General features: G+C 39.8%; 2 protein-coding genes across 4 annotated transcripts in view; both read right to left on the bottom strand.

Moving 5' to 3' along the window:
• LOC308656544 (UPF0500 protein C1orf216) overlaps positions 1–1327 on the bottom strand; it is a 5009-nt gene extending 3682 nt beyond the window's left edge. Inside the window, exons 1-2 of one of the 3 annotated variants that reach the window (XM_081307744.1) lie at positions 1105–1243; positions 403–548 (exon numbers count right to left, since the gene is read on the bottom strand). In XM_081307744.1, coding sequence (XP_081163870.1) covers positions 403–409 — 7 coding nt within the window. In that variant the 5' untranslated portion in view covers positions 410–548; positions 1105–1243. Of the gene's footprint in view, positions 1–402; positions 549–1104 lie in introns of all 3 variants that reach the window. The other 2 variants (XM_081307745.1, XM_081307746.1) reach the window with 2 other exon arrangements.
• Positions 1328–17080: 15753 nt separating this feature from the next.
• On the bottom strand, positions 17081–54430 carry CLSPN (claspin; the record flags this gene model as incomplete). Its single annotated transcript, XM_081308768.1, has 25 exons — positions 17081–18438; positions 18751–18912; positions 19171–19253; positions 19604–19712; positions 20201–20328; positions 20816–20937; positions 21041–21205; positions 23914–23990; positions 24695–24770; positions 27452–27563; positions 28344–28570; positions 29349–29503; positions 29836–30035; positions 30780–30844; positions 30939–31117; positions 32371–32666; positions 35406–35597; positions 42038–42615; positions 42789–42897; positions 44159–44231; positions 44558–44623; positions 46212–46373; positions 48791–49236; positions 50006–50114; positions 54407–54430. 25 exons carry the CDS (start codon positions 54428–54430, stop codon positions 18328–18330), a joined length of 4026 nt encoding a protein of 1341 aa, XP_081164894.1. The 3' UTR covers positions 17081–18327.
• Between the last annotated feature and the right edge of the window lie 17659 nt (positions 54431–72089).

The raw sequence follows: 72089 nt of genomic DNA, 5'->3' as shown, positions 1-72089 counted from the left end.
ACAGCTGGCTTTAGTTCCCTCTTCTGCCCTAGAGCAACTATCCCCCACTTCTCTCACTGATAAACCTCTCTTTTGAGCTTGCCCCTTTTCTCCCAGTGTCCTGGGTACATGCTTTCTTTCTCTCTCTCTCTCTCTCCCTCTCCTTTCTTTGTTTTTTTATTTTTGTGTGTGTGTGTGTGTGGTGCTGGGGATTGAACCCAGGGCCTTGTGCATGCAAGGCAAGCACTCTACCAACTGAGTCATATCCCCAGCCCCCTGGGTACATGTTTTCTATATTATGTCTCTGCGCCCATCTTGCTCCACCAAGGCCCTGGAGAGAGGGCATACCACACCACTCTTCCTTCCCTAAAAACCATTTTCCACCAAATGAGAGGGTTGAATTGACAAAAGGTTTCTACTGACCACACATTGCTAGGATTAGAAGAATCGATGATCATGAAGGGCGAGGGAGCCAGGTATGGTTTTGCGCGCCTGTAATCCCAGTGACTAGGAAGACTGAGGCAGGAGGATCACAAATCCGAAGTCAGCCTGGGTAATTTAGGGAGATACTGTTTCAAAATAAAAAAATAAAAAAAAAATAAAAAGGACTAGGGATGTAGCTTTGTGGTAGAGCACCTGAGTTCAATCCTCAGCACCCACCCACACATACACACAAAGTTGGAGGTACTATTAAGTGGAACAGTCACTAGAAGGACCTCTATAGGTGGCAGGGACCCTCACCACATCCAATAGTGGGTAGAAGTTCCTGAGGGAAAGTGTAAGGCCTTTGTAAACCGCTTACCACCATCCCTCTGGCTTGTGGGAGGGTGCCTAGAGATCTTCCCTCTTCCCTAAACTTGGGCGGGGCCACGAAGGAAGCTGTGATGGGGTCGGGTGGGGTTAGGGACCCCCGGTTGTCAGAGATGGTAAAATGAGAACCCAGACATCCCAGGATCAAGATCTCCCCCAGTTCATATGCAGTTTGCTGTAAAATGGGGACTGGTGGCCTCCCTGCAGGAGATGGAGTCTCCCCTAGGAGGCAGAAGACAGCTGGGCTGAGGCTGCGACTCCCGCCCCGCACTCCCGCGGCTGGGCCCCAAGCCTTCCATCTGGGCCCAGACTCACGGCCTAGAGGCGCCTTCTCCGCGGGGCTGGCGCTGGTTCCGTCTGACCCAGCTCGCTGGGAACTCGTCACTGTGGGCCGGGGATCCCTGGGCCGCGGTGTCCACGCCGCCCGGGTGAACGTGGGGGTCACCAACCTACGCGCCCAGCCTCTGGCGGGTACTGCGGAGTCTGGCGGCGTCTGCGCAGCGGGGCGGGGCGGGGCGGCCCACGTGGGCCAGTTCGGTTCTCCGCGCAGGAACCGCCGCCCCCACCTCCGGATGCTGGACCCAGGCCTTCCAGGTCGGATGTCATCTCCTAGATGCACTCGCCTGGCCCCTGCGATCGGTCTGCCGCTTCACTTGCAGGCACAGCGACACTTCCGAGCTGAAAACCTGATCATGCACCATCATCCTTCTTAAAAACCTTCAAAGCCTTCCCCGTTGCAGGGGAAATCCTAAAAGGCTGCAGCTTCTGGGTCTGCCGTCCCCTCTAGTGGGGTCTCACGCTGCTTTTTGACATTCGGTGTCTTTTGCACACACCCATCTTCTGCCTAAAATTCTCTCCCCCTCTCGATGTACTTATATTTCAGGTCTTTTTTCACAAATTCTCTAGATCAGATGTATTTCCCCTTTTACACTATCTCAGGGCACTTTTGTTCCTTTCCTTCACAGCATGTTTATCACAATTTGGAATTATACATCCATGATGTGCTTATTTGACTAAATTCGTTTAATGAAAGTTATGTTGTAAGAGAAAACAGACAATCCGGTGTGGCTCAGGGCTCGAGGCTCCCACCACGGGGCAGCTCCTCAGCGGAGAGCCCCTCCTCCGTGGAGCCTGCGCAGTGGACTCCTGTGCTGCCGCCCTAGTGAGAGGGAACTGGATAAGAAAGATGCCGGGATCCCAACTCCAATGGATCCTTCTCAGTTCTACTTACTGAAGCTTCCTCCCCGCCCCCTTCCTTCTTGAGAGAAACGTATAGAGGTTGGGGGCCCAGTTTGCAATCAGATAAGATAACTGCTGACCCTAATGATATGCGGCATCTTCCTTAGGTTCCAACTTGATTACAACTCATCATTCTGCAACCTAGAAACTAAATGGCACACTAAAAGGGCTGGGGTGTAGCTCAGTGATGAAGTGCTTGCCTAGCGCTCACCAGGCCCTAGATCATCCCCAGCACTGCGCGCGCGCGCGCGCGCGCGCGCGCACACACACACACACACACACACACCAAATCTATTTTTTCAATTTTTTTTAGATGTTGATGGATCTTTATTTTATTCATTTATTTATATGTGGTGCTGAGAATCGAACTCAGTGCCTTGCACATGCTGGCAAGCGCTCTACCACTGAGCCACAACCCCAGCCCCCAAATCTTACATTAGAAAAGAAAAGAGAAAGAAAAGCTGGGTGCAGTGGCACACTCCTGTAATCCCAGGGATTCCGGAGGCTGAAACAGGAGGATTGTGAGTTCAAAGCCAGCCTCAGCAAAAAGTGAGGCACTAAGCAACTCAGTGCTTTGGGCTTGGGTTGTGGCTCAGCAGTCAAGTGCCCCTAAATTCAATCCCTGGTAAACTCCCCTCCCCCATTAAAAAAAAGAAAAAGAAAAAAATATGATTAAGACAACTTCTATTCTAGAAGCAAACAGGAGCCAGGGGCAGTGGCACACACCTATAATCCCAGCAACTCTGGAGGCTGAGGTAGGAGGATCACAGGGCCAGGCCAGCCTCAGCTACTTAGTGAAACCCTGTCTCAAAATTGAAAAGGGTTGGGGATGTATATCAGTGGTAGAGCGCCCCCCCCCCCCACATATACACTAGGTTCAAGCCCCAGTACTAAAAAAACGAAGAAAAAAATGCAAATTGGAAATAAAAAAGAAAAGTTAGAAGTAAAAGTCATTCAAACTTAGGTCACTCCCCTTCCCCAAGCTGGGAAAATACAGGTAGTGTCCTCAGCCCCATTTCTACACCAGGTCCTGAGGTCTACCTAGTCTTCCCCTTTTACTTTCTGCTGAAGTCCCTTGACTTCACCCAAATCCTCATTCTTAACATTCTGAGCTTTGGTGTTTAGGATTATGTAAGTCTCCCCACACCAGAGAGCCATAAAGTCATCTAACTGGTGTACCTTCAGGCTCTGTCTCTTTCTGCTCTAACCATGCATGATTCAAGGGCCTGCTGAGTCCAAGGATAGAAACCCCTCCAGGTGTGCCAGAGTTCTCTTCTGAGACTTTCTGAAATGAAATGTAAAGGGAGATGAAGCAGGGAAGATGGAAGCCTAGGGCTGCAGCAGTCATATTCCCCACCATGTGAAAGAAGGCAGTCTATAGGAGATGCTGACACACAGAAGCAGAAATGAAAGATAGAAGTCTAATCCATTTATAGTTTTGATACCTTCCCAAGAGGCTCTTATTTTTCCAAACCTAACTTGACTGCAATTTCTCTCATTGACAATCAAAAGAAGCCGGGTTGTTGACAGGTCCCTTCTGGCCCTGTCCAAAAATGAACTTGTTAATTCTGTAGAACATAAACAAAACCTAGGTTCCACTCATGCATCTCTCAGCCCTCATAAATAGTACCTACTCCATTTCCCCTTGACAGCCATTATCAGTTCAGTCTCCCTGTGATTCCCCCTTTCTTCTACTCCTCTAGTGCTGTAAGGAGCCTGAAATGAAATGGAATCATCTTTCTGTTCCTGGTTAGAAACATCCCTTCTTTGATGCTAAAATCTCCTGACCTGTAGAACCTAGAATCTCAGAGACAGGAAGCAAACTCTTGGAGAACTTAGGTGTAATCACCTAAGGTGCTTCACCCACCTCTAACTCTTCACATATATTCTTTTTTTTTTTTTAAAGAGAGAGTGAGAGAGGAGAGAGAGAGAGAGAGAGAGAGAGAGAGAGAGAGAGAGAGAGAGAATTCTTAATATTTATTTTTTAGTTCTCGGCGGACACAACATCTTTGTTGGTATGTGGTGCTGAGGATCGAACCCGGGCCGCACGCACACCAGGCGAGCGCGCTACCGCTTGAGCCACATCCCCAGCCCCAACACATATATTCTTGATATAAAACACAAAGAATTATAGATCGAAGACAAGCATGATTGCACATGCAGGTAGTCCCAGCTATTCAGGATGCTGAGGCAAGAGGATTGCTTGAGCCCAGGAGTTTGGGGCCAGCCTGGGCAACATAGGAAGACACCATCTAAATATATACACATATTGTGTGTGGTGTGTGTGTGTGTGTGTGTGTGTGTGTGTGTGTTCACACATTTATATGTCATCTAACTGATTTAAAGCCTACATCATACTCTGTAAGGCAGCACCCCAACCTGACATAGCTGGGTCATCAGTTCCATTGTTCTATAAAATTACTTGCTGCCAAATAACATAATTCCTGATAAATCAAGTGAATTCCAAGGGCATCAGACTGTGGCCACTTTTTACTTATCAAGGGCAATGTTGTATGGATACTCCAAGACTGTATAATTAACCAGTCAGTGCTCAGACTGTGATCCTGGGCTACTGTATAATTTTCAGAGACCTCAGAACCTGGAGAACAAAAAGTCCCAGGAAGGCAGAGGTATCTATGTCTACATGGAGACAGAAAAGCAAATGTAGGGATGCCTGTTATTCATTCATCAGAGGCTTCTCCAGTCTGGACACCAGGGAATCAATCATGCCAAATGAAGAGGTATCTATGGCTGTGTCCACCTCTCTCTATACATGTCAGGAACTTAATTGGCAGGGACACAGAAATTACCAGATGACCAGTACCATCCTGAACAGGGCTCTGTTGCAGGCCAGGCTATCATGAAGATCCAGCAATGGGCAGTGAATAAGATTATTGGCAAACAGACAGATATCAGAGCCAGCAGAGGCTAGCAGTGAGTAGCCAGACCCAGGCCCCAGTGTCTGGGTGTCAGGCAAGAAGACAAGAGGAGATGAAATTCTGATCCAAGAAATAGGACATGAATGGGAGTTTCTAATAGGTAGATAATTTCTTCATGTCAGTACACCCAGGAAGAAGGGGTAGGTAGTATCAGGGTGTTACAGCCTCAAAGATCTTATCCCTTCCCATTCATTCATTCACATGCAGCACAGTTACAAACACAGTGCCCACCTTGGGCCAGATTCTTTGATGCGGAGTCAGAGAAGAATCAGAAGGGGTCCTGGCCTTAGGGAGCTACCTACTTAGAAAGGGAGACAGACACAAGAGAGTGGGCTGTACAGCTTGATAGATTCTGTAGCAGAGCTAGGAGGCAAAATTAATAAACACAAAAGAGGGAAAGGAGAGGTTTCACCAAGGTAACATTTGAGCTAGGCCTTGAGGGATGACTAGAAGTTCACTAAGAGAAAGAAGAAAGCATAGGAGACCACACATTCTGAGTGTGTTCAGAAAACAGTAGAGCAGCCTAGCTAAAAGTTGAGGGTAGGGGAGAACGGAAGGAGATAAGACTGAATAATAGTTGGCCCAACTGTTCAAGGTCTTGACCACCAGTCCAAGAAGCTCAGGTACCCTGAGGGCAGAGGGGAATAACCGGAAAAAGTCCCCAGACCTTCCCCATCAGAATAGTCTAGTTCCAGAATACAAGCCACATTGCTACCTGCTGTCTTCTCTCTTCCTGAGTTTACATCACTTGTCAACTTCCCCACTTGGCTATGGGAACTTAGGCAAATCAAATCATCTTAACCTTTTTGAGCTAAGCAAGGATAACACACCTTGAAAATTGTTGAATAACATTATAGTTTTGAACATTGTTACTTGGGCTCCCAATACAGGCACAGCCTGGAGGAACTTTGATATACTGGAGCTCTTATGACAGATTAGAAGGAAAATTCCTCCCCAGAATTGGCTGAGAGAAAGAGAGAGGCACCTAGGAAGCTGGTGACCTAGTTGTTTTGTTTATCCATTTCTCTACTGCCTCTTAAAGGTAAAGAGCCTATCAGAATGACTGTGTAACCACCATAGGTAAAACGTGGCCATTCCTTTGCTCTCAACATGGCTATTTTCTCAGCTGTGAAATGAGGGTAAGGTACATCCAATAAAGTTTTAAAAGCTATTTTTTTTTAGCTTTGGAATCTCTCTCTCTCTCTTTTCTTTATTCTTTATTTTTTATTTATTTTTATATATTTATTTATTTTTGCACTGGGTCTCACACCTGCTAGGCAAGAGCTCTTCCACCAAACTATACCTCCAGCCCCAAGGAAGCTTTTAAAGCTCAATGGGGCAGTTTGAAACCCTCTATACCAGATGAAACTAGAAAATGAATTGTCCTCTGATCTTTCCTCTTACCCACCAAGGGACAAAGGAGAATGGAGGGTGTTTTGGAGCTGCTAGAAGAAAGGTAGTATACTCTTTCTCTGCAGTACACCCAACTTGTTAAATGGCCTCTTCCATCCCTCTTGCACCAAGAGACCAGAAAAGCCAAATTCAAGGTCCAGAGGCTGTTGAACATCCCAGAAGCCTACAACAGAGTGAGCTAGATGGAGAAGCTGAACTGCAGGAGGAATGAGGGAAGGGGGTGCCTCTTCTACCCACTTCTCAGCAGCTGCCTCTGTGGACTCTATAATCCCTTGCCCTCTCCCCTACCCCACCCTTTGGCCGCCCACTTCTCCTCCACCCACCCCATTCATCAGTAGGAGGGCACGGCATCAGCACAGTCTTTCAGGGCCTGACAGGTCCTTTCTGGGTGCCCCCCACATGTAACCACTTAACCCCCAGCACAAAGCACTAGGCTGAATGAGCTTGGAGCCGGTGGCTCGTGCAGAGGGGGAGGCCTCAATAGGATTTGGGGAGCTGGGTGTATAAACCGCTCTGCTCCAGCAGCCCTCAATGGAGAAGCTGGAGTTGGGGCATGTGCCGAGGGGAGGAGCTGGGCAGCTGCATCCCGCCCCTGAACAATGATTTATTCATTCTCTTGGCACACACAGAGAAAACAGGCTGGGGGAACGTGGCCCCACAAATCGCCCTCCAGCTCAGCTGATTCCCACAGCAATCACTGCAGTTCAGAGCACCCCTCCTACTTGTAATGCATTGCCTAAAGCTTTCCCTTCCTCTTCCCTGTAAGGAAGTGGAGTCAATTATGGGAGGCCTGAAGGCCACGCAGGCATTGCTCTTTGAACTGGCTGCACCCAATCCCAATCTCTCCCCGGAGCTTCCTGATCAGGTTTTTCTCACACCCATAGAAAGTGATGGGGAAATAAACACACACACACACACACACACACACACACACACATAAACAAATAATAAAGAAAGAAAATTAAAAGGCACATAGCAACATAAAATGGCCTGTCTCAGGACTGATCCAAGAAGGCAGGGCAGACAGAGAAAGAAGCAGGAAGTTGGGAGTTTAATCTAGAAATTATTGATAGGTATTGGGAATGAAATAAAGATTTGCTGGATGAAGTATTTCCAGAGAGTTTTCTGGGAATTGGAGCCAGATATGGTTACAGGTGAATGATAAGAGGAGTGGGGGAGAGCAGGTACAGAACCTTTTGTTAGGGCTGGGGATGTGGCTCAAGTAGTAGCGTGCGTGCTCGCATGCGTGCGGCCCGGGTTCGATCCTCAGCACCACATACAAACAAAGATGTTGTGTCCGCTGATAACTAAAAGATAAAATATTTAAAAAAAATTCTCTCACTCTCTCTTTAAAAAAAAAAAAAAAAAAAAAAAAAGAACCTTTTGTTAGTAGCCACATCTGGCTTCAATTCCCAGAAGAATCTTTGGGAATACTTTGGGGACTTGGGAACAGAATGAAAATAAGTAAACTCCAGCCAGTGTGGAATAGCACATCTAGAGTCCCAGTTACTTAGGAGGCTGAGAGGCAAGTTCAAGTTGCTTGGGCAATTGAGTGAGACCCTGTCTCAAGGTAAAACAAAAAGGTCTGTGGATGTAGTTCAGTGATATAGTGCTTGCTTAGCATGCAGGAGGCCCTGGGTTTGAGCCCCAATACCCTCCTCCCACTGCCAAACAACATCGACAAAACCTCCAGTACAAAAAAAAAAAAAAAAAAAAAAAAGCTAGGTGGGTGGATAGTTTTTAAGAAGTTAAATTATGACAAGAATAAATTTTGCTCTTGCTCTCTCACCTCCATATCTCATGTCACCAGGGCCAGATCTCTCTCTCTCTCTCTCTCTCTCTCTCTCTCACACACACACACACACACAGGCACACACATCATAATAATAAATAAAACTAAAAATCAATAATGTTAGCAGAGCAGGGAGAGCCAGATGGAAGTGACCATCCTCAGACTGGCCCCTAGGCCTCCCAGCCCCAAACTCATAATTACCTTGTCACACAGAAAACAAATCTATTGTGGGTGGTAAATGTGAGAGGTGGGAGAACTGGGGTAAGCATTTGCCCAGCTGAAGAGGTGGGAGGGACCCAGTCAAAAGACTGATTGGCCTTCAGAGCTGGCAGTGGTGGAGTTCCAGGAAAAAACAGGCCTAGACAGTTTCAGAGTGTTCTTCCCCTGAACAGGAGGGAGACAAAGTAAGGGAGGTGATCCTGTCTATTACAGGTGGTGAAAAGGGACTAGACAGAAGGCCTCAAACACACTCCTTGGGGGTGGGCCCCAGGAGAGCAGGTTGCTGAGAAGCTGCTGCCCTCTGGTGGGCAGAAGGAGGAACCATCAATACATCCAATGCACATTGTGAAGGAGTCTGTTCTTTCCTACATCCTTGGCCACAAGCTGTATTCTCCCAGAAACTGAATCTAAGTCAGTTTAGCAAGCAGAATATTTATTAAGAAGTTATGTTGGGGGCTGGGGTTGTGGCTCAGCGGTAGAGTGCTCGCCTATTATGAGTGAGGCACTGGGTTCGATCCTCAACACCATATAGAAATGAATAAATAAAATAGAAGTATTTAAAGAAAAAAGAAAGTTACCTTGGGCTGAGCACAGTGGCACACGCTTGTAACCCCAGTGGCAGTTTGGGAGGCAGAGGCAGGAGGATCGCAAGTTCAAAGCCAACCTCAGTAATAGCAAGGCGCTAAGCAACTCAGTTGAGTGCCTCTGAGTTCAATCTCAAGTATCCCCCAAAAAAGAAATTACCTTGGAGCTGGGCCTAGTGGCACACACTGAAATCCTAGCAACTCAGGAGGCTGAGGCAGGGGAATCTCAAGTTCAAGGCCCGCCTGGGTAATTCAGCAAGGCTGTCTCAAAGTAAACAAATGAAAGGGTAGAGCTGTGATATAGACCTGTGCTAGTCACAGCCTATCTCACAAGAAGCTCTGAAGTTAGAATGGCCCTTCAGAGTTATCCCCAAATCAGCTGAGATGGCCAGGTCTTTTTGCATCTGTTGTCCCTGGATGTGAGTTGTGTTGAGAAGAGACATGACCTTGAGCAAGGTGCTCTGCAGCTGGGACGATTCCTGAAGTTGCTAATGGAAGGCCATCTGCATGGTGTTTCCAGCCTGGGCCAAGAAGGCCTTCATGGAAGGGTTCACCCCATACACTGAACTCAAAAAACATGTTAAATGAACCCCATATTTATATCATGCCTCAGGCTCTAGGCTCCAGGCTCCATGGGACAGCACACAAGTCTCAGTTATTGAGGCTGTTAAATACTGTTTCTCAGAAATGGTCAGGGCAGCCTTAATACTCGGATTCATGGATCCATTCATTCAACAAGCATTCATTGAGATTTACCATGTGCCAGGCCCTTGAGGCAGACACTTTACAAATGTCTATTTAATCCTCACAACTGTGGAGCTAGTATTAATTCAGATTATTCAGATGAGATCAAGTTATTAAGTGGCTTTCACAGTCCAATGACACTTTTAAAAATGACACTCGCAATGGGACAAGTGCTATTGCTGGTGCCAAAGATTCTTCAGGCCACAAAAGGTCTTGGATGTGTTCTGCATGTGTGTGTATAAATGGGATGGCTCACTGTTTGCAGCCAGAACACTTCTCTGTTGCAGCCAAAAGCTGTGCCTCCATGGCCTCCTGCTTCAATTCCTTGCTAATAACTTTGCTGCCTGGAGGTAACAGAACCACAGGATTTAAAAATTCCTGGTTGTAGCTACAAAGCAGGCCACTGTTAACCAGAAGGAAGATGGGCTAGTTCTTTCCATGGATAATTCAATGGAGATACCACCCTTAATCCCCAGTGTTCCCTAGTCATCTGATCACTAGAAACTTTCAAGGGTAAATTCTTCTCTATTTCTAATTTCCAAATCTGCTATAATTTCTTTGGGATAGGAACATTGAAGGAACAAGAGAGTGGAGGTTTCTGGAGTAGAAAGTTACCCTGTACTTCTCTCTGTTCTGTGGGAGATAGAGGCTGGAGAAAGAGAAAGGTATTAGCTGTTGTTCCACTACAGCCCTCACAGGGTCTTGTCCTTGGGCAATTAAAACTTTCAGCACACCCAGCCACCAACATGGAGATTTTACTTTTTGCATTTTTAGATTCCAACCAAAACTTGAAGAGCCAGGAGCAGTGGCATACGCCTATGATCCCAGTGACTCCAGTGGTTGAAGCAGAAAGATCACAAGTTCAAGGCCAGTCTCAGGAACTTATCAAGACCATATCTCAAAATAAAAAATAAAAAGGACTTGGAATGTAACTCAGTGGTAAAGTACCCCTGGATTCAATTCTCAGTACCAAAACCCAAACCAAAACAACAACAAAAAACTTGAAGGAAAAAGGGTGGCAGGGGGCAATGCTTGAATGTCATGGAACAATTTCTGGGTCTGATTAGAGACATTCACTCAATATTCCTGGCCTCCTCCCCAACACACACACACACACACACACACACACACACACACACACACACCCCTCCTGGGCTCCTAGAACCTAATTTTTCATGTTTGGAAAACCCAGATGATTTTTGCCTGGGTCCATCTGGTTTTCCAAATAACCTGTCTTTTTGATAAATAACGTAAGTTAAATTAGACAAGACAAACAAAGAGGGGCGGGCAGTCAGCTTTTTTTTTTTTTTCTCTCTGCCTCTGAGAAAAAGAGAAAGGAGGGCTGAAAAAACCAAACTCCGGCTCACTTCCCACCCTGTACCTGTACTTTCTACCCCTTGGACCAGGTCCACTGACTCTCCAGTCTGGAGCTGGCAGCTGCCCCTTCACCCCCACCTCTAGCCCACCATCAAAAATACCAGACTGTGGTTCCCTGTAAATGAAAGGGAAGAACCCAGGAGTCCAGCTCCACAGCTTCTTCCAATCACCCTCAGGCTGTGGCTACTTCAAACCACCTCTTCCCATTATGTATCCCACCACAGGGAAGAACTAAATCAATAAACTGAAAATGAAAAACCTTTAAGGTGAGAGAAGAGAGGACAGAAAGAGGGGTTGGAAAGGACATGGATAATGCAGACCCAGATGATATAACTAAGGGACAGAGAGATTTGGCACCTAAGTCTCAAAAGGTAAAATCTGAGGTTGACAACAGCTGTACACAAGCCAGGCCTATTTCCCCAGTTCACTAGGAGTTTGCAGGCCTCCATTCCTATCATTGTCCCAAGCCCTAGCACATGGCAAGCTACCACTTGCTGCTAGGAGAGGTCCACAGGCTGGTGGACTGTGGAGCTCTGTTGAGGTGTGGCCTCTGTTTCCTCCTTCAGCCAGAGCATGAAGAGGTATCTGCCTTACCCCTTCCTCAGCACTAGATTGGCCTGCAGCACTGGGCCCTTAAATATGCATGATTTTTTTTTTTAAATAATTTTTTTTTTTTTAAGAGAGAGTGATAGAGGGAGAGAGAGAGACAGAGAGAATTTTTCAATATTTATTTTTTAGTTCTCGGCGGACACAACATCTTTGTTGGTATGTGGTGCTGAGGATCGAACCCGGGCCGCACGCATGCCAGGCGAGCGCGCTACCGCTTGAGCCACATCCCCAGCCCAATATGCATGATTTTTTCCCATTACTTTGTACCGTTGATCCTAATCATAACCCTCTGAGCCAAGCCAAGTCATTTCCGATGAGTTTCATTTTCCAGTTGTGGAAAAATAATTCAGAGAATGACTTATCTAAGATCGTGCCACTTTTAAGTTGCAGAGAGAACAAGGACTCAGTCTCACCCAAGTTACTTCTATTCCATTCTACACCTGAAAGCTTTGTAAGCAAATCAGCTCCAAGCTTTTCACCATTAGCTCTTCCAGGCCTTTCAACGCTTGTTACTCAAAAAGTATTCATTTATTGAATAATTTTATGTCCCAGTCATGGTGCTATCCAAAGCACTTATTTTTAAAACAGGTATGGTATCTTTCTTAGATCTTTTCTTTTTTTGGTACTGGGGATTGAGCCCAGGGGCACTTGACCACTGAGCAACATCCCCAGCCCTTTTTACTTTTAGAGACAGGGTTTCACTAAGTTCTCAGGGCCTAAGTTGCTGAGGCTGGCCTTGAACTTGTGATCCTCCTGCCTCAGCCTCCCAAGGAGGTTACAAGTATGTGTTGGCGTGCCCAGCTTGATATCTATTTTCAAGTTTATGGTCTAATAGAGAAAACAGTCCTCTACAAACATTAAGGTGGCAAATTGTGATAAAAGACCCAAAAGAGAAGGAAACATTAACAGAGATTACCTAGTTATGAAAGGGGTAGTAATGGTCACAGATGTTTATGAGAATGACTTACGCTAACATTTAGAGAATTATACATTAGCTTAAAATGGAGGTTAGAGAAGAAAGCAATCCAAGAAATGGGAAGGATGGAAGGGAGAGTAGATCAGCGATTTGGAAGCAGTGTTTTATCATGCAGGGTCTTGTAGGCAGTGAGAAGTTGAAACTTAATTCTGATTGCAATGGAAAACATCAAAAGCTTTTTTATTGCGTGTATTGAATGCTGGGGATTGAATCCAGAGCCTTGTGCATGCTAAGCATGTGCTTTACCAGCCACACCCTCAGCTCTGTTGAAAGGTTTTAAGTACTGTTGCACATCCTCCAAATTATGTTTATATAAAGATTACTCTGACAGCTATGCAGATTGCATGAGAGGGAAGCAGCTTGAGTGACTGGAGGCATGGAGGCAACATATCGAAATGGGAAACACAGGAAGAAAACCAGGTTTTCTGAGGAGGAAAAATCACATTCTTAAAGATGTTAAGTTTGAGGTGTTTGTGAGACAAGGGCCTTTAAGGATGACCAGCAAAATATAATGCTATTGTGATACTGGCAATTTTTTAAAATTTATTTTTTAGTTGGACACAATATCATCTTTATTTATTTTTTGATGGTGTTGAGGATCAAACCCAGGGCCTCGCATGTGCTAGGCAAGCACTCTACGGCTGAGCCACAACTCCAGCCTGATATTGGCAAATTTTTTTTTTTTTTAAAGAGAGAGTGAGAGAGGAGAGAGAGAGGAGAGAGAGAGAATTTTTAATATTTATTTTTTAGTTCTCGGCGGACACAACATCTTTGTTGGTATGTGGTGCTGAGGATCGAACCCGGGCCGCACGCATGCCAGGCGAGCGCGCTACCGCTTGAGCCACATCCCCAGCCCCATGATATTGGCAATTTTTTTAAAATGTTTTTTTTAGTTATACATGGACACAATCTTTATCTTGTTTATTTATTTTTATGTGGTGCTGAGGATTGAACCCAGGGTCTACTCACGTGCAAGGTGAGCATGCTAGCCACAACCCCAGCCCCAATATTGGCAATTTTTTTTTTTTTTCAGAGTAGAAATTAGAAGTTTATTAGAGGACAGCAGAAAAGACTTCTCCCGGAGGAAGAAGGGGACCCAAGAGGTGGAATCCGTGGAAGTGCAGTTGTCTCCCCTTTTTATAGTTTTGCTGATGAAGGGGGAAGGGTTGGGACACAGGTGGGCCAAACAAGTAATCTGGGCAGGAAGGACTTCATTATCACTTCTTTGGGATGGGCTATCTCCAAATCTGTTGGGGGCTGTTATAGGGTGGACTTTGGCCTAGGGCCTTTCCGGGACTTCATTAACATTCCATGAGTTGTCCTGGGTTTCCCCCGGAATCATTCTCAGCATGACCTCCATTTTAGATTTCACTCGGTATTAGACCCAATTTACCTAACTACACTGACTACCTAACTTTAAATCTGGCTTCATTCCCCCCTCTAATTTGGGAACTCCTTACTGCTGTAAGGAAAGGGGGCGAAGAAGATCTTTCTGGCTTCTTCAGGCTGACAAAAGGGGCGATGTTGGGGCAAGCAGTTTGGAGTCCCCCTTTAAAAATTGGGTCTATCGAGTGGTCCATGATAAAAGTCCAATTGAGAAGTAATAGGCTGGAGGGCCATTCGAGTGATAGGTGGTCTCGGTATCTCGGTATGGGACCTCCAATATGATACCGCTGTTGACCGGTGACGAGTCCTTGCTTCCCTGATGTTGAAGAATAACACCAAAGAAGCACGCCGAGGCAAGGTCAGAGTAGAAATTAGAAGTTTATTAGAGGACAGCAGAAAAGACTTCTCCCGGAGGAAGAAGGGGACCCAAGAGGTGGAATCCCAATATTGGCAATTTTTAATGTTTGCAGAGTAGCACTTGACATAATGTGTTCATCACATACATTTTCCAAGCTAAACCTCATAGCAACTCTAAAACAGACATGAATTAGGATCCTCATTTCATAGTTATAAACAGAGGCTCTGAAAAGTACAGTATTATTTATTCAGTCCTTACTGGGTAACATTACATTCCAGGCTGTCAGGCCATGAATAGGAAATGAAGGTAGAAAATAAGTAACATTTCAGGGATGACACAATAAAGTCATATTGAAAGACCCCAGCCCCATAACCTAAGGCCTGATTATGAAAAGTAGAAAGTATGTAGTAAACAGGTGAGCTCACCACATGACCTGTTAGAAAGGGCACCCTGACCACATCACAGGACATGCTTGAGCAAACTGGGATCATAAGCGGGAACAGGGAGGAAACACAATGTAAACCTGTAAGATTGATGAGTTTTTCGGGAACCTATAGTGAAAAACAAGTTTATCATAGTGAAAAACAAGTTTACCCTTTAAGTGACGTGTATGCTGGATTCAAAAACACCTGTTACTGTGCTAGGTGGAAAACAACTCCTTTTTCCCTATAAAAGATCTGTACCCCAAAGCCCGGTGTGCCAGCTCACCAAAGCTTCGGCTGAGGTTTTGCTGTGCACCCGCAGGCGCCTGTGTATTAATAAACTTGCCTCTTGCTTTTGCAGCCAGTGTGACGCTAGTTCTTTTGGACGGGGGATTTGAGGGTCCGGGGGTCTTTCAATATCATGAGCCAGAGATGGTGGTGCACACCTGTAATCCCAGTGACTTGGGAGACTGAGGTAGGAGAATCACATGTTCAAGGCCAACCTCAGCAACTCAGTGAGACTCCTGTCTCAACATAAAAAAAATATAAAAAAGCTAAAATGGGATTGGGATATTGTGGTTCTGTAGTAGAGTGCTTACTTAGCATGTATGAGGTACTGGATTCAATCTTCAACACACAAAAAAAATAAAGTTAAAAAAAAAGGCTAAGATGTAGTTCAGTCATCTCAAAATTAAAAAAAAAAAAAAAAGACTAGGGAAGTAGCTCAGTGGTAAAGCACCCCTGGGTTCAATTCCCAGTGCCCCCCCCCCCCCCCCCCGCCAAAAAAATATTGGTCTTCTGGCCTGACCATTAGAAATTCACAAAGTGGGGGTAAGTTTGTAGAGAAACAATTAAGATAAGGGATCCCCTAGTAATTTCAGCAGGCAACTGACCTCTAGAGCTTAGCTGAAAATAATCTGATATTTTATAGAAGAGACCCTAATATGGTTGGTGCTACTGTGGACTGAAAAAAATGAGACTAGAGACCTGCTTAAAGTCCCCTCTAACTCCTGGTACAGGGGATTGAAACCAGGAATACTTTACCACTGACCTACATCCCTAACCACCCCCCAGCTTTTTTTTTTTTTTTGAAACAGGGTATTGCTGTTACTGAGACTGTCTCAAACCTGTGATCCTTCCGCCTCAGTCTCCCAAGTAGCTGGGATTACAGGCCTGTGCCATTGGCAAATCTTGAACTTTTATCTCTCCAAATATGAAATTTCTAAGCTAAGAGAGAAGCTGTAATCTCAGTTACTCAAGGCTGAGGCAGGAGGATTGCAAGTTTGAGGGTAGCCTCAGCAACTTAGTGAGACCCTGTTTCAAAACAAAAATAAAAAAGGGCTGGGGGTATAGCTCAGTAGTAGTGTACCCCTAGATTGAATCCCCAGAGTACTTCCCCAACCCCCACTCCCCCCACAAGCAAGCTAATGGAGCTCAGTTCTACTAGGAGTCAATAGTGGTGAGCCCTGGGTTCCAGTTTACTAAAACAGCAGATGCTAATGACTCAGTGCTCCGGGTTAAAGGCATGTGGACCAGGCTGAAACTCTTCATTCAATCCTGTTACCAAGATCAAGGCTTATCTTGCCTTATGACAGCTATACTGGCATGAGGAAAAACAACCTAGAGTTTTAATTTTAGATTCCACATTTCTTTTTCCAAAAAGCACATTGTCCCTGGAGCCTCAAACAGAAGCCATTTGCTCCCCAGATTTCTCAGGCACTGATTTTATCCTCAGTGGTCAATTCCAATCATCTTCACCTCTGTTCTACAAAACCCTTGCCACCTGTGCCCGCTCCCCTAAAAAAAAAGCATGTGGAGAAGAAAAAAGGGATAAATTTCTAGATTTTCTTCCTAGTTCTCTTTTGCCCAGGAAGAATTGCTAAACATTGGCCACTATTTAGAGAGATCAAAGACCCACCCTTAGACCCACAGCTAGGGTGAAATAATACAAAGTTGGCTGAGGATAAAGTGCCCCCAAAGGGCTGAAACAACAGGTACCATTTATGTAAACTCTCCTCACCTGCAATGAACTTAGACTATTAGGGTTAGTTAGTCTGATCAGTGGACAGGTACTGATGGGCCAGTGAAGAGATAACTGCAGCAGCCCCCCACTCCCGACTCAGAGGGCCTTCCTGGGAGGGAGAGGCCCTGAAAATGAAATGCTCCCTAACATTAGATTGGTACTGACCTAAAAATGAGCATTCAAGTGACAGAAAATCCTGTCTTCAAGACATTAGGATTTATTGAAAAACTACATACATATTAAAACAACTTTATACACATATCCCACATTACAAGATTACAAATATACAAACATGAATTCTGTTAAAGATAGAATCTTGAGTATTAAAAAACTGTAGAAAACCCACACCCTAATTTCATCACTTAAATTGGTGTTCCCCATCTCCAAATAAAAAACCGAAACAATCTCATCCAATTTCCCAAGTCCAGCTCCTGAATGAAACTGTAACATTCATATGAAATGTTTATCCAAAGCAGCACTAATGTTCAGGTTTGAGAGGGAAAAGTCAATTTAAACTTCTGAGAGCCCCAGGGTAACTTAAGGAAGAGGGGAATGATGGAATTCTCCTAATGACATTTTTATTAAACTCCATGGTGGTCTCTCAACATTAGTAATGAAATATTAAAATGTCCTGAATGGTCAGAGCATTATGCTCACTCAACCCAGGAGATGCGATAAATAATGGTTATATTTCTTCTTGTCAGATAAAAGAAGGAGGGTCCTTGAGAAACAGTGTTTCAAATTGAGAATTTAGTCCCAGGAGAAATCTCTTGTGCTCCACAGAGTAATAGGGAGACACTGGGTGCAACTCTTTATCTTCATTCCACACCTAAGAAAATTAGGGGTAAGGTATTTTAGAATCTATACCAGTTTAAGTCCTTATTATAAAGGCAACAAAGGTCATTTAGAAATTTGAAGCAGCCTTGGCAGGAAAATGGAAGGGGCAAGCCTAATACAACAGTCCATTTGTTGTTTCCTAGGTCTCAGTTTAAGAAGTCTCTCCTTCACTGAGTCCTGGTCACCATGGTAGGGATCTGCAGGTGTGAAGGAATCATTCTTATACTTGTGCCACTTTCTGTAATTTTCTGCAGCATTATGCTTCCTTCCTCCTGCTCTTCCTCCTCCAACCACCTCTATCAAAGAGGTGTCAACCCAAGAAGCTGCTAGAATATAATGTTAAATGTTTAATGAAGGAAGTGAGACTTCAATCAAATATTACATAAGTCGATGTTGGGGACACTGAAGAATTAAGATTAGTGGGCAACCCAAGAAATAATATTAGGAAAAGGAAAAGATGTCCAGAGCCATGTAGTAGAAAAACTGGAATCTTTGTTCATAATCATAATGCATTAATTATGAAGGAAGGAGAGTTCATCAGTATGAGCATCAATTCCAACCTTCAGTGTCAGAAACTTCTCAAAATAGTCTCAGCATAGGTGTTGGGACCCTTTATAGTGTTAGCTTTCTAAATATTTGAAGATGCTTCGCTTCATTCCTGGGGTGCTATCTTCTGTTCTGAGGCGCTTAGGAGAAGGGGATGTCATTAACGATGGACCTCTTCTCCTCACCTAGAGAACAGAGAGGAAGTCAGGGCCAGCTTAAAACCCTCAAATAGGTACTTACTTACCTCCAGTTAGCTCTTAAACAACTCAGTTGAATCATGGATGATTCACAACAGAAAATAAAGAAAACAATATAAAAATTTTCCGACAAGTTTAAAAGCTAATTACCTATTGGGGGTAGCAATTCCCCTGTACGTCACTGGGGAGCACAGAATTATGACACTGTAGCATAAGTTATTAGACCAGAACTTTTGTATTTTAATTAAAATAAGTAAATTTTGCCTTGGAAGGTACCATGTTAGTTCTCAACTTCCTTACCTGAGGCTTAGATGATTCCATTGCTGCCTCAGCCTTGACAGGAGAAAGTGTATGAAAGACAAAGTTTCTTGAATTTCGGGGAGCACTAGGGTTGCAATCAGAAAGAGCAGCCAGTTTCTGAAGCACAGCTTTGGGCTGGTTTAGCAGCGAGCCTGTCTTCAGCTAAGAAATGAAGAGTTATCTGATATTAAATCCCAAATTCCAAGGAAGAACAAAAAGTTATTTACCTTCTCTGCTCCCCTACAGGTATTAAAGGGACATATTTCTACTCTATTTAAGTAAAAAAGAAATAGCAGGCACCTTTGATATTCTCATTTCCTGTGGCCACCTCCCTACCTTAGGGAGGCTATTCTCTTAGCTTGACCTGGGCCTTTAAAACCTGTACACCAAGACTATCAGACTGACAGAGTTTCAACCAACCTGGTGAGCACTTCCAGGTTTGATGGCTTCAAAAGGATCACTGAGTGGAGGCTTTGATTCCTGAATAACCACAGGGCGTTTAGCTGGAAAGAAAAGACAGAGAGGACTGTTCTAAGCAAAGGTAGGCAGAATTACTTTTACATATAAACATGCTAAGAAACCTCATAACTAAACCAATGAGCTAAAACAAAGGAACTTTTTCATTACTCTGAGCCTTAGATCATAAAGCAAAAGCAGCTATATAAACCCACAAGCACAATCTCTGCTGCCCAATAGTCTAAGATTCAAGTATTTGGTCTCTTCCAACCTCTGTGACAGTATTAGATACAAGCTTAAAACTAACCTCCAATAGCTCCTGAAGGTTCATGTCACTTCTAAGGCTTCAGCACTAACAATTCAAGTGGCTAGACCCTAAAGAGATATAAGAACTCACCATTCTTCTGCAGTGCTTTTGCTGTAACTTTCTTGGCTAGCATCATAAACTGACTGTCTTCCCCAATTTCTTTTTCTTCTTCTTCAGCTGTAATTTTCCCCTGCTGTGCCTGAAAATAAAAACCATACAGCATTAACATAAAACTCCATAGCTTCCCTAAATAGCATAGCCTGGGTTGTGAAGCTAGGTTACTGGGATATCATTTGTTTTCGTCTTTGCAATTTTCGCTGCTTTAGGAAAAAAAAAAGTTTTAGACAAATAAACCTGAAGATAATTGCCCATCATCATTTATCCTTCTCAGTGCAAAAAAAGATTCAAAGGGCTAGCAAATGGCCTGGGGTTGTGGCTCAGTGGTAGAACATTTGCCTAGCACATGTGAGGCACTAGGTTTGATCCTCAGCACCACATAAAAATAAATAAATTAAAAAAGGTACTATGTTCAACTAAAAAATAATATTAAGAAAAAAATATATAAAGGGGGCTACTAAATGTTGACTAAGATTTTGAAACAATCATGTTAAGTTAAAAGTGACTGGGTCCCCTTCTTTTGATAAACTAAGGTCAGAATAGGGAATTTTTTTTTTGCAGACTTTCTACCTGGTCTCGAAGCCATTGCTCTCGTTCAATACGCTCCTTTCTCCATTTGGCTTCTGTTTCATCAAGCTGTTCTTCAATCTGATCATCATCAGAGTCTCTGTGGAACAAGTCCATCTGGGAAGCATCATCTAAAGCAAAAAGTTAAGTTAATCAGACAGATGAAAAATAAATCCCTATCAAATACTGAACATTGACATAAACCTTTCCCACCCACTCATAGAAAACAATGGTTATGTCAGGCACGGTGGTGCATGCCTGCAATTCCAGGGGCTTGGAAGGCTGAGACAGGAGGATCACAAGTTCAAGGGCAGCCCCAACAACTTAATGAGGCTCTAAGCTACTTAGTAAGACCCTGTCTCAAAAATAAAAAATAAAGAGGGCTCAGTGTTTAAAACACGCCTGGGTTCAATCACACATCCAAAAAAAGAAAACAATGGTTATAGCTAAGTCCACTGGTTGTCATTTGCCATCTTAACCTAGACCAAATATGTACATCAGAACCTTTTTTTGTTTCTTTTGTATGTATATGCTACACAAGATAGTCAAGTGCTCTAGCACTGAGTAAACATTCTCAGTGCTGAAACCATTTGTTTCCAAAGATAGCAACCAAGATACCTATATTTTTCCACCGGAATTTTCTTGTTCGCCCAGGACCATCACTGTGCAGATCCCCATCAGCAAGGTACCTCTCTTGGTATAAACGTAGTTTTCGTTTATCATCATCCAACATTGTTTTCCTACAACAGGAGAAATAAGGTGTTCAAAACCAGGACGATTCTGGCTGATTTTAGGGCCTGCCTTAAGAAGCATCCTGTTACTTAGAATTATTGGGATACTAACATGTGTATTTTCTTGATTTGACTTTGTAATTCCTCATCAGAAGGAAGTACTTCATCAATTACATCCTCTTCATATTCATCAATATCTTCCCCATCATACTCATCTTCACTTCCCACGTCACTTCCTGACACCTCTGCTTCATCCTCCAGGTATTTCTTCAATCTCCTGGAAAATAATTTTCAAGATTAGAAGATACAATAATGATTACATACACAGAACATGGACACAATAAGAAAAACAGAACACAGAGTCACCTATAATAACAATATGCATAAACTTAAGAATGTATTTTGATAATATCTAAAATAATGTTTTCTAAAATGTTTAAAGATGAGCCAGGCGTGGTGGCACATGCCTATAATCCCAGTGACTCTGGAAGTTTAGGTAGGAGATCACAAGTTCAAGGCCAGCTTCAGCAAATTAGCAAAAACCTGTCTCAAAATAAAAATTTAAAAAGGTCTAAGGATATAACTCAGTGGTCAAGTGCCCCTGGGTTCAATCCCCAGTACCAAAAAAAAAAAAAAAAAAAAAAGTTGGTCACTTAGAACATTCCATATGCCAATAACTGCTTTATAGTAATTTTAGGAGTGGGTACTATTATTTCCTTCATTTTACAGTTGATAAAAGAGAATAATCAGGACATGAGGAGACTAGAAGCAATGACACTAGTAATGTTATTAGTTCTGGAAAGAATTATAGACGTTTACCATAGAAATCACCTAAGGAGATTCACAGAGATTATACAATTTACCAAAGGTCACAGAGCTAGGAGATACAACAGCCTGAATTCAATCTAGGCTGGGTAACCATATTAGGAATACCTGTTGGAAAATTAAACTAGTTTGTTATGCATTTAAGTATATCAGGTTTTAGGAAATGGTATGTTATAGCAAGGTCATATACTGGGATCTTCTTACAGCTTATCAAACCTTGACCTGCTCTCAAATTAGAGGCAAAACTAAAGAGAAGAGCTCCTGGTAATCAAAATCACCTCTAGTTACCTTTTCTAATTTCAGCTCACCATAAAAAGTCGGTTACCATTCTGGGTTCCAAGTTCTATTGTATATGGTGACAAGAGGAAGAACTTTGGTTTCTTCTGAAGGCTGATTTTTATCAAAGAGTTTTAGACTATTTTTTTTTTTTTAAAGCTAAATTCCTCTAAATTCAACTCCTGGGGAGTTCCTTAGGGGCTTACTAGTCACTAAGTTTCCCAATCTTCCCATCCACCTTCTTTGAGCATTCAACTTTTAGCTTTATAAAACTTACATCTAAACAAAAAGCTCTGTAGTAAAATAAGGCTTAAGAATCATTTCTCTAGAAACTCTACAGATAGCCTAAAGCTGTATGAAATAGTTAATCTGACAGGTGACAAATTAGAACCGTAAACAGATCTTAATGGAATGGAATGAAGGGCTAAAAGCAACAGTATAAATCTAACAAAGGATCAATACACTATCCTGTACAAGAATTCCAAAAACAATTCACATACTATTTAACAAATTCCTATTAAATTTATGTTTGTGAAACTTTTTTTTTAACATCACAGGGAAACTTATGGATATGCTGAGTGAGGGAAAAGCAAGATGCAATATGAAAAATTTTATAAATCTCAACTATATAAAAATATATATGCCAGGAGCAGTGGTACATGCCTGTAACCCCAGAGGCTCAGGAGAATCTTGAGTTTAAAGCCAGCCTCAGCAATGGCGAGGCGCTAAGCAATTCAGTGAGACCCTGTCTCTAAATAAAATACAAAATAGGGCTGGGGATGGGCTCAGTGGTTGAGTGCCCCTGAGTTCAATTCCTGGTACCAAAAAAAAAAAAAAAAAGAAAAGAAAAAAATATATATGCATAAAAACATTAAGAATAAATTATCACCATGGACACTTTCATATATATTTTGGAAGTAGACATGAGCAACATTTTTTTTTTTTGGGGGGGGTACCAGGGATTGGACTCAGGGGCACTCAACCACTAAGTCACATCCCCAACCCTGTTTTGTATTTTATTTAGAGACAGGGTCTCACTGAGTTCTTAGAGTCTTACTTTTGCTGAGGCTGGCTTTGAACTTGCGATCCTCCTGTTTCAGCCTCTAGAGCCGCTGGGATTACAGGCATGTGCCACTGCACCCAGCCTCTGTATTCTTTTTGATTGTGTGCTTCTTAGTACTGAGGAATGAACCCAGTGGGGGGACTCTACAATCACTGAACTATATCCTGAGCCTTTTAAATTCTGAGACAGAGGCTCACTAAGTAGCTGAGGCTGGCCTCAAATTTGATCCTATAGTTTCAACCTCTCCAAACACTGTGCCCAGACCATTCTATATTCTTTTAAATATACTTAAAATAAACGTTTTACTTTCATGATCAGAACGACAAACATTCCAAAATTCCAAAAATAAAATGGGTCATTTGCCCAAGACTATAAAAAAAAAAAAAAAAAAAAAAGACAGCAATTCATAAAAAATAAGTCCCAGAGAACTTCAGTTATCTACTAGATCCTCAGGATTTAAAGTATGGCTCAGCTCTTAAGATCTTTGGCCATATTATAAGTAGTATACATCTAGTTCAAGGAAATAGCCAGACCACACTTGAAGATAGAGACTATCCAGGATATAAGACTGAAAGTACTGTCACAAGAAATGTTACTAGTTCTGGAAGACACTAGAGAGGTTTAGTATACTCATGACTTAAGGAAAACATGACCATCTTTAAGTACTCAAGAGATGTCATGTGGAAGAAGGATTTTATTTAAACTAAGTTAACCACAAAAACAGAACTACAACCAGCAAATTCAGAAAAAAAATATGGCATTATATAACTCAATTATTAGGGGAACTTTCTAGCAGTTGAAGGAATGGACATAGTACCTACATTTGCCTTTTCAACTTCTCAGATTGCTTCAGGAGTTCTTCCTCATCATCTTCATTACCAGAGTCACTGTGTTCCTCCTGTAAAATCAATTATCACACCCAGTTAAGCAGAATAAGATGTGTCCTTAACAAAAACAGGCTTTATAGAAGTTTAATACTCTCATGTCTTAGGTATATATAAATTTGATGTTATATTTCCTATTTAAAACAAAGCAAAACAAAGGGGCTGGGGTACTGCTCAGTGGCAGAGTGCTTCTCTAGCATGCATAAAGCCCTGGGTTCAATTCCCAGGACCTTACACAAAAAAATTATTATTATTATTTTTTTTTTAAAGAGAGAGAGAGAGAGAGAGGGAGAGAAAGAAAGAGAGAGAGAGAATTTTTTTAATATTTATTTTTTAGTTATCAGCGGACACAACATCTTTGTTGGTATGTGGTGCTGAGAATCGAACCCGGGCCGCATGCATGCCAGGCGAGCGCGCTACCGCTTGAGCCACATCCCCAGCCCCACAAAAAAATTATTAAAAATAGGATTTAGAAACTTCTGCTCACGGGCTGGGGGTTATATCTCAGTTGGTAGAGTACTTGTCTCACAAGCATAAGGCCCTGGGTTTAATTCCCAGCACCAAAAACAAACAAACAAACAAACAAAAAACAAATGCTCACATGCCTCATTATGGGATACTGTTGTTTCTGATAAAATGCTAAACTCGGGATTCTCAAGAACTCAGACAAGAAAGAAATTCCTAAGGGTAGCAAAATATGGAGTTCAGTTATACTCACTTCATCACTATCAAATTCATTTTCATTTGGAACAAGCTGAAAGTCTCCAAATTCTTCCTCTTCATCTTCTTCCTCCCTATAATGCAGATCAATGAACCAACAGATGTTAGAATTTTTTTTTTTGGTTCTGGGGATTGAACCCAAGAGTGCTCTTTCACTGAACTACATCCCCAGCCCTTTTTTATTTATTTTGATATAGGATCTCCCTAAATTGCCCAGGTTGGCCTTGAACTTGTGACCCTTCTGCTTCAGTCTTCAGAGTCACTGGGATTATAGGTGTGTGCCACTGGAAATGGCTTTAATAAAGAAGTTTTGTTTGTTTGTTTTTTAAAAAGAGAGAGTGATGGAGAGAGAGAGAGAGAGAGAGAGAGAGAGAGAGAGGATTTTTTTTAATATTTATTTTTTAGTTATCGGCAGACACAACATCGTTGTTTGTATGTGGTACTGAGGATCGAACCCGGGCCGCACGCATGCCAGGCGAGCGCGCTACCGCTTGAGCCACATCCCCAGCCCATTGTTTGTTTTTTTCAATATTTATTTTTTAGTTTTAGGTGGACACATATCTTTATTTTATTTTTATGTGGTGTTGAGGATCGAACCCAGTGCCCCATGCATGCCAGGTGAGCGCGCTACCGCTTGAGCCACATCCCCAGCCCAAGAAGTTGTTTTTTTTTTAATATTTATTTTTTTAGTTATAGGTGGACACAATATCTTTATTTTATTTTTATGTGGTGCTGAGGATCAAACCCAGTGCCTCACAAATGTGAGGCGAACACTCTCCCTCTGAGCCACAATCCCAGCCCCAATAAACAAGGTTTTTTTTCCGGGGGTGGGGGGGGGTACTGGAGATTGAACCCAGCGCTGCTTTATCACTGAGCTATATCCACTATTCCTTTTTATTTTGAAACAGGGCCTTCCTGGATAGCTCAGGGCCTTGCTGCGGCTGGCCTCAAACTAGTGATCCTTCTGCCTCAGCCTACCAAGTCACTGGGATTAAAGGCGTGAGAGCCACTGTGCCCAGCAATAAATAAGTTTTGAAAGCAAACTACAAGCAACAAGCTAAATTAAGAATTTAAAATATATTATCAACACAAATAATCTCTTCAACAAACCAGAGATAGATATTTTGCCTTTTAAAAAATGTTTTAATTGTGATAAAATACATATAACATAAAATTTAGCCTCCTAACCATTTTTAACTATACAATTTGGTAGTGTTAAGTACATTTACATTGTTATTCAAACAATCAAAACTTTTTTCATCTTTTAAAACTGAAACTCGGGTGGGAGGTGGTGGTACAGGTCTATAATCCTAGTGGCTAGGGAGGCTGAAGCAAGAGTATTGCAAGTTTGAGGCCAGCCTCAGTATCTCAGGGAGACACTGTCTCAACATAAAAAAATTAAAAAGGGTAGGATGTAGCTCAGTTTTACAGTGCTTCTGGGTTCATTCCCCAGTACTGAAAAATAAAAACTGAAACTATACCCAAACAACTTTCCATTCCTTCCTCCTTCCAACTCTTGGCAACCATGATTTAACTTTCTGCCTCTATGAATTTGACTACTCTAAGTGCCTTACATAAGCAGACTCATAACAGCATTTCTCTTTTTCTGACTAGCTTATTGTTCTCAGCATAATATCCTAAAGGTCCATCCATGTGGTATCATGTGTCAAAATGTTTTTCCTTTTAAGTTAAATATGCCATTGTATATACCACATTTTGTTTATCCATTCATATGTCAATAGGTCATGGGGTTGCTTCCATATTTTGGCTATTGTGAACAATGCTGCTTTGAACATGGGTGTATAAATATCTCATGAGTCCTTGTTCTCACTTCTTTTGAGTCTATACTAAGATGGGGAATCACTAGATCAGATAGTAATTCTTTTTTTTTTTTTTTAAATATTTATTTATTTTAGTTTTCGGCGGACACAACATCTTTGTATGTGGTGCTGAGGATCGAACCCGGGCCGCACGCATGCCAGGCGAGCTACCGCTTGAGCCACATCCCCAGCCCCTCAGATAGTAATTCTGTTTATGATGATGATGATTGTATTTTTTCTGGGGACTGAAACAAGGGGTGCTATACCACTGAACTATATTCCTACCCCTTTGGTTGTTTTTTTTTTTGAGACAAAGTCTCACAAAATTGCTGAGATGGCCTTGAATTTACAATCCTCCTGGCTTAGCCTCCCAAGTTGCTGGTATTACAGGTGTGTGCCACTGTACCTGGCTCTATTTTTAATTTGGGGGAATCATCATATTGCTTTCTATAGCAGCCACACTATTATACATTCTCTCCAAAAAACACAAGGGTTCCATGTCCTTTATATTCTCTAACACTACTGATTTATTTTTTATCATAGTCAATGAAGTCAGTACTTCCTTGTGGTTTGCTTATTTATTTATTTGTTTATTTATATGTGGTGCTGAGAATCAAATCCAGTGCCTCACACATGCTAGGCAAGGGCTCTACCCCTGAGCCACATCCCCAGCCCTTCCTTGTGGTTTTGATTTGCATTTCCCTAATTACTAATGATGTTAAGCATCTTTCATATGTTTTTTCTTCCTTTTTAAGTGCTAATTTTCAAAGTATTACAATTTCATTACTATGCAAATATTAAATTCAAATCCATTGTAAGACTCTCTGACAAGATAGCCTCTAAGACTATCAGTTATTACTAAACCTAGAAAACCTGATTCTAGTATTTTACAAAAAGACCAGAACTTCTCAGATTTCCACCAATCTGAGACTCACCTGTCCGTTGGGAAAGAACCTGAGCACAGAGCAAGTGCTTCTTCCATTGGATCAACCATGCTGTTCTCCTTTTCCTGCTTACTCAATTCCAGCGGAGTCAGTGAGGAGGCATCTACATCAACAAGAAAAAAGTTTTGTTACCAAAAATTACAATTTTATCCTCTTTTCTAGCCACCTAAAGACATACCACTCAATACAGTTCCAAGGTAAACTTGCCAAAAACTTCACCATCCATTCATTCAACAAATCCATATTTATGCTTACTATATGCTGAGTACCAGGACAACAGTAATGAACAAAATAGATCTCAACTCTCTCAGAGTTTACATTCTAGAAGGTGTGTGTGTTGGGGGTAATGTGAGCATAGATAGAAAATAAGTTAACATTTATATGGAATTTACTATATCCCAGACATTGTTCTAAATTTTGTACACAAATTAATTATAAATGACATGATATGGACAAAACTAAAGCAGTCTTAAATTGACACTTTACCATTCTAAGAAAGCAAAGATCTAAATGTCAGGAACTACACAGTGAATTCTAACATCATGCAAGATTCCATCATAGTCCTATTTTCTAGGAAATTTTCACCTAAGGATTCATGGATTCTTTTCAATGACACTGACTTAATATATTTGACTCTGGTAGCTGGGCATGGTGTACACACTTACAATCCCAGCTACTTGGAAGGCCAAGGTAAAAGGACTGAAAGTTCAAGGCCAATCTCAGTAACTTTGTGAGACCCTGCCTCAAAAAATAAAAAGGGCTGGCAGTGTAGCTCAATGGTAGAGCACTTATGGGTTCAATTCCCAGTATCACCAAAAAAATGGAGCAAAAAAGAAAAAAAATGTGGCTATAGTAAGCCTGTTGCCTATTGTTGGACATTTACCCTGAGAAGTGAATTTTCCAGAGCAAAGATTTAGAAGTTCCTCCATGTTCTCTTTCTTGTCACTCTTCCTGCTTTGACATTTTTCAGACTGAGATGAAAACTTCCCAGTACACAAATCCAACAATTCATCCATGTTGGCATCCATGGCATTCTCATCCATACTGGCCAATGGCAACTGAGGCTTCAAAGGTTGGTACTGATTTCTGTGGTTTCTAACATTTAAGAACCTATAAGCACAAAGAATAGTGTAAGAAATTTTCTAAAGAAGATGCAAGGTAATAGGTGAAAAACTCTGAATTCATTTCCAACACCACAGTTAGAAGCTGAATTTCAAACCATAAAACAAAAGATTCTAACTTCATACTAATCTAAAAAGGGTAGGGGAAGTTTCATGAAAGAATAAAGTTCTATTCAAAAGGTAAAGTGTAGTCAGGTGCCATGCATGCCTGTAATCCCAGTGATTCAGGAGGCTGACAAGTTCAAGGCAACTAAGCAATTTAGTGAGACCCTGTCTCAAAATAAAAAAATAAAATAAAAAGGGTTGGGGATGTAGCTCAGTAGTAAAGTGACCCTGGGTTCCATACCTTCATCTCCCCCAAAAAAGGAAAATGTAAAGAATAATTGGATAATTTTTGATTTCAGATAATACTAGAGTAGAACTGGTATCATATCCAATAACGTGCCACCAATTCATGAATTCTCAGTCCTACCCAACAATCCTAACAGAGTAGTATGCACACAGAGAAATTTGATGCCCTTTTAATGCAAGATCTATGTATTGCAAATAAGAAGAGATCAAAGGATCAGCATATCAGCAAGAGTTATTTACATTATTTTCTGGATAGACTTTGTTCAAACTTGTAGAATGTAATACTAATGGTCTGTACACCTTCTCCTTCTCATAAGAGAAAGCACAGATGGAGTGACAGAAGCTCACTTTATTTTTAAACAAAATTAAGCAGTACCCAGCACCATTCCCACCCACAGAAACACAAAACTACCTACCCATCTGCATCCAACAGTTGGCTCTGAGTGTCATCTTCTAAACAGAACTGGAAGTCTCCTTCTCCTAGGAAAAGTGTCTTAGGTTCTGGGGAGGCGTTATACAGATCCTGGGAATCCTCTATGGGAAGTGAAGGCTCAGACAGTTTCCCTGAACTCTGGCACCAAAACAAAAACAAACATTAACAAAACATTTCAGAAATGTCATTCAGTGTCATGACAACAACAGAAGTTGCTATTTGCAATATTTCATATATTCTCAGGCAATTGTAGTTGAGAAGGACAATGCATAGCAAAAAGAGGCCTAAAGAAAAATATCTCCAATAAAGTAAGAAGCATGTATTTAATCCACAAAGGGGGTGGATTTTTAAAGCTGAACACACATAAGCTCAGTACCAAGAAGGTGGGAGTTGGTTGGCTGGGACACACTTTATTTAGAAATGTGGGAAGCAAAAGGAGGAGAGAATTAGAAAAACTATTACCACCTTACCTTAGAAGCTGAGCTGACCAAACTGGCTCGAAATAGCCCAGGGGAAGGAGATCTGAATCCTCCTGCTATAGGGAGAAAACTGGTCCCTCGGCCTGTTTGTCTGTTGCAAGGCTGATAGGATGGAATTGTAGAGCCAATCAGCTCAAAGCTGCTATTGTGGCTGCTCTCTTTTGTTAACAATGAACATGAATCATCTTCATCTAAAGAAAGAGAAATATCTTTTAAGTGCAAGAATACAGAAATAAGGGTGGATTGTTTAGGAAAAAGACGAAACAGGTAAAATTCATAGGCAAACCTCTCTAGTCACAGGTTCCAAATCATTATGTTAAATTATAATACTATGATACATTATATAGTCATATTTATTACTGTGAGCTAAGTGACACCTAAAATTTCTCTTCTCACCCTGCCTTAATGCCTATAATCGTTCCTCATTTTCTAATTAAACACCTTCCTTTGACCTACATATAGAAATAATTCGTGTTTCACTCAATCAACATGCATTCACTAGGGGCCTATTAAATGTCCATGGTGCACTATGAAGAAAATTTATGTAAGTTTTTCAAAAATGGGACCAAGAAAATTATTCTAATTTATAAACTCATTGCCACAGGTTAGACCAGAAAGTCTCTAGGATTAAAAAAAGGGAAACTTTGGCCAGGCAAGGTGGAAAACGCCTGTAATCCCAGAGGATAAAACAGCAAGATTACAAGTTCAAAGCCAGCCTCAGCAAAAAGTGAGGCTGCTAAGCAACTCCATGAGATCCTGTCTCTAAATAAAATACAAAAATAGGGCTGGGGATGTGGCTCAGTGGTTGAATACCCCTGAGTTCAATCCTTGGTACCAAAGATTAAAAAAAAAAGGAACCTTTATGGGACTGTAATAATTAAGTATCAAAGTTGGAGGACAAAAGCAAAGTTAAGTTCTGTGTAAGAATCACTTACCCAGTTTACTGGGCTGTTTTCCTGAGTTTTCATCTGTTTCTGACTTTTCTTCAGTAGGAAAATAACTATAAAATAAGAAGGTAAACTGTTTGTATCTGTTCCTATTTCTTACTAAAGGGGAAAATTCAAGGAATTTTATATTTCCTTAGGGTTACTTACCCCATCTTGGAAGAGTTGTCCTTAAATAGAAGTAAGGTAGAATCTGATGAGAGAGGCTTGGGAACAGAAAGAAGATCGACGGACTTGCCAATTTCACTACCGCCATCAATATTATCTTTGTCCATTTCTTTCTCATCTTTGAGTTCTAGATCTTCACTACCAAGAAGGAATTCTGCGTTCTTTACCAATCATGCCACCCCAAAACAGAATAATACAAGTTAAAAACTTTAAAAGCAAATCTCACTGTTAATTTGAAATAAAGCTGCTTGTTTACAAGTCACATCTTAAATCTGTAAAGCTAAACTTGACCATTATCATCAACATAATTTCCCCTTAACACTTTTAGAGCTCTTTTATATCTATACCTTTTTACCCTCCCCAAATTGTTATAAGATTACGAAAGAAGTCTTGATTATCATTTTCCTGAGGTAATAAGAGGTTAAATGATTAAAGTAAAATTGCAGGATGACTACTGACCTCAAACCAAACACAGACTGTGTGTGATATGCTGCCCAGCTTAGCATTGCTTTCTTTTTCTTTGACCCAGGGTTAAATATTAATGAAAAAAACAAGAAAGCTTTTTCATACCTAACAATCATATAATCACCTATTCTTCCTGGGCAGAAAACAATACTATAGAACAAGGACAAAAAGTCCTTCTAGGGGCTGGGGATGTGGCTCAAGTGGTAACGTGCTTGCCTAGTATGCACAGGGCGCTGGGTTCGATCCTCAGCACCACATAAAATAAAATAAAGATGTTGTGTCCACCGAAAAACTGAAAAATAAATATTAAAAAATTCTCTCTCTCTCTTAAAAAAAAAAAAGAAAGTCCTTCTATAAATACTTTCTTCACAAAAGAATGATATTAATTTGGAAGGCCTCTGCTTGCCTGATAATTTATTCTATCTCAACCAAGATTAAGATGGCTTTTGAGTCTAGATAGAGAAAAACAAATAAACAAGTTAAAATTAATATTAATATAAAGTCATTTTCAATATTAGCATTATTATAGTTATTTTGGGGGGTACCAGGGACTGAACTCAGGGGCACTCAACCTCTGATCCACATCCCCAGCCCTTTTTTGTATTTTATTTAGAGACAGGGTCTCACTGAGTTGCTTAGCGCCTCACTTTTGCTAAGGCTGGATTTGAACTCTCACTCCTCTTATCTCAGCCTCCTGAGCAGCTAGAATTACCAGCATTACCACCATACCCAGTAGAAGCCAAGGATTCAGCTCTGCGAATTATAGGTGCTCAGTGATGCTGACAGAATTAAAGGTACTAAGATTTAGGTATTCATGAGATAAGTTACCATCTCTGTATGGCTAAAATTCCTTATACAATTTTAAATGCTTATTATACTTTTTTTATATCTGATTTTCTTTCTCTTATTCATTATGATCAAGTTACTAAATTACATAAGGGCCAGAAACCTCCTGATTGCCTTCTTCCTTTTCCTCCTCCAGTTCCTCCGCTTCTTTCTCTTCCTCTTCCTCCAGTCCCTCCACTTCTTTCTCTTCCTCCAATTCCTCAGCTTCTTTCTCTTCATCTTCCTCCTCTTCTCCATCTTCCTCAGACTCATCCGTCATTTCTTCCTCCTCCTCCTCCTCCTCCTCAAACCCATCTTCGTTATCTAATTTAAACAATGCTTGGCGCTTTTGGCGCTCCTCAAATCTTCGGAGTTTCATTGCCTCTTGCAGTTTAGCTTTTAGCACCTGCAACTTTTCACCTGAACAGAAATATGTTGAAATGCTTTACACATAACGATCAACTATATAAAACAATAATTAAGTAGGCATTTTAGGCAACTCTAGAAGTGTTCTAGTCATGTCCCAAAAGGAAAACCAAGGACCTTAGTACCCACCAGGCATGGTGGCACACACCTATAATTCAGGTGACCTGGGAGGCTGAGGCAGGAGGATCTCAAGTTCCAGGCCTGCCTCAACAACTGAGTGAGACTCTGACTTAAAATAAAACATAAAAAATAAAGGGCTGGGGATTAAGCTCAGTGATAAAGTCCCTGGGTTCAATCCCTAGTACTATCTCACATAACACGAAAAGACCTTAGTATCCTAGGTTTTTGTTATTCTAACACATAGAAATTATTATAATTCAAAGTGTCAAAGAAAATTTCTACACCCAGGGATTATAAAGTAATCATTTAAAGGAGGGAAAAAGGAGGGAATGGGGCTTTAAGAGTCTCGGGCTCAGCAGCCACGATGGTCAACATTGATAAACTTACCTGTATTACAGAAAAAGAAACAAGAGTAAAATCAACAAAAGATATGGACTGGTAGTCCACAGAAAAATAAACATTAATAAAAATGTGAAAATAATGCTTAATTAATGTTTAATTAAAAACACAAATAAAAATTAAGATAATTTTTGACATTTGACAAAATTAAAAAAAAAAACAAGGGAAAACAAATTCTTACTATGATTAAAGTGTAAATTAGTGCAACCATTTTAAAGGACAATTAAGTGACACATATTAAATTCTGACTCAGTAATTCCACTGTAAGGAATTCTGCATCCTCAGATGACTCTGAGGAAGATGGAGAAGAGGAGGAAGTTTCTGGCCATTATGTAATTGTGTGTGTGTGTGTGTGTGTGTGTGTGTGTGTGTGAGAGAGAGAGAGAGAGAGAGAGAGAGAGAATATATATATACATACATATATATATGGTGAGAGAGAGAGAGAGAGAGAGAGAGAGAGAGAGAGAGAGAATATATATATACATACATATATATATGGTACTAAGAGACAACATTGGATGCAATGACCAAAAACTGGAACAATCATGATGTATATCACTAGGACCACGGTTAAACAAACCATATTGTATTCATTCAATGGAATATTAAGTTGTGTTTAAAAAGCATGAAAAGAAATATAATGTGAGCCAGGCACGAGGGCGCATGCCTGTGATCCCAGCAGCTCCTGAGGCTGAGGCAGGAGGACCAAGAGTTTAAAGCCAGCCTCAGCAATAGTGAGGCACTAAGCAACTCAGTGAGGCCCTGTCTCTAAATAAAATACAAAATAGGGCTGGAGATGTGGCTCAGTGTTCAAGTGCCCCTGAATTCAATCCCCAGTACCCTTCCCCACCAAACAAAAGAAATACAATGGGAATTTGAGCCTGGAGTAGATTAGGTTACAGGTTCTACCACTTAGTAACAATATAAACTTGAGCAAGTGTTGTGAGTGCTCTGCATATCAGTTTCCCTATGTATAAAACAAGGATATTATTATTTACTTCACAGGTTGTGAGAATTAAACAAGATAAAGTATGTAAAGCAGCTAGAACAGTGTTGGTAGAGAATGAATATCCAATGACACATACAAATACACAAAGTGGATTACTCATAAAATTTTTCTTATAAGAATACATGAATTATTAACAGTCACCTTTGGGGAGAATAATTTTTCATATAATACATTTTTCCTAGTGTTTTAAATTAAATTATTTCCATATGATATATTACTTGTGTTTTCAAGGTGGAGGTAGGAACAATAGACCTGTTTCCAATACATTGTTAGAACAAAAAAGTAGATTATAAAGCAGAATGCATGCATGGGAATGATCACACTATTATTTTAGTTCATTTGTTTCCTTTTTATTTATTTACTTTTTTCCCAGTGCTGGGAATCAAACCTATAGTCTTGCACCTGCTAGGCAAGCATTCTACCACTGAGTTACATCCCCAGCCTACTATTGGTGTTCCTGTTTTTTTTTCTTGGTGGGGCTGGGAATTGTTTGTTTTCAACACACACATATATGAAAAGAAATGAGTTTAATGGACAGATAAACAATATAGTTATAGAATTTGTATCTGATAGAAGATTACTTTTCTTGTTTATCCTTTCTATGTATTTATTTTTTAAATAAATTACAAATCATTTTTATTTTTATTTTTTTAGTTGCACATGGACAAAATACATTATCTATCTATCTATCTATCTATCTATCTATCTATCTAGTTGTTTATATGTCGTGCTGAGGATCATACCCAGTGCCTTACACATGCAAGCAAGCAATCTACCACTGAGCTACAGTCCTAGCCCCCTCTATGTTTTTATTTTTGTATAATTAATATTTCTTCTTTCTTTTTTCTTTTTTAAATATTGGTATTGAACCAAAGGTATACTCTACCACTAAGGTACATCCCAGCCCTTTTTATTTTTATTTTGAGATAGGATCTCATTAAATTGTTGAGACTGGCCTTAAACTTGCAATCCTCTGCTTCACTCTCCTGAGTAGCTGGGATTACAGGTGTGTGCTAACATGCTCAGCAATAAGCTTTTGACAAATGCTAGTTTAAGAAATAAAGTCATTTTCCCACCCCACACTTCTAAATGTGCTGTATATGAATCCTACTGAGATATTGCTATCCACTCTCCAAAGTCTCCAAGGAAAAAGATTCTATAACTTTTCATTATAGGATCTTCAATAGCTATGAAAACTCAAATACCTGGTTTTGTGTGGCTTGCTCCATCCAGTTTCTCAGCTGCCAAAGTCACAGGTACCACATCTGCCTTTAGCTCTTCCCTTCCATCAGTGCTTAAGTCTTTCACTATGATGTTCACTTTCACTGTTTGGCCAGCCCTGGACTTGGTTGTTGGATTAACATGCTTCCAGAAACGCTGCTTTAAGGCTTCCAGTTCTAAACCCAAATGCAAATAAGTCTGTCAGTTTGCCAAGTTCAAGCTCTTTCCTTCAAGATTCCTATTAAGAATTATAAGGTAAGTCTTTTGCTCTACAGTGTTAAAGAAAAAAAATCATACACACAAAGAGAAACTCTTTTTTTGCTAACACCTGCATCAAATTCATACAACTTAACATTCTTCCTCAATGTTTCAAAAATGAGATTTTTAAGATAGAAATTTACAATTGCTTACAAGTTCTAAATATATAGCAATTCTTCTTATAAGTATTAAGCTGGTAGAAAGAAATATCTAATTCTTAACTTTCCTTCTTTTTTCTTTCTTTTTCCATACTGGGGATTGAACCTAGAGGTACTCTATTACTGAGCTATATCCATAGCCCCTTATTTATTTATTTATTAAATTTGAGACAAAGTCTCACTAAGTTACTAAAGGTCTTAACCCAGGGGCCGGCACTTGCTAAATTGCTGAGGTTGGCCTCGAACTTGCAATCCTCCTGCCTCAGCCTCCCAAGTTACTGGGATCACATGTGTGTACCACTGTGCCCAATTTCATCTTATTTCTTCAATTCCCTATTTTGAACATTTCACTATTGGCAATCTGACTACATATGGGCAATGTCAAAAAAAGGCAGGGGGAGAAAATGACAATCTAGTCAGTGATATAACTCAGTAGCGGGCTAGAAAAAAAAAGGGATTTTCTTGGTTAAACTAGAACACACAAGTGGCACAATCAAAAGTAAGTAATGGACTGCTATAACTATTCCACTTACTGGTAACCTCTGTATCACACACCCAACTGATATATAAATGGGTGCAGCAAGCTTAGTGCTCTAGCACAATAGAGCTTTTATTCTCTTCCTTGTTGCTATTCTTACAATTTTCTTCTCCTTTCTCCCTCAGCCAACTGCTGCTACTTAGCACCATTCCTACCCACTCTGTTGAACACTTTATACCACTGTGGAATTTGGGGTCTGTACTGAGAGAGCTAGCTGGTAAGATCTGGCAGTTATAAAGAGATCATAAAGGGGAAAAAAAAAAAAGCTCCTTTTGGGGATGAGGGACATTGGATATTTTCATGTGGGTTTCTCTCTTTCATGGCAATGACTTAAGACTTCAAAGTTTGGTTAATTATTATTAAATATTTTTGGTGGGAGGTGATACTGGGAACAGAATCCAGGACCTCACACATGGTAGCCAAGTACTCTGCAGTAAGCTTCATCTCCAGTCCTTTTTACTTTAAGGCAGGGTCTCAGTAGGCTGACAACTTCAAGAATTTAAAATCTTCCTGCCTCAGCCTCAGTCTACTAAGTAACTGCAATTACAGGCACGGACCATTGCACATGGCTGGTTAAATTTTTAAAATGTACTCAAATCACTTTAGTAGTTTAGTGATTGGTATCTAGATATGTTTTTTCTTTCCCTAGATGATCACTGTTTAAAAAAAAAGAGAGAGCTGAAAGAAAATATTTTTATCCTGCGTCCCTAACATTATTAGCAGCAAAAACCTAACTCCAAAGAATGGTATGTTTACATTACAAACAAAAGAAAAGGGAGAGAAGTAGTAAGTCTGTCTCCTGTTTTGAAGTGATCAGTAAAGTTGGAACCGATAGGTGGCTGCAGTGGAAAGGGAGCCGAAATAGGCAGATCATTACTGATGCCAATAGAACAAAACAAATGGGTGAGTAGGAAGATTACTCAGGACCTAAAATAACGAGGCAGAAGTTATTTTCATTTATAACTAGAGAAAGTGAACAGCCTCAAGGTTTTTCATCTCTCAATCCACTACAGCAACTGCTTCCTTTACCCTTTATTATAAGACTTAATCACCTTCCTCATCCTAAAAGCCAGGTTCAAACCCCTCTCCCTCCATCAATCTTTTCCTAGAACCTCTCATCTCTTCTTCAAGTGAAATATCTCTGCTCCAGATCAAGACTATACCAGGAACTTGGTCTAGAATTCTTATTTCCATTGTTCTGTCCAGAGAGTAATTAGAAATAGAAATTACCCCCTAGGCTATTGTAAGACACATAAGTAATGTTTCACACGCCACAAAGTTTGAACCTACTGCATTTTCCCATGGAAACCTTACTCCATATGAGGAAAAAAATTGTTGATTCTAGGGCTGGGGATGTGATGCTCAAGCAGTAACGCGCTCGCCTGGCATGCGCGGGGCGCTGGGTTCGATCCTCCAGCACCACATAAAAATAAGGATATTGTGTCTACCGAAAACTAAAAAATAAATATTAAAAAATTCTCTCTCTCTCTTAAAAAAGAAAAAAGAAATTGTTGATTCTAATGTTTCTGCTCTAAACCCCTTCCAATGTGTCTTCCACATCAGTTACCTGATTGAATTTCCTCAAATGCATATCTGATTGGGTCCTTTCCTATGAAAAAACTATTAAATGGTCCCCCACTAAGAAAAGGCTAAAAAATCCACACTCCTAGCATGGCCTAAAAGTCCTGCAGGATCTAGGCTCTAGTCACCAATCCCCTTGAAATTGTCATTTTTACCAGCCAGAACTTTCAGTGCTTTCTATTATATCTGTCTTTTGCAATTCTGTCCTCTCCACCAAAAAAGCTATCCCTCTCTGCCTTAGTATCTCCTCAGTTTTCAGGACTTCACTCCTTTCAGAAGCTCCCCTGATTACCTAATCCAAGTATGCTACACTTCTTCTAGGCTTACCTTCACAAAGGCATACCTTTGTCATAGTACTTACCTTTTAGGATTCTAATAGTCTGTTTACCTAGTACCTATCACTCCTACTACACTTTAATTTCCTTGAAAGTAGGAACTATGTCTTACTTGCATACACAGTACCCAACATAGTGCTAAATAAGAAAAAGCTTATTGCATGAATAAATGAATGTTGGTTTTTTTTTTTTTTTTTTTTTTTAGAGTGAGAGAGGAGAAAGAGAGAGAGAGAGAGAAGAGAGAGAGAGAATTTTTAATATTTATTTTTTTAGTTCTCGGCGGACACAACATCTTTGTTGGTATGTGGTGCTGAGGATCGAACCCGGACCGCACGCATGCGAGGCGAGCGCGCTACCGCTTGAGCCACATCCCCAGCCCCTGAATGTTGGTTTTAACTTCATATACAGAATATCATGGAAAAGCCGAGTAGAAACCAGTTTTCATGTCAATTTCTTTTTTCTTTTTTCCTTTTTTTTTTTTTTTTGGTACCAGGGATTTAACCCAGGGGCAGGCACTTAACTACTTTACCCCAACCCCAGCCCTTTCTATTTTTTATTTTGAGACAGGGTCTCACTAAGTTGCTTATAGCCTTGCTAAATTTCTGAGGCTGGTCTTGAACTTGTGATCTTACTGTCTCAGCCTCCTGAGTTGCTGAGATTACAGGGGTTCACCACTATGTCCAGCTCACATCAATTTCAATTTTCTTTCTTTTTGTGATGCTAGGGATCACACGTAAGGCATTGTGCATGCTAAGCAAGAGCACTACTGCTGAGCCACATCCTCAGCCCCCATGTCAATTATTTCTAAAGGAAAACATATTTTGAGTTAAAAATAAGTGTCCAATATGTGGCAGGCATTGTGCCAGGTTCTTAAACAAGCCAAGTATAGTGCTAGGAAAAATTATTCATCCTCTTTGAGCCTGCTTCATCATCTTGCAAAATAATACCTGAGGCTATGAAAATTAAGAAACATAACTAGGGCTGGGGATGTGGCTCAAGTGGTAGCGCGCTCGCCTGGCATGCGTGCGGCCCAGGTTCGATCCTCAGTACCACATACCAACAAAGATGTTGTGTCCGCCAAGAACTAAAAAATAAATATTAAAAATTCTCTCTCTCTCTCTCACTCTCTCTTTAAAAAAAAAAAAAAGAAACATAACTAATAAGTCTTCTGTTCCTGGGTATGGTGGCACATGCCTGTAATTCCAACAACCTGGAGGCTGAGGCAAGAAGATCATAAGTTCAAGGGAAGCCTCAACAACTTAGCGAGACCCTGTCTCAAAATAAAAAATAAAAAATGGTCTGGGGATGTGGCTCAGTGGTTAAGTGTCCCCGAGTTCAATCCCTGGTACAAAAACAAAAACAAAAACCTCTTATTATGGTAGTTAGACATAGCAGTGTATATCTACAATCTCAGCTACTCAAAAGGTAGAGACAGGAGAATGACAAGGTTCAGGCTGGCCTTGACAACCTAAGGAGACCCTGTCTCAAAATAAAATAAAATATCCCCAGGAGAGCTGGGGATATAGCTTAGCACACAAGGCCTTGGGTTCAATCCCCAGTACCTCACATACAAAAAAAGGTATGAAATAGAGTAGGTACCCAAAAAAAGTCTTTTCTTTCAGTCCAAAACAGTTTAGGTAACTTTTAATCTCTCATAACAAAATTTAGCCGTGTCTCATCAAGTAACAAGAAATTATTGGTCTCCTTTTCTTATTCTGGACTGATAACTTCTAGTCCCATGTTTTTCCATTAATGTTCTGGGAAGCAGCTCATATTCAAGCTTCTAATGAAGTTAAGCTAATTCTGTTACATATCCCCTCCACATCTCCAGATCCAACCAAACTGACTTTCACCTCCTCCCAATATGCACCATGAGGAACCCTTTCTTTCCTTTCCAAGAATGTCCTTCTCTCTAACTCTACCAAGTCCATCCAACCAACAAAGACTCACTGAGCATATTTTACACAGCAGACATAGTGGCTGACACAGCACCTATCAACAAAAATCTGTTTAATCAAGGAGGGTCTTAGTGTAAATAATTTGAAGCAGTAACCACTATTTGAGTGGTTCTTTATGCTATCCATTTGAATTATGTCAATAAAAATTACTATAGCCCATGAGGCATATACCTCTTATTTCATTTTTTTTAAAAAAAGATGGATTGGAAAGGTTAAATAAGCATATCTAAGGTTGAACAATTCCTAGTATAAACCATATTCAAACCCTGGTTTTACTATAGTCTAAACCTATAACCACTACGCCATGCTGCCTCAACACAGAGGAGGGAATGGCCAACTCAATTTGTGGTAATACCCAAATTCAGTGTGGAGGGGATCATTCATCTGTTCAATAAGTACAAATGCCTACAATGTCTCATCCACTAAGAAAACACTAGGGATAAAAAAGAGCACAAGGCAGGAGATTTCCAACTCATAGTATAAAGGGAAGGCAGGGAACAAGTAGTTACATCTGCCTACTCCCCAAACCTTCCTTTAACCACCCTTGGAAGAAACTCATCCCTCCTCTGAATTTCCATAGCATTTTATTCTAAATGTTATTTCAGAAAAGAATACTTTTCCCTTTTCTTTGTGTTATTCAATTTTTTTCCAATTATTGATGACAGCTCTATATATCCAGAGGTTCTTTCTGGATCTGCAGATTCAACCAAGCTCTGCTCGAAAAAACTTGAAAATTGCATCTGTACTAACCATGTATAAACTTTTTCTTGTTCTTATTCCCTAAACAATACAACTATTTACAGAGCATTTATATATTATCACAAATAATCTAGAAATGATTTAAAGTACTTGGGAACCATGTCATAGGTTAGATGCAAATATGTAATTTTATTTACAAGACTCGAGCATTGGCAAATTTGGGTATCCTTGGTTGGGGATGGGAAAAATATATTCCCTTCCAATACCAAGGGACAACTTACAGGTTCATTATGAAAGATGTCACAACTTTCTCCCTTGTATTACTGTTTTTTTGAGTACTTCTTATCTCTGATGCTAGACTATGTATGCATCTCAAGTGTACGATAAGTGTCAGGGTTAAATTGCTTTGCTCAACAGCATCTTGCATGTAGTAGATATTTGTTGAATGAGTAGGAAAAAAATTCAGTTTTACAGACAATTTAAGTGAACCAAAATGTTTCTCTTTCATTGTAAAAAACTGAAAAATGTTTTTATGAATGACTTAAGAATAAGGAAAAGAGGTTCTTAATTCAGAAATGCCAGGGCACTTTCCTGGCCAGTGAGCCTGGGTTTACATTTGAAGGACACAGGATCATAGAAAAATTTAGGCATTCAGATTGCAAAGGCTATAAAAAATTCTTAAATTCCAAAACACAGACTTCCATTTTAAAGGTTTAAAACATTCTGATATTCCGCTGAATTTATCTAAGTGGAATTCTCTGCCTATCTTTTTTTTTTTTTTTTAAAGAGAGAGGTAGAGAGAGAGAGAGAGAGAGAACTTTAATATTTATTTTTTAGGTATCGGCGGGCACAACATCTTTGTTTGTATGTGGTGCTAAGGATCGAACCCGGGCCGCACGCATGCCAGGCGAGCGTGCTACCGCTTGAGCTACATCCCCAGCCCTCTCCCTATCTTTTACCTCTGTAGAATAAGATCATGTGTAATTATTGGCTTTTCCTTCATTCCCTGTCCTCCACAGAGGCAAAAAAATAGAAAGCTGCCAAGGTAACTGTCACTTCAAGGCAACTCCCCACAATTTAAAACATTACCTCTGTTGGTTCCAGGTTCATCAAGTATCACAAAGGAATCTTCATCAGCACCCAGCCGTGGTTTAATGGAAACATCTACTCCTAATTGCTTAAGTCTATCCAGAGTGAATTTTCGAACTTTTTCAGGTGGCACAACTGCCAACTTAGTTTGCTGCATGGGTTCTTCCACTTTCTCTTCTATTTCTTCAGCCTGTTTCAGGTCATCTACTCCCTCCAAGGCATGAGATTCAGATGCCACTAGCCCTCCAATCTGATACTCCTCACCGGCCTTGTTCCTAAGGAAGCTGCTTTCCTCCTGTGACACTGAGCTGTCCCCAGGTGAAGATCTAGCATCACTCTGCTTCTTTTTCTCCTGAACTGCTACTTCTTCACTTCTTATCAGATCTTTACTGCAAGCTTCATCTGACCGAATAGTGATTTCAGCTTCTTTTGAAACTACAGTAAATGCATTAATTTCTCTTTCATATTCTGCACCAGTTGTGTGCTCAGAATCTTTGCTATGGTGGTCACCATTCATTTCAGTTATATTTGTAGTGTCTATAATTTCTTTGTGATGGCTTGGCTGATACTTTGATGACCTAGAGAAGGGAAAATGAGCTGGAATTTAAAATTACCTTAAAACATTCTCATCCCTTAGAATAAGTTAAATCAGCTTAAAGAGAGTGGGGAATCCGAACTTTTTACACCAGATATTTACCACAAAACTGAGTGTTCATGAAGAATATAATCAACAAGAAAAGAGGGCTCTTACTTCAGAAGTGCCATGGCATTTCCCTGGCAGGTGGGCCTGGGTTTACGTTTGAAGAAATCATGAATAGTTTTATTCTCAGGCATATGATACGGAAGATTAAGTGCAGATTCTAGAAAATGGAACAGAACAAGCAAATATATACACTGTATATTCTGAAATGTAACTTCATATTCAGTTAACAAAACACTAGAACCAAATCTATCACCAGAAATAGAAAAAAAATCCTGCCTCTAACATAGGCAGGAGCTGACTACAAAAGAGCTCCTTGAAGACCAGTGGTTTTTAAATTTAACTATAATCAAAACAATCCTGGAAGTTTTTAAGAAATACAGATTCTTAGCTCCTATAACTTATTGAATCAGAATCTTTGTGGGGCCTAAAATTTTATATATTTGAAAATCTTCTAAGCTGAGTGCAGGGCATAGTCCCAGCTCCTCAGGAGGACATCTGGGGTATTGCTTGAGCCCAGAAGCTTAAGTAACAAAGCAAGTCCTTGTATTAAAAAACAAAACAAAAAACCCTGCTACAGGGATCCAGATGTAATCAATGCATAGACAACCATTAAAAAGTTTTTTCCTGGTGTTGTCTCAGCCTTTTGTTGCAAGTCATTATTCAAAGAAATTTTCAGAACATAGAATATATAGGCAGCAGCCAAAACTGCCAAGTTCTAACTGGGCCCCATAGAAAACAGTGACCTAGTCATTTGTTAATCAAGACCCATTTATTACAACGAAGGCCAGGCTGCCTTTAAAGCACTCCAAGGGAAGTGGAGGACAGGTCCAAGCAGGGCTTTCCTTTTTGTTGTGTCATTATCTTTGATCACTATTGCAACCAGACAGCCGTTGGGCCTCAAAATATAGGGATAAAACTGAAACTGTAAATACTCTGTAAACACAAGCATTTGTACTTGAAAGAACAGGATTTTAAAGAGCATTGATGTTCAACCAGATTAAAAAAAAAAAAAAGTCACTTTGTTATGCCTTTTAACAGATACTTTTTAAAAAAAATTTATTCACTTTTATGTGGTACCGAGGATCAAACCTAGTGCCTCATACATGCTAAGCAAGTGCTCTACCACTGAGCCACAACCCCAGCCCCCAAAGTGACCTTTTTATATTAAAAAGTTTCTTCCTTACCTCCATTATAGTTTTAGAAGTTTTCTCAGTTTACATTAATGTTCTAAAGGCTTTAGAACGATGGCTACTCACAAAGATCAATTCTAAACTTGATATAATTATCTGAGTTCATATTATATTAGGAGTGGGGAAAAGAAAACAAAACAAACAAACAAACAACAACCCTGACATCCAGTTGAACTTACAAAAAAATTGTAATTTTTCCTTAAACCTCACCCTACTAGTTTGCATTACCTCGAATAAGGCGCTGAGTCTCACTATGCAGTTTTTTTAATGCTTCCTTACTTAACTTGGCTGCCTTTCTTTCCTTAAAGAAAACAAAAAGTAAGACTATATTAATGGTGTTGTCCAGAAAGACAGCTATTCATTCCTCTAGAGTTTGTTCTCTCCAAGAAAAAAGGAGAAGAAGGAACAGAAGCACTAATAATACAATATAAACTCAAGGAGCACATTTATTTACAAGTCTCAGAATATTAATTCAATCCAATCCATATTTGTGTTCCTACTATGTACATAGCAATATGCTGAATATCAGGAAAATAAGACAGACAAGATAAAATATTTATCTTTGAGAAACCCACAATCTCCTGTGGAAACAGATCAATGTAATTTCTACACAGGGCTCTACTTTACCTTCTTCATGATGCCTTTGGATAACTCACTCTCTTCTTGTTGCAAGTCTAAAGATGCTTCCTTTTTCTGAAAAAGATTTTTTTTTTTTTTTTTTAAAGGTTAGTTTTGGAAATTCTTTTTTTTTTTTTTTTTAAAGAGAGAGAGAGAGAGAGAATTTTTAATATTTATTTTTTAGTTCTCGGCGGACACAACATCTTTGTTGGTATGTGGTGCTGAGGATCGAACCCGGGACGCACGCATGCCAGGCGAGCGCGCTACCGCTTGAGCCACATCCCCAGCCCTGAAAAAGATTTTAAACTTCATTTTTAAATGTGAGAATAAAAACTAAACCCAAGCTGGGCATGGTGACACACACCTGTAATCTCAGCAGCTCATGAGGCTGAGGCAGGAGAATCATAAGTTCAAAGGCAGCCTTAGCAAATTAGTGAGCCCTAAGCAAGCTAGAGAGGCCCTGTCTCAAAATAAAAAAATAAAAAGGTCTGGGATTATGGTTCAGAGGTTAAGTGTCCATGAGTTCGATCTCTAGTACCCCTTGCAAAAAAAAAAACTAAACTCAGAGGATGTTTTTACATTATGCTACATTAATAATAAATCTCAAATAGAAAATTTTATTTTTATTCTCTATCAAATAGAAAATTTCAAACATACAGCATCCAATTATGCTTAGAAAACAAATTACGTCTCCTTCCCCCAGTACTGGGGATTGAACCCAGGGACACTGTACCACTGAGCTATATTCCAAGCCCCTTGCATTTTTTATTTTAAGACAGACTCCTGCTAAATTGCCCACGCTAGCCTTGAACTTGCAATCCTCTTGCCTCAGCCTCTGAAGTAGCTGGGATTACAGACATATAACACTATACAGAGCACAAATTAGATATTTCAAATGGAATTTGGATCCTCATTTCTTATACCATTGCTTACATAATTCTCTCAAGAGGGGCAATGACTTATAGAGAGCTAATAAAATCCTAGGAAGAGCAGTTATGCTTTGTGTATATGATACTGGGGATCAAAGAACCCAGGACTTCACGCAAACTTGGCAAGTATCTACCACTGAGCTACATCCCCATGCCTTCCTTCAACATTCCTACAAGGGTAATAACCAAACAATTTAGCACATCATTTGTACTGTAATTTTCCAAAATTAACAGCTAAAAAACTGAAACCCATCAACATGTGATTTTCTTCATTTAAAAAAAAAAAGTAAAGCTGAACATGGTTGTATACACCTATAATCCCAGCAATTCAGGAGGCTGAGGAAGAGGATCGAAAGTTCAAAGCCAGCCTCAGCAACTTAGTGAGGCCCTAAGCAATTTAACAAGACCCTGCTCAAAGTAAAAAATAAAAAGGGATGGGGATGTGACTAAGTAGTAAAGTGCCCCTGGGTTCAATCTCCAGAAAAGAAAGAAAGAAAGAGAGAGAGAAAGTAAATTGCAACAGGAGATCAAAAAAATAAAGTAGGGCTGGGGATGTGGCTCAAGCGGTAGCACGCTTGCCTGGCATTCGTGGGGCACTGGGTTCGATCCTCAGCACCACATAAAAATAAATAAAGATGTTGTGTCCACTGAAAACTAAAAAAAATTCTCAAAAAAAAAAAAAGTAAATGTTAGAAGTAGTTGGTTAGAACTTATTGTAACCATGTTTTACTTGCCTTGTGATTTTTTACTTTGTTTTTCACAGCTGCCCTTATTGATTCTAATGACTCTTCATCTTCCAATGGAGAGTTATTTTCCTCCTCCAAACCCGTTTCAAAAAGGTCTTTATCGGCAAGAAGACAGCCACTGTCATTAAATGAATGTTCTACATCATTTTCCTGGATAATGCATAAAGAAAAAACATAATTCAATCATTTTAAAATCCAACATTTCACAACATATATGGTAATTTGGATCAAGCAGAAAAAGCCCAGCTTTCATCAACAAATACACAGCTTCTAGAACCTTCTTACTGGATCTGAACCCAGTTATCCTTTGAAGTCCAAGCTGTGGGTTTTTTATATAATTACTCAAAATTAACTTAATAAATAAATATTTTTTGAAATGTCAACTAATTACTTATTGACTTATTACAAAACATAAGAATGATTTTTCTAGTTAGCAAACAAACTTTGGTTGAGGGATGCATTAAAAAAATCCTCCTGGAAAAAAAAAAATCCTCCTGGGCTGGAGTGTAGCTCAGTGGTAGAGCACTTGCCTGGCATGTGTGAGGCACTGGATTCGATCCTCAGCACCACATAAAAGTAGATAAATAAAAATAAAGGTATTGTGTCCATCTACAACTAAAAACTATTTTTTAAAAAAATCCTCGTTTCAGCCAGGCATGCTGAGGCAAAAAGATCACAAACTGAAGGCCAGCCTCCATAATTTAGAGATCTTGTCAAAACAAAAAACAAAAAGGGCCAGGCATGGTGCGCATGCTTATAATCCCAATGGCTCAGGAAGCTTAGGCTGGAGGATCCTGAGTTCAAAGCTAGCCTCAGCTATGGCGAGGCACTACAACTCAGCGAGACCCTGTCTCTAAATAGAAAAAAATGGATGGGGATGTGCCTCAGTGGTTAAGCAGCCCTGGATTCACTCCCCAGTACAACAGGAAAAAAAAAAAAAAGGGTAGGGTATGGTAGTGCACACCTAGAATCCCAGCAACTCAGGGAGCTGAGGCAGGAGGATCCCCATTTCAAAGCCAGTCCAGGCAATTTAGCAAGAATTGTCTCAAAAATAAAAGGATTGGGGGCTATAGCTCAGTGTAGGAGCACCCACTGGTACAATTCCCAGTACTGGGGGTATGAGGGATGAATTACTTCAGGTCCTCACAAAGAAAATCAGAAACTCGTTTATTTGTAAGTGTCCTCTACATATCCACAACAATAAGTAAAACGTGTATCCTGCTGTCCATGGTGGCACATGCCCGTAATCCCAGCAGCTTAGGAGGATGAGGCAGTAGAATCACAAGTTCAAAGCCAAACTTCAAATTTAGTGAGACTCTGTCTCAAATAAAAAATAAAAGGCCTGGGAAAACTGGGGTCATAGCTCAGAGGTAGAGAACTTGCCTAGCATGTGTGAGGCACTGGGTTCAATTCTCATCACTGCATATTAATAAATAAAATAAAATAAAGGTTCACTGACAACTAAAAAAATATATTAAAAAATAAGGGGGGAAGGGGATTTAACTCAGTGGTTAAGTATCCCTGGATTCAATCCCTGGTACCAATATATAAATAAATGAATAAATAAAACACATATCCTATTAGTCTCTATGCAAAGCAGTTGATTCAAAGCTATATGCTGAGTGCATAAACTACCCTAATAACTGAAAGCCACTTTTTCTAAAACGTTATTCTATGTGAGAAAAAGCAAATGACTCTCTAATGTATATCTTAGGCTAGTGATAGAGCACTTGCCTAGAAGGTGTGAGGTAGCCTTGGGTTTGATCCCCACCACAACAAAAGGAAAAAAGTATCTCAATGAATAGATAAGAAAATGGTAGCTGGGTGAAATGGTACATGCCTGTAATACCAGCTACTCAAGAAGCTGAGGCAGGAGGATCACAAATTCAAGACCAGACTGGGCAACTTAGTGAGACCCTATTTCAAAACGAAATAAAAAGTGTTGTGGGTATATTTCAGTCATGGGGTGCTTGCCTAGTATGATGAGGCCCTGGGTTCAATCCTTAGTATCCGACATACATACAATATACATATATATGGCATATATCCACAACGGCATTATTTAACCATAGAAAAGATAAAATTCTGTCATTTGCGCCAACTTAGAATAGTGTTAACCAGCACCTGGGAAGGGTGTGGGATATCAGTGAAGATAGGACATTATGGGCGACTATTAATTGAATATTTCAAAACAAATTATGGAGAGGATTTTGAATGTTCCTAACACAAAGAAATGCTACATATTGAAGATGATATGCTGGCCATGGTGGCACATGCCTATAATCCCAGCAGCTTGGGAGGATGAGGCAGTAGGATCACAAGTTCAAAGCCAGACTTCACAATTTAGTGAGACTGTCTCAAATAAAAAATAAAAGGGCCTGGGGGGACTGGGGTCATAGCTCAGAGGTAGAACACTTGCTCTGATCATTATACACTGTATACATGTATGAAAATACCACATGGTATTCCACAATTATGTACAATTACTATGTGTCAATTAAAAACAAAAATGTCTTAAAAATAACCTTGAAAAGACTACATCAGAGTTTTAAAATAAAATAATATACCTTATTTTTTATTTCCTTCCTTTTTAGCCGTCTAATTTTTTCCATCTTTCTCTCCTCTTTCTCAAGTCTTCTCTTTGATTTTATTTTTGTTTTTCCTTCTGTTACTTCTTTTTCACATATGGGCTTTTTGGAAATCTTTCTACCGATGGTAAGTTCTACAGAGTTTCCAGATTGGAGATTCAGTTCTAAGCAAGATGTCACCTGGGTTTCAAGAGTTTCCTGATACGAAGACTCCTCCATATCACTTTCATCACTGTCTGCCACAGTTTTGTAAACCCTTTTAATTTTTCCACTTTTTCCAGCATATAAATTCTCTTTATTTTCCTCAGCACTGTCATAGGTAGTTTTTTCTGGAGAGACATTTGTGTATTCTGTTTCAGAATCACTGTCTTGTAGCACCTTCTTGCTTTTCAATTTCTTACTCACAAATATTTCTTCATCTGAATCTGAAAGAAAAACAATATTTTTAAAGGTATACAACCAGCTAGGGTTGGTGGTGCATGTCTATAACACCAGCAACAAGGGAAGACTGAGGTAGGAGGATCTCGTTCAAGGTCAGCCTAAGCAATTTAACAAGACCCTACTTCAAAATAAAAAATTTTAAAAAAAATTTCTTTAAAAAAAGGTCTAGGGATGTAGCTCAGTGGTATAGTGTCCATGGGTACAATTCCAAGTGCTGAAAAAAGAAAAGTATACAAGTAATTGACCTTCCTCTTAGTCCCACTACACTCAAAAATATATTCAATTATACAAGTGATATATCTCCTTGTGAAATTATGTAACTATCATTAAGAACATATTGTAGCAAAGCATATCTAAAAATATATTTTGAAAAACATTTTCTAAAGAGAAATGCCTCTGGCTGAAAAATGTAATTATATAGATTTACAATGTGTAAAATTGTTCTAATCCTTCTGGTACTTGTTAAAAATACTTTTATTAAAGGATAAATGCATTTAACCAGGCAGTGTGATAGCTACTGGATATTTTACAAATTCATCAATATAACAGAAAGGAATATTTTCAAAAAGACATAAGCACTATTATTTATTATTTTACTTTTATAATAAACAACAGACATGGTAATAATTGACTTATTAATAACTTAATAATTAATAATTCAATAAGTCAAGACAATAACGAAGTTAATATAATCCATTATAACCCAGGCTCCCACACTCTATTCCTAAAATTAAAGTACTAAATATTACAAACCTTTTTCACTCAAGGACCTAGTTGTTTCACAGCTGCCTTGTCCACTGTCAGAAGTCGGACTGTCTACTTCTTGTGAAATGAGTTTTAGATCATTAATTTCTAGATGAACCTAAAAAATGAAAACAAGTTTTGCATTAACTAGGAGGTGACTGAAAGGTCCAAGTACATACCAAGAGCTGGGCACAATGGCGTGTGCCTATAGTTCTAGCTACACAGGAGGCTGAGGCAGGAAGGAAGGTCCCATGGATTCAAGGAGTTCAAGACCAGCCTAAGCAACACAGCAAGACCCCATCTCAAAACACACAAACACACACACAGAATATAATGATAAATACATCAACACAGGATCGCCACATTGCAATAAGGAAAGAACCAATACAATCATTTGATTAAGACAAAAACCAAAATTCATTATACACCTTTAAAATTATTGGATAAGCCAGGTGCCGTGGTGCATGCCTATAATCCCAGCAGCTTGGGAGGCTAAGACAAGAGGATTGAGAGTTCAAAGCCAGCCTCAGCAAAAGCAAGGCACTAAGTGACTCAGTGGGATCCTGTCTCTAAATAAAATACAAAATAGGGCTGGGGTTATGGCTCAGTAGCTGAGTACCCCTGAGTTCAACCCCCAGTATCCCCCCCCCAATTTTTTTTTAAATTAAAAAACTGGGCAGAAAGTAATTCATTGTGCACCTCTGAAGGATACTAACAGAACCAACCCTGAGTAACAGTAAATAAATGAAAAGAATCAAATATTTATTATGTTTTTTTCTATGTGAACTGTTCCTCAATATATCCAAATGATTGATAAGGAAAGTTTTAGCTGGGCATGGTGGATCACAATTTGAGGCCAGCCTTAGCACCTTAGTAAGACCCTAAATAAAAGGGTTAGGGGCATGGCTCAGTAGTAGAGGGCCTCTAAGTTCAACCCCAGTACCACTAAATAAATAAATAAATAGATAGATAAATAATAAAGGAAGTTTTTCTTCTGAGAAAATGCCTAGTTAATCAATAAAGAATTGACAGACTGTCACAGTTTTAGCAACCCTTGATTAAATAACAAACCTAGAAAATGATCATTAATGGCTGCTAACATTACCAAAACAGAAACAACCAGACCTTATATATAGCCTAATAGAAGTACAACACCATCTATGAGGCATTCTTGTCAGAACAATCAGGTCTGAATCTGATTCAGTCTCTGGAACTACTGTCCATTTACAGAAAATAGAGGAAACAAATACACTACAAATATGTAATCTAATCTGGGCACAGTGGTGCAGGAGGATTGAGTTCAAAACCAGTCTCAGCAACTTAGTGAGACCCTGTCTCAAAATAAAATATAAAAAAAGGGCTCAGGGGCTAGGGCTGTAGTTCAGTGGTAGAGCGCTTACCTAGCATGTGTGAGGCACTGGGTTCAAGTCTAAGCATGGCATATAAATAAATAAAGGTTGATCAACAACTAAAAATAACAAAAGGGCTGGGGACTTAGCTCAGTGGTTAAGCGTCGCTGGTACCAAAGAGAGACAGAGAGAGAGAGAGAGAGAGAGAGAAAGAGAAAGAGAGAGAGATATGCAATCTAGATGTGGGAAATTCTACAGGACTAACTAGGTGGTTCCTTTAACAATAGAAGCTGGGGAGTATTATTCAGTGGTAGATCATTTGCCAGCATGCCTGGTGCCCTGAGTTGGATCCCAGCACTTTAAAAAAAAAAAAAAAAAGGAAAAAAGAGGTGGGACCTATAGATTAATGAGTTTGCAGGAAATATACTATATCTACATATATATACACACAATGTATATATTTGGGGGGGCGCTACTGGGGATTGAACCCAGGGGGGCTTAACCACTGAGCCACATCCCCAGTCCTTTTTTTTTTAACTTTATTTAAAGACAGGGCCTCGCTGAGTTGCTTATGACCTCACTGAGTTGCTGAAGCTGGCTTTGAACTCATTGATCCTCCTGCCTCAGCCTCAAGATGCTTGATTACAGGCACCACCGCATCTGGCTAAGAAATATATTTTAACTACTGCAATATGCAGACTTTTGTTGGGATCCTAACTCAAAAACTGAAAATATATGTATTAGTTAAAACAATGACTAGATGTTTTTTTGGTGTGGTAATATTTTGGCTATCCTTTTTTAGAAAGCTCTTATTTCTTAGAAATGTACATTGAAATATTTATTTGTGGATGAAACAGTATGAGGTCTGGGATTTCTTACAAATAATTCCCTGAGGGGGGAAAATGAGTAGAGTAGAAACAAGACTTTATTTGATAAATGTCAAAATTAGATGATGGCTTTCTATGTTTGTAGAGATTGAAAATTCCTAAATAAAGCAATTTAAATAAAAGTCAAAAATATAAAGGAAGAGAGGAATGTAAGGGACTTGATCAGTAAGTGACCAAGGTGACCCTAGATGACAGGTCATCTACCTTCCTTGGTGTTCTCAGGGCTCTGAATCAACTTACTAATAAAAAGGAAAATAACAGATTAACATCTGTAACATCTATAACTGAGTACAAGGTCTTACTCTAGTGGTTTCTCAAAAAAACTATCAAATTGATTTGAATGCTTGACCTAATTATTAAAATAATAAACACAGAAAACACGTAATGAGGAAACACCAAGGATTATCCTGTATATACTGATGATCCTCCCAACAACCCAAAGCAGTAACACTATTAGTTCTGTTTGTAAATATGAAAACTGAGTTTTCAATATACAGTGACACTTTTTTTTTTTAATATAGGCGGACACAATATCTTTATTTTATTTTTATGTGGTGCTGAGGATGGAACCCAGTGCCTCACACATGGTAGGCGAGCACTCTACCTCTGAGCCACAACCCCAGCCCTACAGTGATACTCTTAATAAGGAAATTTACTGTAGGCAACTTGCAGCAGTACAAATAACTTTAAAGAGCAGTGCAAAGAAAAGAGTGAGCTGAGGGGTCTTTAAAAACTCAGTAATCAAGACTTTTAAAAAATGTTTAAATGTTTAATATATATATATGTATATATAATTAAAAAATTAAACTAGCCAACTATGTCTCATGAAGTTAACTGCTTGCTTTCTTTATTCTTTTTTTTTTAAATCATTTATTTTATTTATTTAGTTATTCCAGTTCTGGGGATTGAACCCAGGGATGCTCTATCATGGAGCTATACCATCAGCCCTTTTTATTTTTTAAGTTAGGGTCTCAAAATGTGATCTTCCTACCTCAGCCTCCCCAGTAGCTTGGGACAACAGATCAGCTACACCTGCAGCTGCCTGCTTTTCCTAATAGTTTTGTTGGAAACAAGGTTTTTATTGGATTAGGATGAGGTGAGACAAAATCATGTAAAGTCGAGTCTTTATTTAAGTTTGCTATATTGCCAGGCGGGGTGGCACATGCCTGCAATCCCAGAGCCTGAGGCTGAGGCTGAGGCAGGAGGATCACAAGTTCAAGGCTAGCCTCAGCAACTTAGTGAGACCCTGTCTCAAAAAGATGGGGCTGGGGTTGTGGCTCAGCAGTAGAGCGCTCACCTAGCACCACATAAAAATAAAATAAAGGTTGTGTCCTACTACAACTAAAACAAAATATTTGGAGAAAAAAAAAGTTAAAAAGTCTGGGATGTGGCTCAGCGATAAAGCAATCCTAGGTTCAACCTCCAGTACCAAAAGGAAAAAAAAAAAGTTTGCCTTTTTGTTCAAGATCAAATCATAGGCTTTTTGCATTAATTTCTGATTTTCTAAAATACTGCATTAATATGAACTTCACTTGATCACTGAAGTTTTCCGTAGCTCCTTCAAATTTTGCTCCCAAGGCGAGAGAGCCTGGCCCTAGTGCCGACCTCAGAAAAGCGCACAGGTCTGGAAACAGATGCTTTCTTTGACCCAAGACGCCTGGGAGCAGTCAGCGGCCAGCGGAGACCCCGGAGTGTTACTTCCGCGTCCGAAGACCTGTCGGGAAACGCTGGGGGCCGGCGCACGACTACCTCCAAGATCCGGTTCAGACCCGGTTCCGAACTTCCACAAGCTCTCCGGTCTACTCAGAACCTCGCCCCGCATCCCGCGGTGCCGGCCTTCTCTCGTTCGGGGCGCGGTAAGAGGAGCCCGCGCGGCAGGAAAGGCGCCAAGGGCAAGGGTGGGCTGCGGGGACAAGCTGAGGAGGGCTGGGCGGAGGCCCTCGCGCGCCATCGACCCCAGGGGCACAGCCGCCAACCGAGCGCGGGAAGCCGGCTGCGGACCCCACGCGCTGCCGCGAGCCCACCAGGCCGAGCCGAGAAGACGCGCAGAGTCCGCCGGGAGCTGTAGTCCGCCGGGTCCCGCGCCCCAGCTCAGCACCGCTCCCGCCTGAACCCACCACGACCCTCGGCGTGCCGCCTCCGCTGCCCGGTGGGAGGCTTGTGCGTAAACTCACTTCAGAACCCATATCGCCCGCCATGAGTCCAGCTTCTCCAGCGTTCTGTTCCGGATGATTCGGTTCCCGGTTCCCTCAGCCTGGGGACAGCAGCTCCCGCCGTCTCCAGCCAGGCTGCGACGTTCGAGCTTTCGCGCCTAGCCGCAGTGGATGCCCCACCTTCGATGATTTGCACCAATCCGGAGGAGGCGTTTCGTCCAAGGCCACGCCCCCATTCGCCCCACCAATCACGAAGCGCCTCCTGCCGGCCCTTCGACTATAAACTAGGGTAGTTTGGCGGGTACTGGCTGTTCTTGTTAGCAGAACCGAGGGTAGGAGTTTCCTGCGGGCGGCCCAGCCCTTTTATTCCTGCAACAAGGGACCTTATGAGTGGTGGTCTTTGACATTTGACCCTTGCCGTAGCTCGACAGGTCGCACCAAGCAAATTGAGGGGTGAGCACTCCAGGCAAGAAGTAGACTGGGAATCGAACACCTAGTGGTGTTCTGTGATCGCAGGAAGACCGAGCTCCGCCCCCACAATCCTTGGAGCAGCTAAATGTTGGCGGCTGCCTCTACAAGGCACTCGCCCTTGTACGTTAAAAAAGTTTTGCAAGATTCTCAGATACCAAAGAATATCCTTGGATAATCTTTATAAATTTACTTAGAGTTGATTCGAGGATGCGATGCGAAAAGCACTCATCTCACCCCTAGAGGACTGCTCACCTTTGAATAAGCCTTGGGGTGAGAGGGAAATCAAAGCTCTGGCTCCAGATTTTTATTTATTTATTTATTTATTTATTTATTGGTACCGAGGATTGAATTCAGAGACATTCGACCACTGAACCACTTCCGATTCCCAGTTAGCGCCTCGCCCCTTGTTGAAGCTGGCTTTGAACTTGCTTACAACTCTCAGCCTCCCGAGCCTCTGGGATTACAGGCGTGGGCCATCACACCGGGCCGAAGTCAGATTTATCCTAGCTCATTCTAATCTCAGTTTTGCCCACTATGTGGGTTATTTTCTTTTTTGCCTTTCTGAGTCAATTCTGTTTTTTCTTGTGACCTTTCTGTGTCCAAGCAAGGATGACTTCTCAGGACTCTTAGTTCAGCTCTCTTGCCCTCTGTCTTCTTTTGGGTCAAGCCATTCTAAGGCACTTTACAAGATACTGTAAGGTGAAGATCAGAGCGCACGCACGAGGAAAGAAAGAGCAGAGTATCTGTCATCCCACTTCACCTCCATGGTCATATCCAATAGTAGGATGACCAACTAGGTTCAATTTGTCCAGGACTTTCCCAGTGAAAGTTCCACAACGCTGGGAACCTCCTCAGTCATAGGCATACCAGGACAGTTGGTCACCCTATCCACTGTCCTCCTCTTCCAAGTTTCCACTTTTGGCTGGGTTCAGTTAAAAAGCTCCTATCCTCACCTTCATTTCTTCACCTCTTTACCACCTCTCAAACCACTTCTGCACTCATCAAGATCTTGGGCTGGGAATGTAGCTCAGTGGCAGAGCACTTGCCTAGTATGCATCAGGCCCTGGGTTCAATCCTTAGAACCAAAAAGGAAGAAAAATAAATAATAATCTAATCCTCATTTCTTAGTCTATTTGTATTTTCATCCATTTTACTACTAATTTCTATATGGATGATTCTCAATTATACATCTATGCACCCCTCATCATGTGGAGGATTAATATTTATTAGATGCGTGTCAGACACAAGTTGCCACATTTTATAATCATTATCTTATTTAATCTATGAAACAAGCCAGTAAGGTAATTAATATGATGTTCTCCATTTTAGCAGATGAGAAAATCATATTTTTAAAATGCTAGTAATTGATGGAACCCATTTTTATATCCTGCTATTTGGGACTTGAGAACTCACATCCCTCAGAAAGAACTTGCCAGAACAATCTCCCTTCTTCTCCTGTTCTGTTTTCCCTGATAACACCTCTTCCTAAAAGTAAATTTTTATCTATCTGTCTGTTGTTGCTCCAAGAAGACAGGCACTCTGGACTTTTTAATCACTGTATTCTCACTATCCAGAATAGTCATTCTCAAATTTGAACATTTGTCAGATGATCTGAAAGGCTGGTAAAAACACAGATTGCTGGGTCCCCCCCCTATCATTTCTAGTTCAGTGTGCCTAAAATGGGGTCCAAGAATGTGTATTTCTAACAAGTTCCCAGGTAATGCTAATGTTACTAATTTGGTGACCATACTTTGAGAACCAAGGGTTTGGAACAACCCTGGCTCATGGTAGGAAAAATGATAAATATTTGCTGAACTGATTAATTCATTTGACAACTATATTGTACTTTTTTAAAAAATATTTTTTAGTTGTCAATGGACCTTTATTTTATATATTTTTATGCAGTGCTGAGAATCGAACCCAGTGCCTTATACATGCTAGGTAGGTGTTCTACCACTGAGCCACCACCCCAGTTATATTGTACTTTTTGAACTCCCTCTGAAAGTGAATAAAGGAAAAAATATGGCTTATACTAATATTTTCAGATCTCTTTAGAGAAGCTCTTCACTTGTTCACCAGGAAAGCTAAGAGAGAAAGCTCCAGCCAGATGCAGTGGTGTGCACTTGTAATCCCAGCAACTTGGAAAGCCAAGGCAGGGGGATTATAAGTTCAAGGCCAGCCTCAGCAACTTAATGAGGTCATGTCTCAAAACAAAAAATAAAAATGGCTCCATTTGTATACAATATGTCAAAATGCATTCTACTGTCATGTATATCTAATTAGAACAAATTTTTAAAAAGAAAATGAAAATAAACAAAACATTAAAAAATTCTGAGTATTAAAAGTTCTTACCACATACATTAAAAAATGATTATGTGAGATAATACGTGTTAATTAGACTGATTTAGCCATTCCACAATGTATGCCTATATCAAACTATCATGTTGTATACCATAAATATCTAAAATTTTGATTTGTCTATTAAAAGTAGTAATATGCCAAAAAATGAAAAAGGCAGGGAATATGGATCAGTGGTAGAGCTCCCCTGGATTCAACCCATTACTACAATTTTATAATAATAATAATAACAACAACAACATCAATAGTAATACTGAAGGGAGAGAAAGCTCCAATTTGAAAAACAAAATGAGTGGACAGTGAACTAAAAAAGGGAAAATTTTATTCATTTGTTTATTGTGGTAACACATATGTAACATAAAATTTATCATTGTAACCTTTTTTTGGTTACATGGCAACTGAACCCAAGGCCTTACCTGAGCTTAGCACATACTCTATCTCTGAGCTACACCCCTTAACAAATTTTAATATATTTTTTAGTTGTTGATGGGCCTTTATTTTCTTTATTTATTTATATGCGGTGCTGAGAATCAAACCCAGTGCCTCACACATGCTAGGCAAGCACTCTGCCACTGAGCCACAACCCAGCCCCAGCCTTAATAATTTTAAAGTAGAGACAATTCAATAGTGTTAAGTACATTCACATTACAACCAATCTTCAGAACTCTTCATCTTATAAAATGAAACTCTATACTCACCAAACAATTTCGCCTTCCTCCCATCCCCAGGAAAGCTTTTACTCTCATCTATACATTAACTTGTGTCAAGCTAAAATGAGTCATTTTGGAATTGGCAGCCTGTATTCTCAATTTTAGTGAACGACATCATAATCCAGCATCTACCAACCCAGAAACCTGGAGTCACTCTTGGCTCCTTTACCCCTTGCCCCTCATGGTTAATACAACAAGCCCTGATTACCAAATTGATAGATGGCAACAAGGGAAATATCTGGAGTGTTTACTCTATAAGGATTAGCCTGATCTGGTTCCACACATGGATTTATGAATTTAGGTAGATCTTTTATTTCCTCAGAGCCTTGTTTTCCTTATTTGTAACTAGAAAACATTGGATCAGATCATGATTCTCAAATGGGTTTGGACTGGGGTTGTACCGCAGAGTAGTGCACTTGCCCAGCATGCTCAAAGACCTGGGTTTAATCTCTAGTACTTCAAGAAGAAAAAAAAAAAAAAAACAGGGAAAGGGCTCAGGGTGCTAATTGTCAGTATACCTGGAAGTATAGTATTGTACGTGGAATGTTTATCAGTGCTGATGCTCTCAGTTGTGTCATTATAAATTAGAAAACATTTTCAATAGTAGGTTATATCATATATCACACAAAATCAATATTTTAAAATAAATTCTGAGACTACATGTCCATGAAAAAATGGATTTTAATATGCACAGCCTATTCCCAAGTGTTCTATTTATATTTGCCCTTTGTCAGATAATAGCAGATACCAAAGCCTACCATGTTACATTTGTTCCACTACTCTTCCTCTGCAGAAGTTTGAGAACTACTTGCTTTTCTGAAGTCCTGGGACTCCACATCTTTTTCCCTGGAGAAGCACTGCCGCCATGTGGCAAGTTTTGGTCATGTCATCCCACCTATTAACCATTCTTCTAAACCTTTTCAGCTTGTACATATTACATGGGGGACCATTTTGAAGATTATTCAAAAAGTTATTTAAATTTCCCTTTGGTAGGGTGAGATAGTCACATCTCCCAACACCTGACTTCAAAAATAGCTTCATAATTTAAGATGGGCATGTGGCACATGCCTGTAATTCCAGCCATTCAGGAGGCTGAAGCAAAAGATTACAAGTCCCAGGATAGCCCGGACAACTTAGCTAGACCCTCTCTCAAAACTTAAAAATTAATAATAATAAAAGGGCTGGGGATACGGCTCAGTGGTTGAATGCCGCTCAGTTCAATCCTTAGTACCACACAAAAATAGCTTCATATTTTAATTCCAAACATTTTTAAAGCTCTTGGAATGTGTCCTTCTTGGAAGACAGGGATGTTTTTCTTTGCTTAATGTAGTACCTCCTGATCTTTAAAAATTTTACAGGAACCAGGTGCAGTGGCTCATGCCTGTTAACAGCTCAGGAGGCTGAAGCAGGAGGATCAAAAGTTCAAAACTAGCCTCAGCAAAAAGGGAGATGCTAAGCAACTTAGTGAGACCCTGTCTCTAAATGAAATACAAAATAGGACTGGGGATGTGGCTCAGTGGTTGAGTGCCCCTGAGTTCAATCCCTGGTACCCCCCCCCAAAAAAAGTCATAGGGCCTGAAATATAGTGCATGCTTAATCAATAATTGTTGAATGAGTGGTTAAAATACTGTGAACTTGAGCTGGGGCTATAGCTCAGTGGAAGAGCGCTTGCCAAGCATATATGAGGCTCTGGGTTCAATTCTCAGCACCACATACAAATAAATAAAATAAAGATCCATCAACAACTAAAAAATATATTTTTAAAAAATAATCTGGCCTCAAAAAACAAAAACAAGAACAAAAATACCAGAGCCTTTCACTGAGATATACCAGCACACAAATCATCAGTTATTTTGTGTTCAGAAGTTCCTTGACCACAGCTTTGGGCAACCAAAAATACTTACATAAAATATTTATGCATTCATTCAAAAAACTTCAAGAACCTATTTTAAGCCTATGCTAGACATGAAGAGAAAAGAAAACAAAATCCATCTTATTCTCAGAGAGCTTCCCACTGCTGGTTGAAGACAAGCAAGCAAACAAGTCTGCACAATGTACAAGTGTGTACAAGAAACTATGGGGCCTTGAGGGAGGGGCAGGGGATTATGGTTGGAAAAAGACAGGGAGAAATGATTCATGAACTGAAAAAACTACAAAGATAAATTGGAATTCTTCAGGATGGCACAGGGAGATGGAAGCATTCCAGGTATGTGTAGGGGCTTGATAAAGCATGTTGTGTTTGGGGAACTGAAAGTAGGTCAATATGACTAGAGTACAAGGTGTGTATTTGGGATGGGGGTAGTGGCCAGAAGAAGGCTGGATGTTACACAGGGAACAAAAGATCTGGAATGTTAAGCTCAGAGTTTAATTTTTACACAGAATGAATCAGGCAGCTGGGGAGCAGGAGTAGGGGTTGTTAAGAAGGACATGATATGGTAGGATATATGCTTGAGAAAGATTACTCTAGCAGCACATGAAAGATGGATTGGAAGGAGATTAGACAAGAGGCAGGAATACCAGTTGTCTAAGTGGGAGATTATGGGAACCCAAACTAGGTCAATGGTGGTAACAACGGAGAGGAGGGCATGGATGAAAAAGGCAAAATTGGCAGAGCTCATTGGATGCTTAATCTTGAAGGACAAGTGACAAGTAGAGTCAATGTGACTCCAATGATGTCCATGTTTCTGGATTGGTGAGTAATGGATTGTGATTCCATCCATCAAAATCAAGAATACAGGTCACTAATAAAAAAAAGTTTTCAGGTTTACTTTCACTTGGCATGAGTTCACATATAGAATTTAAAAATTCCCTTTACCAGCTCACTCCTGCCCACCACTGTCCAAAGTGAAGCTCTTTCCATTTCCTTTTCTGATGACTAAAGGAGTATTCCCCAGGCCCAGACTCATTTATTCATTCAATGTCCAAACTGTTATCCAAACAGCACTTGAAACTAACTCAGCAGTCTTTTGTATTGCATTCATATAGTTCACTTCCCCTTCCTTTCCTTTCTAGGGCTACCTACCTATGTTTAAGAGAAATTTCTCTGGCCACTGTATTCAACTCTTTTCAGGGTTTTTATATAATTTTTTGGAAAAATCCAAGTGTTTTCATGACTCTCTCCTTCTCTAATGCCCTACAGAACCTTAATGACTTGGTGGTACAAGGAGTATTTATTTAAACATTAGCATCCCCAGCACTTGGTCAATTAATTGTACTTCAATCACATATGCCTCAAACAGTCTAAGGAGACTTATCCAGGTGTGTGTGTTTGAGAAAAAGGATTCTACCACAGAAGGACAAAGGAAGTCTTGTCTATTTCTACTTTCTATTAAATTTTAGCACCGACTTATGAATTGGCTAATGCCTGACCCACTTCAAACATGTCCCTGGAAGGGCAATTATAGGACTATAGTAACTCCTTCAAGCATAGTAGGGGAAGGAACATTTCCTTAAAAATGGGGGTGATATGGCAGCAGAATAGAATAGACATTATGATTGCTGTATGTATATAGGTGACTCTATGACCAGTGTGATTCTGCAACCTGTACAATCAGAAAAATGAGAAATTATACCCCAATGATTCAAATGTATGAATTGCCAAGATCATTGGAATGTCATGTGTAGCTAATAAAAAAAATGGGGGTGATACTGTACAGACAAAACAACATTGTGTTGGAGGCTGAGGCAGGAGGATTGCAAGTTCGAGGCTCGCCTCAGCAAATTAGTGAGTCCCTAAGCTACTTAGTGAGACCCTATCTCAAAATAAAAATTTAAAAAGGGATTGAGAATATAGCTCAGTGGTAAAATGTTCTGGGTTCAGTCCTCAGTACTGGGGGTGGGGGGAGGAACAACTGTATCCACCATTGGTCCAAACGATGGTTTTATCTGTGGTATTCAATGAGGGGACTTCTCATGGTTGTCAAAATGACTCAGATTCTTTTGGCATTTAGTGGATGAGGCCATGGTTGTTAAATGTCAGTGAAAAACACTGAAATAGAGAAAGAGGGAGGGTATTTTAGGCAAGAAAAATAGAATGAGCAAAGGCATACTAGAAATAGAAATGATGGTAAGATTGTTTTTAATAATTTGTTTTAGTTGTAGATGGACACAATAGCTTTATTTTATTTGTTTATTTTTTTAATGTGGTGCCAGGGAATGAACCCAGTGTCTCAAGCATGCTAGGTAAGTACTCTACTACTGAGCCACAACCCCAGCCCAAGATTTTAAGAAATGGCTCACCTAGTGACTTTAGGAGGAAGTAGATGGTAATGATGAAAAACAAGAGAGGGAATAAGATGTAAAGACTGTTGAATTAAATCAAACTTTTTTCCCCCCAGTATTGGGGCACTTTACCACTGTCTCCATCCCCAGCACCTGCTGCGTGCCCCTCCACCCCATCTTTTTTTGAAACAGGGTTTCACTAAGTTGTTTAGGGCCTGGATAAATTGCTGAGGCTGACCTCAAACTTATGATCCTCCTGCCTCAGCTTCCCAAATCACTGGGATTACAGGCGTGTGTCACAGTGGCTGGCTTATCCCCAACACTTTAATTTTTTTTTGTTTTGATAAAAGATATCGCTAAATTGCTCAGGCTGACCTCCAATTTATCTTCCTCCTCCATCAGACTCCTGAGTAGCTGAAATTAGAGACGTGAACTGCAGCCAAGAAGCTGAGATTAGACGTATGGACCACCACAGCTAGCTAAATCTAACTTCATAAGCACCTACAATGTGTCTCTTTGGAGACTGGATAGCTATCTGCCAGATACATGAGATATACAAAGAGGGAAAATTACTTTTGAGAATAAAATGTACACATAAATAAACAAATTATGGAGCAGATAGTGATGCATGCCACAAGAAAGATAAGAGATCTGTGCTCTGGAGACAGGTTCATGGCAGATCTGGAACATGAAGCATAGAACTTCAGACTTGATGTAATATAGGAGTTTGTTTGCTTGGTTCCTTTCTTTGTTGTTTTGTTTTTTTTTTTTTGTTTTTGGCACTGGAGATTGAACCCAGGAGCACTTTACCATTGAGTTTTTATTTTTTATTATCCCACTTTTTATTTTTTATTTTGAAACAGGTGTATCCCTAAGTCGCTGAGTTTGGCCCTGAACTTGCAATCCTCCTGCCTCCACCTCCCAAGTAGCTGAAATTATAATATAGCTATTCATTCACTCCACAAACGTTATTGAGCATTGAGCATTGTGGTAGATAATTAGAATAATCAAAGCCCTCTATGTCCTCTCCCTTTTTCAATATGATTTTGCAATACCTCTCACTTAATTGTCCATCTCTTAAATCTTTGTTACATTGGTCAACAGACTGCAGTGAAAGTAATATTATATGTCTTATGAGGCTAAGCTTTAAGGGGCTTTGTCACTTTCATTATCATAAAATACTTCTGCTTAGATTTAAGCAAGTTATTCTATTAGTGGACCGTGTGGAAGAGAATCAGGAAACTTCACACAATAGATAATTTTCAGATTTGACCATCTTGGACTATCCAGCTCAACTGAGTCTCATGAAAAATGCAACTGTGTGATTATTGAGAACAGGAGAAGAACCAACCAAGTCCAATCAAATTATAGAATTGTGGGAAAATAAATGACTATTCTTTTGTACAAAGTTTCTACTTTAATGGAGATTATATTCTTGTAATAGAAAGCAGACAATAAGAAAATAAATATAAATATGTGGCAGGAAGTTTTAAATACTGCCAAGAAAAAGAATGATAAGGGATTAGAGAATGGTGGGTATAGTTGGGGGCTAAGGAGAACTGTTATTTTAGAAAAATAAATCCTTTGAAGAAAATGTGGAAGCATTCTGAAAAAGAGGTATTTGTGTTTGATGACCTTCTATCAATTTTTTTTAAAGAGAGAGTGAGAGAGGAGGGGGAGAGAGAGAGAAAGAGAATTTTTAATATTTATTTTTTAGTTCTCGGCGGACACAACATCTTTGTTGGTATGTGGTGCTGAGGATCAAACCCGGGCCGCACGCATGCCAGGCGAGCGCGCTACCGCTTGAGCCACATCCCCAGCCCACCTTCTATCAATTATCAGCAAACTGGTCCTAACCCAGATCCTTCCAACTGCATTAAAATTCATTTACAGAATCATATGAGTTCAATCTGGAAGAAATCTGAGAGATCAACTTGTCCTATCTTCACATAAAAAAGCCTTCACATAAAAAAGCCAAATCCTAGAGAAAATGTTATATCATCTGCAATTTATTTAAATATTATAATAGACTTTAATGTATGTGATATATTTGTATATAATCTGTATATAATATGTGTATATTGTAATGAATTAATATTACACAGATTTTTAAATGTAAGACTAGGAAGTTTGATAGGTATGTTTGTTAACTGGTTTTAGTGTAAACTTTGGAAGCTATTAGATAACATTTGATATACCCTAATAAAAAACACTCTACAAGTGGTTAGTTAATATATGAGAATTTCCAAGCAATATTCTAATTCCTATAGCAATTACTACAAGAACTGCAACTATCTTTTGCTCCAATCAGCACTAGAAAGCTGTTAAATAGGGCTGGGGATGTGGCTCAAGCGGTAGCGCGCTCGCCTGGCATGCGTGCGGCCCGGGTTCGATCCTCAGCACCACATACAAAGATGTTGTGCCCACCGAAAACTAAAAAATAAATATTAAAAGAAAAATAAAGCTGTTAAATATGGCTTTTAGATGTAATTTTTCATGAGTGAAATGAATAGTATCAAGATATGTGATTTGACTAGATGTACTGTATTATACAGGCACTTCCACCTTAGTATATACAAGATATAATAATGTAGCAAGCCCAGCAACTAGAGTCTTCTGAGTAATGATATAGACTAGGGACCTATTCAACTCTTCTTATTCAGTGGAGAATCCTGTCACCTGCTTTGTTTTAAAATATTTTTATAGTAGATGGACACAATACCTTTATTTTATTTTTATGTGGTACTAAGGATTAAACTCAGTACCTCACATGTGCTAGGCAAGCAGTCTACCAACTGAGCTATAGCCACAGCCCCTTGTTCACCAGCTTTTGATAAATCCTGTTGCCTTGTCTTGTTTACCTAAAGGAAGACTTTAAGAGACTTAAACGCAAGGTTCTTGACAAAGTGCACAGAAGGACCAGGAGCTGAGACCTTACTAAACTTGCAAGTTGTATAACTGGTTTTGCCTGCATGTTAATAAATATTTGACCATGTGGCAGATTTCAGTCTGAAACTTTATTTCATTATAATATATTGCTCAGTTGTAAGTTGAGTAAAGAACAGGTGTCCCACCTCTCATTATTAGAGATTATTGATATTTGTCCTCCACCTCTGTAATAACAAAAAAAGACTTCCACCCAACAATGAATAAATATGTATTAACATAATATAATCAATAATTGAACAAATTGGCTTGGGTCAATTTGAAACAGAAGACTTGCCTCAGATCACATAACAAATTGTTTTTCACCGTCATTAAATGCCAAACCATTTCTGGCATTACCAAAGAAAAGCCAACCAACACTGAATCAAGGTGAACAATGCAGTATTTTTATAAAGTTGAGCTTGCTGCAATCTGGAGAATGGGTTAGGCAGGAAAAGAATGAATATAGGCACACCATTGAGGAGATTATTGCTATTGCCCAAATAAGACAAAAGTCAGAGGAGCAGATGGTGCAACAGAACAAGCCCAGGCACTGCCATCAAAGAGAGCCTTGTTCAGTTGGTGGCTCTGCCACTTATCAGCCACATAACTGTGGGAAAGTTGTTTTTCTTTTCTCATAATCAATCCTCCGCTCACTCAAAAAAATAAATAAGATGGTATACATTAAGGCCTCTAACTTGCTGATTGTCATGTAGCAAACACTAAATAAATGTTAATTCCTTCTACCATCATGGAATGATGGAATGAAAACAGATTAGTTATTATAAGGTTTATTAAGGTTTAACTTTGGGGCTGGGGTTGTGGCTCAGCGGTAGAGTGCCTGCCTAGCACGCACGAGGCCCTGGGTTCAATCCTCAGCACCACATGAAAATAAATAAATAAATAAAATAAAGGTACTTTGTTCAACTACAACTAAAAAAAAGTAAATAAATAAAAAGGTTTAACTTTTTTTTTTTTTTTTTTTTGGTACTGGAGCTTGAATCCAGGGGTGCTTAACCATGGAACCTATTCCCAGCCCTTTTTATTTTTTTATTTTCACACAGGGACTCACTAAGTTGCTTAAGGCCTCACTAAGTTGCTGAAGCTGGTTATGAACTTGCAAACCTCCTGCCCCAGCCACTCAAGCCACTGGAATTTCAGGTATACGTCACCACACCTGGCTTGAGTTTAACCTTTTATCTGTCACTGAATATTAGAAGCAATACTGGACTATAATTTGCTACAATTCTCTTGTTTTTCTATCATGACAAGATCTTTTCAAATCAATAAACCTTTGCTAACCAGAGCAGTTAGTTATATTCAAAGTACAGAGCTGAGGTTGGGCTTGGTGGTGCTCACATGTAATCCCAGTGACTCAAAGGCAGGCAGAAGGATTGCAGTTTCAAGGCTGGCCTCGGCAATTTAGCAAGACCTTGTCTCAAAACAAAAATTAAAAAAGGCCTGTGGATGTAGCTCAGTGGTAGATTGTCCCTGGGTTAAATCCCCAGTGCCATAAAAAAATGTACAGAAATGATAAAGAAATAAATGCTGTCTGCCTTCAAGGAGCTTCTGGTCTTACCATTCTTTTTGTGTCTATTAATGCTTTTCCCCCTCTTCATTTCCATTAGCTTTCCAAATACTACAACATCAAATTAAATTATAATTTTTGAGAAGTAACTGACATATCAGACACATTATTTAACACAAGAAACCTGCAAAGTAGGTACTTTTATTCTCCCTATTTTTGTAGATGGAAACTAAGACCCAGAGAATGAAAGAGGATTTATTATTCAAGATCACATAATTTATTAATAGCTTAGCTAGGATTCTAAGTTAACTCCAAGTCCAATGCTTTTTCTACTGCTATAGGATGCTTCCTTATTGTATTTACAGATGCATGACTCTATTGTCTTATTTTATTTATTTTATTTTTATGTGGTGCTAAGGATTGAACCCAGTGCCTCACACATGCTAGGCAAGCACTCTACCAGTGATCCACAACCCAGTCCCTATTGTCTGTAAAAAGACAAATATCAGGACTGGGGCTGTAGCTCAGTGGTATAGCGCTTGCTTTTCACATGTGAGGCACTGGGTTCAATCCTTAACACCAAATAAAAATAAATAGTGTCCATCTACAACTTAAAAAAATTTTAAAAAGACAAATATCAAGTCTGTTAGAAGTGCCAAGATTTATAAGACTGTTAAATATAAGAGTTCCCAAAGTAAGAATATGTATTTGATCCATAAGCCCAAATGTTAAAGGTAATACTTGGAAAAATCACCAAATGTAATACCTAATGGCAATATTATAAATTTCCCTTCTAATGAAAGCAAGTGAAATTGACACAGCCAGATAACGTGACCCATGCCTGTAATCCCAGCAAATTGGGAGTCTGAAGCAGAAGGATCACAAGTTTGAGGCCAGCTTCGGCAATGTAGTGAGGCCCTAAGCAACTTGGAGAGAACCTGTCTCAAAATAAAAAATAAAATGGGCTGGGCATGGTGGTGTGTGCCTGTAATCCCAGTGGCTTGGGAGGCTGAGGCAGGAGGATCATGAATTCAAAACCATGGAGCTAAGCAAGGAGCTAAGCAACTCAGTGAGATCCTGTCTCTAAATAAAATACAAAATAGGGCTGGCAATGTGGTTCAGTGGTTGAATGCCCCTAGTTCAATACCTGGTATCAAAAAATAAATAAATGAATAAACAAATGAATAAAATAAAAAATGAAATGGGCTGGGGATGTAACTCAGTAATAAAGTGTCCCTGGGTTCAATCCCCAGTAATAAAAGCAAAAAACAAAAACAAAACCTTACACATTATCACCATTAATTAAGGTATGATTATAACAACTCTTTAAACATTTGTTGTATCTTTGAGTCTGTTTTGAGAGAGGACAAACATGTGCAAATACCCTTCTTAAAGCTTCTTTATTTAGAAAGCCTACTAGCTTGGGTTTTTTTCCTCCCAGTATGAAAATTTCGTTTAATGGTCCCTTAATTGGCACTTAGTCTATTTACACATAATGCAATTATTAATGTGCTCGGGCATAAGTCTACCATCTTGGCATTTATTTTCTCTTTGTCTCATCTCTTTCTTTTCCTGACTTCTTTTGGGTGATTTTTTTTTTAAGTGCTAGGGATCAAACCCAGAGCTTCTACCATGCTAGAGAAGCACCCTATCACTGAGCTACATCCCCAGCCCCCTGGGTGAGTTTAATATTACATGTATATTCTTTATTGATATTTAGCTATGCTTTTTATTTTTAAATTTTTTTATAGTTGTAAGTGGATACAATATCTTTATTTTATTTTTATGGGGTGCTGAGGAATAAACCCAGTGCCTCACCCATGCCAGGCAAGTGCTCTACCTCTGAGCCACAACCCCAGCGCCTAGCTATGCTTTTTATATTATGCATTTTAAACTTACCACAGTCTACCTCCAAATAATATTGTACCCTTTTATGAATAACATAAGAAATACCACAATAGTATAATTCTATTTACCCACATCCTGCCCTTTGAATTCTTGTTATATATTTATTTATAAATCCCACAATACAGCCGGGTGTGGTGGCTCACACCTGTAACTGTAGGTACTCAGGATGCTGAGGCAGGAGGATCAAAAGTTCAAGATCAGCCTCAACAACTTAGTCCCAAGCAACTTAGGGAGACCCTGTCTCAAAATTTAAAAAAGGGCTGGTAAAGCTCCGCAGAGTTTAATACAACACATTATACACTCATAAATATAAAAGTGTGTGTGCGTTTAGAGATGATTTTTGGAAAGGCCCATTATATTTATCCAAATATTTATCATTTATGGTGTTCTTCATTTCTTCCTATAGATTTGACTTTCAACTGATATCATTTCCATCGGTTTCCAGAACTTCTTTTAGCATTTCTTAGAACACAGGTCTGCCTGAAACAAGTTCTCTATATGTGTTTATCTTGCTTAGGATTTACTAAGCTACTTGGATCTGTGCATTTTATCTTTCATCTATTTTAGAAAAATATACTTTAGATAGCTAGGGGTGTAAGCCCAGCAATTTAGGAGACTGAGACAGGAAAATTGCAAGTTTGAGGCTCAGCAATTTAGAAAGACCCTGCCTCAAAATAAAAATAAAAAAGGGCTTGGGTGTATCTCAGTGGTAGATGTCCTTGGTTAAATCCTCAGGCATATACACGCACACACACAAACATACTCTAGACTTGAATTTAACTCTTGTGCTTTGACCTCTCTCTCTCTCTCTCTCTCTCTCTCTCTCTCTCTCTCTCTCTCTCTCACACACACACACACACACACACACACACACACACACACTCTAGACTTGAATTTAACTCTTGTGCTTTGACTTCTCCTCTCTCTCTCTCTCTCTCTCTCTCTCTCTCTCTCTCTCTTTGTTGGTACTAGGGATTGAACCTACTTTACCACTGAGTTACATCCCCATCCCTTTGTGTTTTTTATTCTGAGGTGGGTCTCACCAAATTTCTGAGGCTGGCCTTGAACCTGCAATCCTCCTGTCTCAGCCTCCTGAGTCACTGGGATTAAACCATGCCTAGTTTGTGTTTTGATTTCTTTAGAAGTAAATTAGAAATAATGGTAGTACCTACCTCACAGTGTTGTTGAAGATTATATGCTTAATATATAATTATTTATGTGATAAGTTAACATGGAAGTACTTGGATTAGTACTGGCTTATAATAAGCATTATTAAATTTTTTTTTGTTTCTGTTTTTGAGGTTTTTTTAATTTTTTTTTTTTTTTTGGTACTGAAGATTGAACCCAAGGACGTGTTACCACTGAACCACTTTTTATCGTTTAATTTGAGAACAGGGCCTCACTAAGTTGCTGAGACTGGCCTTGGACTTGTGATCCTCCTGTCTCAGTCTCCTGAGTCACTGGGATTACAGGTACACACCACTGCACCAGAATGAAAGTGTTTTAAATTATTATTAGTATCAACTTTGGCAGAAATACTAGGACATGTGAACGATTATATAAATTTAAATTTGTGGTCTAAATCATTCTTACCCATTGCACAAAGTTTCCAAACATTTTCCCCAAATAATTTGGAGATTCCTTTTCATAATTACCACTATTTTAAGGACTTCATGCAGTGTACATAGAACCTACTATGTGGATCTCATTAACACATAAGGCTTGACAACAGAGAAGAGTCAGTTTTAGTTGGCTCCTTCTGAAGTAGAAAATACATCTGCTGTCAGATAGTTGGAAAAAATAGATGGATGGACCAGGCAGAAATACTTCTGATCCTGGGAAAAAGAAAATAAGGAGTACTCTGGGAACTCCAGAGTCACCATAAACTCCAAGAAATGTGGCTTCTTCAGGGAAGAACTTACTATCTCTCCCGAAATTCTGGTCCCAGAACCTAAAAAATGATTACACATTTGCTATGTGGTTGTTAGAAAGAAAAATGATGTTTGAACACATATGTTTATCTCTTCTCCTTTTTGGAGCCTCACAAAAATGACAGCAAAAGAATAAAACCAGAATAAACCCACGAGGATAAAAAGAGTGGGAGAGAGACCTCAGAGGATGAGAAGATAGAAAACTAAGTGCAAAAATTAGCAATGCTGAGAAAGCAGTACACCAAGTGTCTGCAGAGGTGGTGCTAATGAGAAGCAAGCCATTTCCTGCCACAAAGCTCTAGCTAAGCTTGATACTAGAGGACCCAGGAACCCATGTAGAAAGATCCAGAAAGAAGGGTGGGTTGAAGACAAGAGAGTTAGTTGAAAGAGTCTATAAGGATCTGCTAGTCCTTATAGACCTCTATAATCTAGCACCTGTCAGAGGACTACTCTTCCCTGCAGGAGTCTGGGAGTTTTATTTTTAGAGCTATCAAAAAAAGAAAATTCATTGGAAATCTACATACTGAATTATGAGAACACACTTCTTTCTCTGTTCATTCCCATTCTAGTCCCTGCAATCTCGTATGCCATGGCTAGGCTATTCCTTCCCCAGGCCTAACAATGGAGAAATCTTCTTTGGAGAAACTGAGCATCCTCATAGAAATTATCTGAAATTGGAGCTTCTAATATGTAAAGTCACCAACTAACAAAACCCATAAATGGATATAGAATTCAAATCAACCTTTTAATATCTGAATATTTGATGCAAATGAACAACAACTACAACAAAAAAGGATAGCTAGAAATTTTAGTCTCCAAAATAAATGAGGGAGACTAAAAGAAAGAAAAAGAAACTAATACAATCTTTGCCTCCTTTTATTTCTCAATTCTACATTCTCTTCTTTCTTTCAATCTTACTAGCTATTCTTTTCTGTATCTTCATTTCCTTGACTTTTAAATGGTATAGTGCCTTGGACTCAATATTAGAACCTCTTTTCTCCATTTACATTAACTGCTTTAGTGATAGCATCTGGCTCCATGGTTCTAAATATTATCTAAATGCTATTGACTCCTGTATTAATCTGTTTTATGTTGCTATAACACACACTGGGTAATTTATGAAAAGAAGAAATTTAGAAATTTAGATCTGAATGCTGGGAAGTTCAATGTCAAGGTGCAGGCATCTGGTGAGGGCCTTCTTGCTGGTTGTAACATCACACAGAGACTCACATGGCAAGAGAGCAAGAGCAAGTAAGCTTAGGTCTCTCTTCTTACAAATCCACTAATTCCAGCATGGGAGCTCTACCCTCATCACCTCCTTTAACCCTAATTACCTCCCAAAAGTCCTACCTCCAAATACTATCAACATACATATTTGAGACATTTTAGGGAGATACATTCAAACCAGAGCAGCAGCTTCTGAAATTTATTTATTTATTTATTTATTTATTATATTTTTTATTTTTTGTGGGATGAAACCCAGGGCTTTGTGCATGCTATGCAATCACTTTACCACTGAACTATACTCCCTAAACCCCCAGAATAGCACTCACTGGTCAGGGGTCTGAGGAGGTTCCTCCAAGGGGGCAGGGGAACCTTAACTCTTGATTTACACCCCTGAAAGGAATTTCAGAATGTTTCAAAAGCAAGGC

The sequence above is a fragment of the Spermophilus citellus genome (assembly GCF_964194105.1).
Source record: "Spermophilus citellus genome assembly, chromosome: 9".
Taxonomy (NCBI): domain Eukaryota; kingdom Metazoa; phylum Chordata; class Mammalia; order Rodentia; family Sciuridae; genus Spermophilus; species Spermophilus citellus.
This window is presented reverse-complemented; position numbering and strand designations above follow the sequence as displayed.